Below are 72,089 nucleotides of genomic sequence, written 5' to 3' on the forward strand. Positions count from 1 at the left end.
GATAAGAAAGACATGACATCAACTTAAATGCTGTAAACAAGTTTGTGTTTATAACTTCTGATCACCCAATATGCAAAAGACCCTACATAACCATTGAAATCTGCACTGATGTGAGGAATAGCTAATATGTTAAGAAAAGCAAGAGGACCAGTCAGCAGATAATACCAGCTGCGGCATGCATAGAGATAGTGTGTGAGGAGGAGGACAGCATGTTTAAAACAATGCATAAATCTCCATTATGGGGAAAAGATAATCAAGTGTAGTTTTATGTTTTAAGAACAAGCCATATTGTGTCCACAGAGAATCACAGCTGTCTCAGGGGTATAGAGTGTGGAGATATTCAATAGATGTGGGAAGACTCTGCCAGTAAAAATCTGTTGCCACCAGAGCACTTCGTGAACCCTTGATGATGCTCATGTGGCATGTTACTATGTCTTAAAGGAAGAATGAATCAGGAAAGAGGGGCATCTTGAGTCTAGAATATGAAAGATAGATTTGCACTGTGTGCCATAACAGCCAGGAAAGGTTTGTTTAATATCAATTGCAACAGACTGTTACAGATAAGGAACAGCAAGCCTACGCATAAGACATATATTACTCATTATAAAAAGAATGAATCAGATGCTTTGAAACTTACAAGATCATAACTGAACAGTATTAATCCAAAAGCAAATACAGTCCACTTGTTATTATGGAAAGGGCCACACCAGCTTACAGTGGGAAAGAGAAAAATCTGGTGTGTTCCTGTCAAATGGCAGCCCCCTTCCCCTCCACCAAACAGCTGGGTTATTTTACCAGAAATAGAAGGGGATTGGAGTCAGGCAACAAATGTGATTAGATGCATGGGAAAGCTTCCATGTGGAGAGAGAATAAAAAGATTAGGACTGTTTAGAGAGGAGACTCAAACCTGCCATCATAGAGATATATAAAATAGTGAATGGTATAGAGAAGGGAAACCAGGGGCATGTATTTCCAATACAAAAACTTGGGGGACACCCGGTAAAATGAAAAGTCAACAGAGTTAAAAATAATAAAAGGAAATATACATAATTAACTTGTTGAACTCCTTGCCACAAGGTATTTTAGAGACAGCTTAGTAGGAATCAGAAGAGGATTATAACTGTTTAGAACATTATTCCAGAATTTTCTATTATATATTTTTTTATTATTTCATCTTAGCATTTGACACTGGCCACTCTCAGAGATAGGATACTGGCTTAGACACACCATTGGTCTGATCTGGAATGAAAATTCCAATGTTGCTGCTGTTTGGTTTTTAAAAAGGGCACAAAATATGTAGAACTTTCATCCTCTCGAAGAGAATCCAGGTGATTATGTGGATGCCTGGGCAAGACGCATTTATCTGTTTCTCCAGTGTTCTGTTCAGCCTCACTTCATCACTTGCGGAGGGATCTTTCTGAAGCTCACCGGAGAAATCCTCTGAAAGCGTGAATCTCAGGGCAAAAGCCTGAGATGAAGCAGGTCGGAAACCACATCACCCTCAATTACCAGTGTCCTCCCAGGCTGGGTCAGACAGTGCTGGCAAACATGCAGCTGCAACGGGCCCCGCCTCCCCAGACTCAGGATGAAATCCCCGGGTAATATTTATTCCTTATGTGCAATTGCTATGTAATGTGCAGTACAAGCTGCTTTGTAGTGATCCATTCCCAGCAGTATCGCTAACATCTGTGTTCACCTGTGAAGAATGAGAAAGGAGCAGTTTAAGTTGCTCATTCTTTATTAGTACGTTAAACATTACTTCAGGAAGATGGCATGTGGCGCAAAGATGTCTCCAGTTCCGGAGACCACATCCATTTTCCCCCCAAGGAAAAAGTAACCAAAATACATCACTTTGTTCCATTGCTCCAGGCTCACAATAGCAGCAGCCAAGACCACAGTAGGGTTTGGTATCTTGCAGACTAACAGAATGAAGAGTCTCTGGCTATCTGATGAATACTGTGCATAGGCAGCACAATAGGTCTTTAATGCCAGCAGGTCCCTTGTGCTGCTGAGAGACCGACTCTCAGACTTAAGGAAAGAAAAACAAACTTAAACAGAAGTTCTGGTGTTCAATAAGGATAAGTGCAGGGTCCTGCACTTAGGACGGAAGAACCCAATGCACAGCTACAGACTAGGGACCGAATGGCTAGGCAGCAGTTCTGCGGAAAAGGACCTAGGGGTGACAGTGGACGAGAAGCTGGATATGAGTCAGCAGTGTGCCCTTGTTGCCAAGAAGGCCAATGGCATTTTGGGATGTATAAGTAGGGGCATAGCGAGCAGATCGAGGGACGTGATCGTTCCCCTCTATTCGACATTGGTGAGGCCTCATCTGGAGTACTGTGTCCAGTTTTGGGCCCCACACTTCAAGAAGGATGTGGATAAATTGGAGAGAGTCCAGCGAAGGGCAACAAAAATGATTAGGGGACTGGAACACATGAGTTATGAGGAGAGGCTGAGGGAGCTGGGATTGTTTAGCCTGCAGAAGAGAAGAATGAGGGGGGATTTGATAGCTGCTTTCAACTACCTGAAAGGGGGTTCCAAAGAGGATGGCTCTAGACTGTTCTCAATGGTAGCAGATGACAGAACGAGGAGTAATGGTCTCAAGTTGCAGTGGGGGAGGTTTAGATTGGATATTAGGAAAAACTTTTTCACTAAGAGGGTGGTGAAACACTGGAATGCGTTACCTAGGGAGGTGGTAGAATCTCCTTCCTTAGAGGTTTTTAAGGTCAGGCTTGACAAAGCCCTGGCTGGGATGATTTAACTGGGAATTGGTCCTGCTTTGAGCAGGGGGTTGGACTAGATGACCTTCTGGGGTCCCTTCCAACCCTGATATTCTATGATTCTATGGTGCGCTTTAATGCTCTCGAATCTTTCTTACTCTCTACGTCCTTTAGAAACTTGAACAACAGAAAAATGAGCACAGAGCAGTGAGAGGAAAGTATGGAAATCTCTTTGAGATGAAAGAGTGGCTAGAACAGGCTTGTTTTCAATTGTATAATAGCCAGTGAAGGAAAATAGAGACAGTGAGGAATCTTCCATTATGGTACTGTAAGAAAGCAAATATTTGTAAATCAAATAGATAAGGACAGAATAAATGTGATTCACAGGTCTATTTCTTGCTGTATGTTACAAACACTGGAGTAGAGGACAGTATTTGATGATGAACTATACAATCCAGAGTTAACAAGAGAAGCAGTAGCCCTTTTGTAAAGCTCATTCAAAGATATATAAATCACAAGGGATATTGTATAATTTTATCATTCGGTTTTTTTTAGTAACTCGGCGCAATTGTTTCAGGCATACACAAAATATAAGAAATATCTCCCCCAAAAGACTGTTATTTCTCAGCAAACAGGTTTGCTGTGAGATTCAGAGACATAAATATAATAGGATGGGAAGTTATCTGCTGGGTGGAAGGAAATTGTGATGCTGGTAAAAGTACCCAATACAGAGAAGTAGATCCCAATGGAAGGATTTATCAAGGAGAAAATTAAAGTCTTATGGCAATAAAAATGGGATACAGGGAATACAGCAAGATGGTACTGCCTATATAAATCAGCAGAAAACATTAAACACAGACAGCATTAGACATGGTTAGAAACATCTCTGCTGTGGATCAGAATTGGATGTACTGGGCCAAGTCCCTGTTTTTCTTACGTAGAACCAAGTGTTCTTAGGGCCTGTGACAGAGCACAATTTTAATTGTCCTAGAGTAAATCTGAGAGGCAAAGCTGTGCCTAATTGATAGATTGGGATGGGCAGACGAGAGCTCCAAAGACTAATTAGCCCAGAAAATAGAAAAGTCACAGGAAGGAAGCGCTCAGGGGAGGGGACTGACTGGCTTGCTTTTTGAGAGTCAGAGCCAGGAGAGATCTCTGGAGCGGGGAGATATCTTCTGTCTCCCCTGTCCTCAGCTGAGAGAGCTAAGGGTTGTGTGCTTGTATGTACAGAGCTGCCCAAGTTTGTAAAGGAGGATGTGGGTGTGGGGGGAGACACTATTGCACATGGTGTTTAACTAGCAGAAGGTCTTCGAGCAGTTGGTATCTAGAAGAGACGCAGGACGGAGCAGGATGATGCCCTGTCACAGGGCCCTTACTTTCACTGGTGAACGCCCACACAAGCACTCCCGCTGAAACCAATGGTGGTACAGCAGTAAGAGCTTCACAATCTGAACCTCAGGCAAAATAACCAATTGACTTCAATAATTCAACAGAGGTTTTGCCCAAGTAAGGAGTGCACAAATAAGGACTGCAGGATTAACATTTTAGTTATTTACAGAGCAGGTAAAATTAGTACCACAAAAGCTAGAAAGCGTCCCTTCAAGAAACAGGCACGCCTTGGTGATTTGTATAGAACACCAAAGGAAAGAGAACATTTATGTCTCTGCTAAGGAGAGCAAACCTCCAGAAAGGAGACATACCTTAAATACAGAAGGATTAGATATGAAAATTCAAGATGTCACTTTTAAATTCAGAAGGTCAGGGGTTAGGAAGTACAAATCCAATGTATAATGTGATTGATAAAGCATTCAGGAGGACTGGAGTATGCAAGTGAAGTGCAGTCTAATTATATCCTGTAGATGGCACTCCTCATCTCTTATTCACAGGGCTTACACCATTACCTAATCACACAGTGAAAATTCAGCCCTGCCTTGCATATTGGAACCAAGATTTTCTTTAAGTTTTTAGTGTTCTAAGTTTTATGTTGTTGTAGGTACTTCAGGCCTTTCATTTTTTTAAAAAAAAATAAACATTTTTAGAACGTGCACTTTGCCACTGGAGTGTGGAAATTCTGGGGAAGTGGTTTTTAAAGTCAGATTTGGAGCCTTTTGAGTAGATGGGCACCAACCTCTCCCAAAGAAAAGAAGGAACCACTCTCGTATGATGCTGTTTGTTCTTGCCAGGAGCTAGTCATTTCAAAAACACCCCATAGGTAGCACAACTATTCCCCCTCTTTAGGGGTAGATTGTGGAGCCTTTATTTGTGCAGGTGAGCACTGACTAATGTAAGTCTAATGCCCATGAGCTTCAGTAAGGATTCCACAATCTGTCCTTTGGCAAAGAAAACAACTGCTACATGTTTCTCTACTGACAAATATTGACTTCTAAATAGTGACCACTGTAATTCTGCAATTACATCAAGGGGAAATTTCTTCCTGCCCACAGCTGTTGATCAATTTAGAGCCTGAAGCATGAAAATGAATAGCCTTTACATATTTTTTTAAAATCTTCATTAGTGTAACTGTAGATGCTATCCTTAGTCATATCTGATTCTTTTATGAAACTTAATGAGGAGACTATTTTGGAGTATTGGTTTTCTCCTTTAAAAAAAAGTGTGGATGGCAAAATGTAATGCTCATAAAAGTGGTTAAAGTAGAGACTTACAGAACATGGCTTCTAATTAGCTGGATAATGTATGTGCAGACTCAAACTGAGGTGGGGTTTTTTTTCCAGTTAGTCCAGTAGCGTGTACCTGCAATTTATATAATTTATTTTTTCTGAGATTAAAACTGTTACAAATAATATTCAACCTCACTGTGAATGGCCACAGTTAATTATTTTAGCACTAGCTAAACAAACACCAGGCTCACAGATACACAGATCTTGTATTGCATTTGGTGGGTTTTTCATAGAAAATAAATCCACGCTTACCCTGACATTTCCATGTTGAAACTGTCTCTGTAACAATGCAGAGTCCATGGCAGTTCTCATGAGAGGGAGAGTTAAGAGACTATTCAAATATATGTTATTGAACACCGTGTACTACTCCAGCAGGCTGAATTTAAATATGGATCCTGGCAAGGAAATTTGGCCTTTTTGACTATTGTGGAACATCAGTGTTGCCTTGTGGAATGCTGTGGTAGGTCGGTGACTCCATTTTAAGGATTTTTCCTAACAGTGCAGGAATCATGATGTGTGGCTTACTTATATTGCCTAAAAATGGGTTATCTACTTTAATTTTATTCTTTGAAACTAAGGATCAAATTCTTCAATGAATTGACCTACATTTCTCTAACTGCTTGTTATTAAAGACACAATCTGTCTTTCTTAAATAATACAATGAATTGGCCTGATCCTGCAAACCCTGACTCACATAGGTTCCCCTACTCACTCAGTAACTCAGAGGATTTCAGTGTGATTATTTATTTATTTTATTTAAGTACTGGTGGTGTGCTCTGCCCTGTACAAAATGAAAAATAGAGATCATCCTGCTCTGGAGGCACTTGCAATGTAAACGTAAAGATTTGCAGCATTGACCCTAATTGCTGCATGCTGTCTTTCCTGGTGAGATTAATTCTATATGACGTTATTCTACGTTTATTTTTAAACTTATTTTAGAGAGACCTGACATAATTGTCTTTGCACAGACTGAATGCCAAATGCAAGCCCAAGAAGGAAGGGCTTAAAGGGAAAGCAGAGGACTGGGAGTTAGGAGACCTGAGTTCTTCTCCTGACTGTGCCACAAACTCCCCTTGTCACCTTGGATAAGGTACTTAGGATCTTGTCCAGCTCCTACTGAAATCATCTGAAAGGACCATAGTTTACCCATTTGTTCTTACCCCTCCTCTTTTTACACCTCAGTCTTTGATAGTGCCTTATTTTTATAACCCGTATGGAATATCTGGGGTAGGTATCTTGATCCATGATCCTTGATAAAGTAACAGACCCACCAATTCTGTTGTAGACTTTGTGCTTGAGATATATGTACAGAATATATTTTTTATTTTTCTTTATCTTTGCTTTTCAAATTCCCACTTAGTCCCTCTAATTTCCATTTTAGATTTTGGCAGCCATACTGTATGCACCTTTCTATTGGCTTTACTTGGGCTGGATTTTCATTTCCTGAAAGACACATGTTGCACAAGCAAATTCTTGAACTTTGCCATTTAACCATATGCCCTCCGCCCCTTTTTTAAAGAAGTATGCACAGCTTCTGTGTCTCTATTGTGGTTGCTTAAATAACCTCCATGCTGAGTCTAAGAATTTTAATGTATTTACTAATGACAGCAGGGTCTTTTTTGATTAGCCTCTTTTTAAAAAAATCCCAATTTAGGAACATAGGAATTGCCATATCAGTGGTCCATCTAGTCCAAGATCATGCCATCTACAGTGAACAGCACTGGCTATTTCAGAGGAAGGTGAAAAAATCCTGAAGGAACTAGCTATGGACTAATCTGCCCACAAGGAAAGTTATTCCTGACCCCAGTTAATTAGGAGTTGTCTTTGGCTGTAAACTCAGGGGTTGTACCATATGGCTGGAGAATTGCTAACAAAGTTCCCATTTTTAAGAAAGGTAAAAGAAGCGATCTGGGTAACTATGGGCCTGTTAGTTTGACATCTGTAGTATGCAAGGTCTTGGAAAAAAAATTTTGAAGGAGAAAGTAGTTAAGGACATTGAGTTCAATGGTAATTGAGACAAAATACAACATGGCTTTACAAAAGGTAGATCATGTCAAATCAAGCTGATCTCCTTCTTTGAGAAGGTAACAGATTTTCTAGACAAAGGGAACGCAGTGGATCTAATTTATCTCGATTTCAGTAAGGCATTTGATACAGTTCCACATGGAGAATTATTAGCTAAACTGGAAAAGATGGGGGTCAATATGAAAATTGAAAGGTGGGAAGGAACTGGTTAAAGGGAGACTACAGCGGGTCACACTGAAAGGTGAACTGTCAGACTGGAAGGAGGTTACTAGTGGAGTTCCTCAGGGATCGGTTTTGGGACCAATCTTATTTAAGCTTTTTATTAGTGACCTTGGCACAAAAAGCGGGAATGTGCTAATAAAGTTTGCGGATGACACAAAGCTGGGAGGTATTGCCTATACAGAGAAGGATTGGGATATCATACAGGAAGATCTGGATGATCTTATAAACTGGAGTAATAGTAATAGGATGAGATTTAATAGTGAAAAGTGCAAGGTCATGCATTTAGGAATTAATAACAAGAATTTCTGTTAAAAACTGGGGATGCATTACTTGGAAGTAACAGGAGGAGAAGGACCTCGGAGTATTGGTTGATCACAGGATGACTATGAGCCGCCAATGTGATATGGCCGTGAAAAAAACTAATGCTGTCTTGGGATGCATCAGGCGAGGTATTTCCAGTAGAGATAAGGAGGTTAGTACCATTATACAAGGCACTGGTGAGACCTCATCTGGAATACTGTGTGCAGTTCTGGTCTCCCATGTTTAAGAAGGATGAATTCCAACTGCAACAGATACAGAGAAGGGCTACCAGGATGATCTGAGGAATGGAAAACCTGTCTTATGAAAAGAGATTCAATGAGCTTGGCTTGTTTAGCCTAACTAAAAGAAGGCTGAGAGGAGATATGATTGCTATCTATAAATATTTCAGAGGGATAAACACCATGGAGAGAGAAGAATTATTTAAGCTCAGTAACAATGTGGACACAAGAACAAATGGATATAAACTGGCCATCAGGAAGTTTAGACTTGAAATTAGACGAAGGTTTCTAACCATCAGAGGAGTGAAGTTCTGGAACTGTCTTCCAACGGAAGCAGTGGGGGCAAAATACATATCTGGCTTCAAGACAAAGCTTGATAAGTTTATGGAGGAGATGATATGATGGGATAGTCTAATTTTGGCAATTAATTGATCTTCGACTATTAGCGGTAGATGTGCCCAATGGCTTGTGATAAGATGTTAGATGGGGTGGGATCTGAGTTACTACAGAGAATTCTTTCCTGGGTGTCTGGCTGGTGAGTCTTGCCCACATACTCAGGGTTTAGCTGATCGCCATATTTGGGGTTGGGAAGGAATTTTCCCCCAGGGAAGATTGACAGAGGCCCTGGGGGTTTTTCGCTTTCCTCTGCAGCATGGGGCACGGGTCACTTGCTGGAGGATTCTCTGCACCTTGAAGTCTTTAAACCACGATTTGAAGACTTCAGTAGCTCAGACATAAATTAAGGGTTTGTTACAGGAGTTGGTGGGTGAGATTCCATGGCCTGCATTGTGCAGGAGGTCAGACTAGACGATCGTAATGGTCCCTTCTGACCTTAAAGTCTATGACCTCTATGTGTATTAAAGATCCCTTCCAAAATCTTGGCTGTTTGTTTAATCCTTACTATTATGAATAGTAAATTTTAGTGTTACAGTGCCAGGGTCTAGTCCAGTTCTTCCCCGGAAGATATTGAGTGTAATTATATCGTAGTCACGGTTATTTAGTGGATTACTAAAAGTAATCAAATCAAAAATATATAAAAATTGAATTTTGCCAAGCCTAGTTATACTGCTTATTTTAGGGTTTTATGTTTGTCAAGGTTCCTTCCCCACTCTGAACTCTAGGGTACAGATGTGGGGACCTTCATGAAAAACCTCCTAAGCTTATCTTTACCAGCTTAGGTCAAAACTTCCCCAAGGTACAAAATATTCCACCCGTTGTCCTTGGATTGGCCGCTACCACCACCAAACAAATACTGGTTACTGGGGAAGAGCTGTTTGGACGCGTCTTTCCCCCCAAAATACTTCCCAAAACCTTGCACCCCACTTCCTGGACAAGGTTTGGTAAAAAGCCTCACCAATTTGCCTAGGTGACTACAGACCCACACCCCTGGATCTTAAGAACAATGAACAATCCTCCCAACACTTGCACCCCCCCTTTCCTGGGAAATGTTGGATAAAAAGCCTCACCAATTTGCATAGGTGACCACAGACCCAAACCCTTGGATCTGAGAACAATGAAAAAGCATTCAGTTTTCTTACAAGAAGATTTTTAATAGAGATAGAAGTAAATAGAAGTAAAGAAATCACCTCTGTAAAATCAGGATGGTAGATACTTTATAGGGTAATTAGATTCAAAACATAGAGAATCCCTCTAGGCAAAACCTTAAGTTACAAAAAAGATACACAGACAGAAATAGTTATTCTGTTCAGCACAATTCTTTTCTCAGCCATTTAAAGAAATCATAATCTAACACGTACCTAGCTAGATTACTTACTAAAAGTTCTAAGACTCCATTCCTGGTCTATCCCCGGCAGAAACAGCATATAGACAGACAGAGACCCTTTGTTTCTCTCCCTCCTCCCAGCTTTTGAAAGTATCTTGTCTCCTCATTGGTCATTTTGGTCAGATGCCAGCGAGGTTACCTTTAGCTTCTTAACCCTTTACAGGTGAGAGGAGCTTTCCCCTGGCCAGGAGGGATTTCAAAGGGGTTTACCCTTCCCTTTATATTTATGACAATGTTGCTGGCAGTTCCTGGAGTATCTGAGCATATGCATTCATGAGCCGAATACATAAATGACAGACACTTTTAAAGGTGATGTTGTAAAGGTTTTTAAAGTAAATGCGTGTGTACTCTTTTGTTGTGCTTTTGGTATATAAAAAAGGCCTGAAAGGCTGTATTTTTGTGTGTGTGTCTTACTGCTTGTTTTGTTAACCTAGAAATATCAGGAATGTCAAGTATGGGTCACCCCCTTTTTTTTTGGAGGGCCTTGTGGAGTGGCGGGTCACAGGTATGATAATTGTTGGTACCCACAACTGAACTGAAAGGATGTTAATCAAATATTTAGCAAACAAATCCTTTCTCCAAAGTGTTGATTATTCATTGGAGTTAAATGCCAAAAAGCAAAGGACAGAGTTTAACAGACTCTGCTTCTTTGCCCAGACCTGAAGACGAGATCTGTGTAGCTTGAAAGCGTGTACCTTTCATCAACAGAAACTGGTCCAATAAAAGATATTACCTCACGTACCTTGTCTCTCTGAGTATAACAATCATCTGACTAATCAATCTCTTCCTCTCTCAGTTGTGCAGCTTGCATTTTTGATGTCACAGTTTCTCTGGTTCTCCTCTCACTGCATGAAAGCTGTGTACTGGTGGGAGTTGGCACACAGTTGTGACACCATCAAAAAAGTCCAATTGGCTAATCAGCCACATTCCAATCATCTTCACTCAGCTGACCATTAGACATCCAAAAGACTTCTGTAGGTGATGGTGTAGCAACACACAGCTCATTAAATTCACCTGACTGCAGTTTTGCCGTCAAATCTGATTAGATTAGATCTACTATTTAGCTGGTTAGATTTAGCTGATTAGTTTTGTTTTGGCACCTGTATGCTCTTATACAATGCTTCCTGCTGTTTTGCCTGCTTCATTCTATTCTTTGAATAGGTAGGTAACTGAAACTTACTAGGAGTCTGCTCTAGAACCAAGGCACCCAGCCAGTTGGGCTCAGGGCCTGTTGTGTTTGTATTCTGTGTCCTGAGATTCAGAGGTGAATGTGTTTCTCTATCTGCTGAATGATGGCTAGTAATACTCAGCCCTATAAGTTACTTTTCACTTTTATAACCTCATTTAACTGCCTCATGGCCAGAGCACCCCTCTGGGAAAAGTGCTGTTATCCCTATGCTCAGATGAGGAAACTGAGGTGGAAAAGTTAAATGATTTGTACAAGGCCATTGAGAAAATTGGTGTCAGAACCAGAATTAGAACTCATTTCCTGGCCCTCGTTCCTGAGATCAGGCCACCTGGCCACACATCTCACTTGAGATAAGCTTCTCTTTCCTCTTTTTTTTAATTTAAAAACAAAATTTTTTTAAGCACCTGGCCTCCCATCTTCTGTTCCCTGAGCCCTTTGGCTCCGCGCATTCTTACCTTGCTGCCCCATGTATTCTGTAACCTCTGTGGTCCTCTCCCATCTCTCTGTCCTTATTAATAACACTTATCACTTTACAGACATGACATAATTATCACAATGGCCCATCTAATGGTCTGTGATCATTATCTAATTTCACCGGAAACTAAGGCTGAAAGGTTAAATAATGGGAACTATGCCATTAAATGTCAGAGTCCGAATGCAGGACTCTCTTGTGCTCAGTCCTCATGGCCTCCCTCCTTATTGAGTTACTCCTCCTTGAAGCCAGAGACCACATTGGCTACACAGCAGAGAAGCCGCTGACTCAGCTATACACAGTTGGAAGATATTTTCAGTAGAAAAGAATCTATTAGAAGAATCCCCAGTGCCGCTCTAATGAATCTGGGGTTTTTCCAAAAACAGAATAGACCCGTGGCTGTAAATTTCAAAGGCCCCAAGGCCAGCCTTGGGCACTATTAGGCAGGACTGTGACTAATTTGTGATTTTTGAGGCACAATCAGTATGGTGAGCTTTCAGCTCCAGTGATTGGTTTGTATTGTCAAGGCTCATCTTCCTACGGAAAAGGGCTACAAATTGATGGCGTTATCCTTTAATTCTTATTCACACAAGTCATTCTCGCTTGTGTGAGTAAACCCAACTCCTGCAATTAGTCCTATTGGTGTCAGTGGAACTACTTGCATGGAAGCGTTGCAGGTGGCTAGTTAAACTGTGTGTTTTTAATGAAAGCCTTGGCACCTGCCGAGTTCCAATAGCTGGCAAGTAGAGCATGATGCAGGGTCAGGGGCTTTATAGACCTCAGTAGCCAGGCTGGTCGGTGATTTAAGGGCATCACGAACACTCGATCTGGCAGGTTAATTTGCCATTCTGACTGCCAAATAAACACTGTGCACCTGGGTAAATAGGGTAAATAGGAAAGGAATTACTGGAATGGGAATGAAAAGGGAAGAAAACACCTCTGTCAAATACAGAGTTAAATGATGTCTGGCTTATCTGATATCTCCTCATACCAGACGATGCTTATCAGAAAAAGTGAAAATGAATCAGGAAACAATGAACTCAAAACGGACCCAGAAATGTTATTCCACCTCTTCATTTCCCCCCACAGGTAATCGTGACCACTGCTAATTTTCCTGCAATGATGGCTTAGCAACTCCTTTTGCCTGTAATTGCGGTTTGATTCATCTGGGAAATGGTTCTTGGAGCCTAATAAGCACTTAGGTGTACATCCTCTGAGAGTGCCTGCTGCCATGGCAACTGCTGTTTAGAATACACAAGGAGGAAAGCTTGTGAAGTCACTCTGGGCAGCGCTGGTCTTCTGCACTTTGGCAAGTGAATCAGCCTTTGCTTGTCAGAATTGGTTTAATGATCAGTCCTGGAAACTCTCATGATGTTTAGAGACTGTGATACTTCTGTGGGTGGAATTAACCTTTTGAATGTCAACTTTTAAGTGCTTAATAGACATAAGGATAGATGGGGCCATGTAGCCACAGACTGAGTAGAGGGTGGCAGGAACCCACACCTTCCCAGGGACAGCAAGGGGAGGGATTGTGCCTCTGTGTGCACAGGGGAGGGATGCGAATGCTAAATTCTACAATCTAGTCCTATGCAATTGTGGTCCTGGGAGAGCATTCTCTGGAATAATTATGACAAAGGCCTTGTCTATGCTTGGCTTTTTTATCCACAATTTCCAGCCACTGCTTCAATTCCATCCTGGGTAGCAAGGGTGTCAGGGCTTTAATGATCATGCCATGTTGATCTACTGAGAAGGGTGAAATGGCACAGGGCTTAAAGTTAGAGCAAGATGAAAATCAGCATTTCTGCCCCAGGGGAAATCGCAATTTACTAAACTTGTTTTCATCTGGAATTGGGGCAAAACGTAGATTTCCCCCCAGTGGAAAGTTCTGAGAAATGTTGATTTGGAGATGTCAAAACAATTCATTTTGGCTCAGTTTGACGTTGAACTGCATCTGCCTGAGCTGCCCTGGTGCCTCATGGGAGTTGTAGTCCAATGCCCCCGTTCTGGCATATGTCCTGGGCTCCCCAGCCTGACTATATCTCCCATGTGCATCATGGTCATGTGATTCCCATGATGCACTGCAGAAGTTCAACCAGAGAGGAGACCACAGTGCATCATAAGATAAGCTGGGGAACATGGCCCATAGAGGAGAGCAGGGAAATGAGGCTCCTGAACTACGTCTCCTGTTAGGCACTGCAGCAGCTCACGCTGTTTAAAGCCAAACTGACCTGAAACAAAAACATTTGATTTGGTTCAACAAACCAAAATGTTTTAATCTAAGTCCAACTGACCTGAAATAAAATATTTTGTTTTGATTTTCCCCTAAACTGTGGCAAAATTGGAAAATTGTGATGTTTCAGAAACTGCATTTTTGGTTAAAAAAATAAAAATAGTAAAAAAATCAACAAACAGTTCCCAAATCTCTCTCCTTAAAATGCCAACTGCATGAAGCCTGACCTATCCTAGTGCCCCCACCATTGCTACCTGTTGCAGTACCAAAATGGTGGGAGCAGTGTGTCACACCTGGGGCTGGGCAAGTGGAACTTCTGGCTGGTGCAGGTGTCAAGATTATGGGTCAGCCGGAGTCAGAAGCTGTGCCAGCTGGGGGACAGAGCCAGAGCCAAACTAGGGGTGAGAGCCAGAGTCAGACAGGAAATAGGAGTTAGAGCCAAGGGTCAGTGCTGGGTCGGAATCCAGGAATCCTAGCCTAGGGTTGGAGCCGGGGCAGTCGGAACCCAGGCGACAGGGTTCAGGGACCAGATGAGGCTGAGGGAAAAAGCCAGGAGCAGGGAAGGGCCCAAATTAGGGGTCATCGTAGAGCTTCCAATTCTCCAGTCACTAGTAGAGCCGTTGGGTAGTGGTGTGGATGTGACAATGGCCTGAGAGCCTATGGGCCCACATTCAGGACCCACAGATCCTCTCACAGCATTGGGAAACTTGGGGCAAGGAAACTTAGTGTAACATTCCTAAGGGACCAGATGTTGACAAAGGCCTTAATCTGGCCTCTGATTTACATGTCTAATTACTTAATTTGTGAGTGCAAAATTGCAGCTGTGAAATCAGACTGGCTTCAAGCTCAGGCACAAAGTGCCATTTAGCTTTGTATCTGGCTGTTTTTGACTTTCTTCCTGACTCAGTAATGGGGTTGTTGACTGCCCTTGCTGTTGCATTCCTGTCCCTTAATTCCATATTTTAGTGGCCCAAGTTCAGTCATATTAAAACTGATGACAAGCAGGGTGTGGGGCTAATGAGATGCTGATGTGTCTCTTAATGATGCTGCAAAAGTAAAGAAACTGGACAAAATAGACATCCCACATCCATGATCCTGTGCCAGTAGATACCTTTCATGCTGTTGTGTGTTTACTTAATGCATATTTGTAAAATTCTTTGAGATCCTCAGATAACCCTGCTTAAATCAATGTCAAGATGCCCCTTCAGTTGTACAGAATCTGGTTTTAAAGATGGGGGTTGGTTTTGTTGTTAAGGCACAGGAAAGAGAGTTGGTAGAGCTACATTTTATTCCAGACTGTGCCACAGATTTCCTGTATGACCTTTAGCAAATTACTTAATCTCCTTCTTCCCTCATTTTTTCCTCATCTTTTAAACAGGGATAATACCTACCTACCTCACAGGTGTATTGGGAGGTTAAATTATGATGTTTGTTGCATACACCAAGATACTCAAATGGAAGCTGCTAAATAAATGTAAAGTAGTGTTTGTGACTATCATCATCGGTATTATTATTAGGAGATGGGTGGATTGTTATATTGTTCTGGTAGGGTTTTGTTTTCATTTATTTGGAAGTATTAAAAAGAGAATGCTCCTTTAACAGTGTGTGAAGCAGTTATCTGAGTACACAGCAAACCAAACCAACAAAGGAGGGAGGAGAGTTTCAAAGGAAGCCAAGCCCAAAGAGAGACCCTGTAACTTCTCTGAAAAACTGGTTCTTCATCCTGATAGCACACAAGGGGAAAATAAAACAAACTGGTATGCCGTGGAAGTGATTGTAGATCTGATTGTGAATGAAACTCAGGCAGTAAATGCACACAGGCCCTGATCTTTCATCACTGATGTGGATGGGGACATAATCAGGCCCATATTTACAAATGAAGACTTTGTGTCTGATACCAGTTACACCAAAATCCTTCATCATATAAAATAAATACACATGGCAGGAGCTATGCTGTGGGCACACAATCTCCTGCTTAGCACAAAATCGACCAGTTACTCATCACCTGAAGTCTTTTACAAGCTGCCTCTTCACAAAGACTCACTCATCACCTTGGGTTCCCTTTTTTCATTATAATCATTGCTCTCAGTGACTTATCTGTGTTCTTTGTTCTTCCAGCGATCTCAGGAATGCAAGAGCCAGAGACAATCTGCAGCCTTGAAATAGGCTAATTCAAGGGTCTCATTCATTTTCTTTCTTCTCCATCCCTTCACCTCCAAGCTGTTGACCTAGCTGGCCCATTGGTCTGCTCTGTAATGGTGGGATAGAATTTTCAAAGGAGCCTAAAGAAGTTAGGTGCCCAATTCCAAATTATCTTCCTTTGAAAAGCTTAATTCCATTTACGTATACTCCTGTTGATCCAAAACCCTATTATCCGAACCTCCGCAATATCCAACCCCCTTTCTTGTCCTTCATGAGATATACATGGTGCTGTGGTCATGTCTCTCTTCCTGGGGGTCAAGGAAGGGAGATAGATAATGCGGATATTAGAGCAAAGACCACCGTAAGGACTGTGAGGAGGAGACATCTGTGGCCATGGGGCCAGCCACCCCACTGCTGTCAAAGACCTAGCGGAGCTGCAGAGGGCTTCCCACGCTGCTCCAGGGCTGGCCAGGGGTCTCTGCTCTGCTCCACTAGGACCGCAGCCTTGTTCCTGCACCTCCCCAGCTGTTACTATCCCTGCAGCAGCACAGGGACCCTTTGCAGCCCTGCTGTCACAGGAGTGAGTGAGCAGGGCAGAGCAGAGCAGAGACCCTTGGCCCGGACAGTGAGGAGGACGAGCCCCTGGCTGTGGGGAAGGCTCCTGCCCTCTCAATTATCTGAACTCCCAATTAGCCAAATAAAATGTGTGGTCCCACCCAGGCTATTTGGATACGCAGGAGTATACTGTATATGTCAGGAGGAAGTCACTCTTCACTCACCTTAAAAATGACCTGCAAAGACCAAATAAATCTTGGGTTTTTGCTCTTTTATTTTGCTTCTTTTTAATTTGTAGAAAAGGCTTGACAGGTCCCTATAAAATATAATACAGACACTATTTGTTACATTAGAATTTCTGGAGAACTTTTTGAAATTATGACATTCCAAGAAATAAGAGAGTGAAAGCTGAATAATTTGGGAGGGAAGGAATTTTTAGCTTGACCATAAAAAGCCCTCTGCTTTGTTTTTTAATACCCTTTTAACTCCAGTAGTTAATGAACAGTTTGGAGAAAAGATGTTTTGTTAAAGGTTCAACACATCTGTCCTTTCAATCAAAGAGTGAGAGCTTGCAAAAAACATAGGAGAACCCTAAGACATCTTTGAGTAAAACAAACAAAACCCCCAACAACAAAATCAAGCACATTTGACATCCTTAATATCTCTGAGGTAACAAACAAGCAGAAAAATAAAACCTTTAAAATGCCTTTCTTTATACATCACAAAGAAGCAACAAGGGAAACAAAACAGTTATTCTGTTTCAGTGGCAATTGATATTAGCCTAACTTGTTTTGCTAACAGCCTGTGGCTCCAATCAACTAACAGAATCCAAGGACATTGGTGACTTTCCTTACAGCTGCTCTACCCAAAATGGAGACAAATCAAAGTTTTAATATTATTAAAACCTTTTTATTGGTCAATTGGAGACAACGGAACAGAAGCTGCAGATATTTCATGGCAATGCAGGTTTTAACAATGCTGAGAGTTCACCAACTTGACAATTCCCTCTAAATGAAAGCAGCAAATGTGCATGCTGTGTTATGGTAACCACCTTTACACATGATTAACCAAGCCATCATCTCCTTTGTAAAATGAGGTTTATGTTCCTTTAATGGAGTGTACAATCTAATTAGCTGAATATTCCCATGTACTTTAGACTCAAATGCATGTACGATAGTGTGGTAGGCATGACACCCCTTCCAGCTGCTACTGCATTCCTTTGGGTTTCAGTGGGAACTAAATCAGGCTTGTGGAAGTTGAGATAGTGGCAGATGTGAAATGTCTTGAAGGAGGATGAGCATCCTGACAGTTTGTTACTGACTACTTGATGTTCAGCTACATCGTGTTCATGAAAGTGGAGTTTTTGTGAAATGCTCTCTCTCCTGCTTGTGCAGTTTCGGTTAAGCTCAGCTCAAACAAGCTCTTACTTGCAACATAATCTTATTTATGTGTTGTTCCTGCTCATGTCCTGACTCTTAAATATTGTTACTGGAAACCAGTAATACTCAGACCTCAGGGGTTCAGGAGCCAAATTAGTGATGAGCATTACGCAAAAGAGTTTCATTTGTTTGTTTCATTTGCTATAGTACTATATATGCACATTTAAACAGTATGACAGGAACGATTACCTTTATTATATATATTATTCTCACAGCAAAATGACTGAGGAAGTGTAAAAAGAAAAGGAGGACTTGTGGCACCTTAGAGACTAACCAATTTATTTGAGCATGAGCTTTTGTGAGCTACAGCTCACTTCATCGGATGCATGCCGTGGAATAATTTTATCAACTACATTTGGTTAATAACATAGTAAAAACATCCTTACTGGTAAGTAACTTAGATTGTGTGATTTAATTATCAACCAATGTTTTAATATCATGTACTGCAAAGAGCCACTTGAGTATCACTGCTCTAAACACAACATGCAGCAAAATCTAGAATGCAGTAAAATGGCTTCTAAGACAATTCAGTGCAGATCAGTAATGTTTCAAAAACAGCATCCCAACTCACATCTTGATTCATTTGGAACAATGGTTCTCTAGACACCGCTGCAGATTTATTAGTCAGGATGTGCTACTTAAGGTCAGGGTGCACGTGCTCCCTCTTTGTGCCATCTTGTGGATTTCAGCAGAAACCATTGCCTAAATTACCATATTTTAGCAGAGATTTTGGTTATATACCCTCTTTCTACAGCAAGTAGCCTGAGAGTAATAATTACTGCTGCTGCTGTGCCTGTGGATAATGCAACGGTCATCATAGGCCTGACTCCGTGGGTGCTCTGGGGCTGGAACATCCACAGGGAAAAAAAAATCTAGTGGGTGCTGAGCACCCGCTAGCCACAGCTGTTCAGTGGCGCCACTGATCAGCTGTTTGGCGGCTCCCCCAATCAGCTGATTGATAGGCATTGCCGCCAAACAGCTGATTGATAGGCAGCTCAGAGACAAGGCTTGGGGGAGGACAGGACCTTGGGGAGGGATCAGAGGGGGGGCAGGAAGAGGTGGAGTGAAGGTAGGGCCTTGAGGGAAGGGGTGCGGTGGAGACGGGGCCTTGGGGCAGAGCAGGAGTGGAGCACTGCTGGGGAAAAATAGAAGTCAGCGTCTATGGCAGCCATTATGCATTCAGAAGTAGCTCAAACAGAGTCTTGCACATGAGAACACAGGGGGTCCTTAACCCATCTTAAATTCTGATTACCCATTCTGACAGCTCACGAAACTAGTCTTATTGACTTCAGTAGGACTTCTTGCATAAGGGCTAGCCACAGGGAGACAGGGCAGCAGAACAGGGCTCTACACTGCCATGTGATCTTTAACTCCCACCTGACGCATAATGCTTAACTTACCAGGCACCACCTATGGCAGCATCTAAAAATGAGTAGGATGTCATGGGCTTTTGCTGAGGCCTCACAGCTGGGCTTCTTCCTGGTGTGAGTCATGTTTTAACAGTTTGTCTTGTGGACACCTCCCTTCCTTTTATGATTGCACAGGCCACTTCCCTTCCTATCTGCCATCTCTTGGGTCTTTCTATTTCACTAAACCCTGCATATGGTGGAAGGAGAAGAAAGAGAAAGGAAAAGCATTGTGCGTAAGGGTAAGCGTGGCTGCTGACCTCCTGGAGACTGCCCTCGGTTCATGTGAATATGCAGTTTATGAAGCCCTTTGGGATGAAATGATTTATGCTGATGGTCTTTGTTAACATGTACTTAACTTAAATAACTGAGGAATGGAAGGGAGAGAAAAAGTCTTTGAATGTTTGATGCTTCCTTGCTCCTTACATTAAGGTGTGAGGTAGCTCGCAGACTGCATTTCTGAGACCTCTAACAAGTCTTCCACGTAATGCCAGTTATTTGTAAGGTAAAAAGACAAACAAGCCAGCACCTTTTAAAAAACAAACCACAAACTCTTTCAGGCCTCCTTTACCCATCGTGGAAAAGAGAGAGAGAAAAAAAAAAAAAGAGAGAGAGAGAAAGACAAACCTAATGTGTTTTCTTAAAAACCAACATTGCAGTCCATCTGCCTCTTTATGGAATGCAGGGTGGGCAGAATGTCTGCGCCCTCCCTCGGGCCAGCACGCTGGCATGCTGCTGCCTTCTGAACAAGCTGCTAGTGCCAGAGAAACCCTGCAAAGAAGGAATGATAATGATTGAGCCTTGTGGTCACAAGCCTATGTGTTGCTGTTGCAAGGCTGTCATGGGATAAATATGGGGGAAGCCTGCAGGCACTGCCAATGGTACAAATCGTGCCTGTGAAAGTGGAAAACATTTGAGAAGCCTTTGGAAACTTTACTTTTTCAGCTAAAACAGAGAGAAAAGGGATTGTCTCCCCGAGCTTTAAAATGTTTTTTAAGTCACTGTAAACAGCTTCTTACCACACTATGCTGTACTGGGCTAATAAGCCCTACAGCTGGAAACCAAGGGCTGGTGCACTTTCCAAGGGCAAATACAGAGGATATACACAAAACACTGCATTCCACAGAAATTTACTTCTGTTTAATTTTTAAAGTGTTTTTTTTTTCTGTGTGTCTTGTATGTTAGGCCTTATATACTGTAACAGGGCATAGCGGGGGCCCCCCTTGGTCCTGCCTCTGCTCTGCTCCAAAAAACCACTCAGAGACCTTCTGGCTCAGCAATCACCGGTGCAGTTTATTTACAGTGTGCAATCCCACCACCTTCTCACTATATACAGCTTGGGGGCTTCTCAGTCTGTACAGGAAGGAAGAGCTTCCACTCTCTGGTTTCCCCCTTTCAGTCCACCTCCCTAGCTTCCTTCCTCTGAGGCTTTTATGCAGCCCCTGGCAGCTGTTTCCCCTTTGCCAAGCAGGTGCAGGTTTCTCCAGGCAACTCCAATCTACCTCCCTTAATTGGAGCTGGCATGACAGAGGCTGGCTCAGCAGTTCGTGCCCAGCACCCTGTCACATATACCCACAAGTTGTACCACTTTACACCAGTACAACTCCATACTGTAGGTGCAGTTATACCGATAAAGAGGTGCTTGTACGGATATAGCTTACTCCTGTACAGAAAGGGAAAAAACTATACCAGTATAAGGTGCATTTATATCGGTATACTGTATTTACACTGCAGTTTTTACTGGCATACTTACACTGGTTAAAAAAATCACACCCATAACTGACACAGCTATGCCATTACCATTTTTTTAAGTGTAGACCAGGCCTTAGAAATATCAGAAATCTGGTGTTCCATGGAAGACTTGTTGGAGGCCTAAAAAATGGGGACTTTGAATTTTATCAGGCCTTGATCCATCAAAGCACAAGTTTAATTTTAAGCATGTGAATAGTCCCACTGAAGTCTTTGAGTTGGAGCAGACTTAACTGAAGACTCATGTTAAGAGGCTTAAGTGGGGCATAGTTTCTTCTGCAGGCCCTTCACCTGGGGCAAACTTCACTTTAAATCCCTCTGACCCAATTCCTGATTCACAACGGGAAGGCAAAACATCCTCCCTCCAATGTTACAGTAGAAGTACCGCAGAGGAGGGGTCTAACTTGAAGCAGGAGTAGGCCATGGATTTAAGTGGGACTACTCACATGAGCCAAGTAAAGCACCTTGGTAAGTGTTTGCAGGACTGGGGATGTATTTGGTAAAGTATGCTAAAAATGCATGGAATGTCCAAAACATTTCAGTCACTCACCTTTCGTACTAAACTTTGGTTTTCAAGGGACGCTGTCAATTCAAAACTCATACTTTACATTCTTATGTTATTAAAAACACCCCAGAAACCCTCAGGGAATTTTGTTTTCAACCCCTCTTTTTCTTTCTCAGCCTCACCCTGTGTTTTCACTGGTAACTGCAAGGCAGGGGAAGTCTGACACTTCCTAGTCCTTGTTGCTCCCAGGCACTAGCATGCTGATGCACTGCTCTGGAACAGGATGTGAAGAGAGCAACTCTTCCTATCAGGGTATTAGTTAGAGGCGAATGGGAGTAAATGTATTGTTAGTCTCCCACCCCCAACACCCACAGATAGAGGAAGGCTCCTAGCTGCCTCAGACATATTGTCTTTTGGCAGATCTCAAGCCTGAGGTCGTCCTTACCCTATGTGGCTTCCACGACAGCAATGCCCCTGGCCCAGGTGGGTGTAGCTAGTGCACTCTTGATGTGTCAAGAGCATTGTGTGATCCTAGACTGGTGTTTTCAAGGGTCTTCAAAACAGTGGTCTGGAATGCCCCCCTTCCAAGTCCAAATATTTCAGAGCAAAATAAAAATATAGGCAGGTAGATAGCTTGGGGCTAGAATCAAATCAATGAGAGTTTTGCCATTGATTTCATAGGGGTCAGGATTTAATTCAGACTGCTTAGAATTCTTTTAACAACTATTTAACTCAAGCTCCTACTTGGGAGTGAAACTCTATTTGGGCCTAATCCTACAAACACTTAGACCTTGTCTATACAGGAAAATTGTACCAATTTAACTAAATCAGTTTAGAAATGGATTTAGTTCAATCAGTGCAAGCCCCTTGTGTAGACACTCTTATTTTGGGCTAAGGCTGAATACCATAGTATTTCCTTGGTAAGGAATTCACTTAATAGGAAATAGGCATCCAGATCTTTTAGGTAGCTTTGCAAATCTGAGCTGTAGGCCCCAATTGTGCAATTCATTAGGGGTGCTTGCCATGTGGGTGCACGTGCCTGGAGAATAGTAGGAGCTAATTGTCAGTGGGATCAGAAGAATTTGCAAAAAGAAAAGGAGTACTTGTGGCACCTTAGAGACTAACCAATTTATCTGAGCATGAGCTTTCGTGAGCTACAGCTCACTTCATCGGATGCATACTGTAGCTCACGAAAGCTTATGCTCAAATAAATTGATGCATAAAGTGGAAAATACAGTGAGGAGATTTATATACACACAGACCATGAAAAAATACACATTGTAAGGAGAGTGATCACTTAAGATGAGCTATTACCAAAAGGGGGGTGGGGGGAAAGAAAACCTTTTGAAGTGATAATCAAGGTGGGCCATTTCCGGGCCATTTCCAGGAGTTAACAAGAACCTCTGAGGAACAGGGGGGGAAGAATAAACAAGGGGAAATAGTTTTACTTAGTGTAATGACTCAACCACTCCCAGTCTCTATTCAAGCCTAAGTTAATTGTATCCAATTATAATTGAGTCATTATACTAAGTAAGGTTTCAGATTTCAGAGTAACAGCCCTGTTAGTCTGTATTCGCAAAAGAAAAGGAGTACTTGTGGCACCTTAGAGACTAACCAATTTATTTGAGCATAACCTTTCGTGAGCTACAGCATGCGTCCGATGAAGTGAGCTGTAGCTCACGAAAGCTTATGCTCAAATAAATTGGTTAGTCTCTAAGGTGCCACAAGTACTCCTGTTCTTTTTGTGAATACAGACTAACACGGCTGCTACTCTGAAATCAGAAGAATTTGGATTGTCAGGTCCTTTGTGGAAGACTTCTCCCCTGCTCCCCTGCCCCCGGCCTCTTTAGCTGAGGGATGAGAAAGTTGTAACAGGTCTCTGAAGACAACACTTTATTTCCTGACATTTCTAAGGCTAAAAAGAAGCAGAAAAAAAAGAGAGAGTTGAAAAAATCAAGGTTTCTTTGTACACTATCAAGAAGCAACACCACCAAGAAGAAAGAAAGAGAAGAGTGTTTTCTTTGCATATCACCTTGAAAGTCTTTAGTAAATGGCAGCCTTTTAATCATTGTTAGATATTATCCAGGCTGCACTCAAGAAATGAAAAATTTGAAGGAAGATTAAAAAAAAGTGAGATTTTAAATGTCTCTTCATGAAACAGAGCAAAATATTTCATCAGTACAGGGACAGACAGCGTAAACATTGCCTTAAAGTTAATCCATAAGGCACGTGTATATCCCTGCTAATTAGTCTTGTGGCACGTCTATGTGTCTTCATCTCTCCTCCAGCCATAAGTGACGAGTAAGATACGGTACAAATCTGAGACGCCTCCACGCACTAAGTGCATAAATCTTGGAGCAGGTCTGGGACTGCCAAGCTCCACTGTGCGGAGCTTGGGCGTCGTCTGTGACCTCCCTCAGAAATAGAACTTGCAGCAAGTCTGGAACCCCCTCAGCCATGCTGCTATTTTTAGTGCACTAGCTAGAGTAGACCTAGCATGTGGCCATCTACCTGTGCTTGGAAGCAGCCTCCAGTCCCAGCTATGGCACAGCTACATGCCAGTAAGCCTTCGGACTGGTCGGTCAACCTGGAAGGAGAAACTGGAAGCACTGCCTTAACATTAATCGTTAAACGAAGCTGATTCCCTTCTGTGCGTCCTCCTGATTGCTGCCACTTGTTATCGCAGGCAGTGGCATGGCCTCTGTGACCCTACTGTAGGCAAATGGCTCTGTGAGGCGTTGGGTAACTTGGTTTAGAAAAGCTTTCTCATGAGATGTGATTAAATTCAACCAGTATTATGCAATCTGGCTACCTTTTTTCAACCACACTGACTCGAACACCTTAGTGGCCAAACCACCTGATTTAATATTATTTGTACCTTATTGACCCCCTGTGTTATGCTGAAGTTTATTTTGTTTTCCCTGATAGCTATTCATTTTTTCCACTGGTACTTGATTACAAGCAATCTCTTGCTTACGTTCAGTCACTGTATCTTTATAACACTTCACCCTAGTTCTTTTTCTTCTTTACTTGTGACTTTCTTTAATAGAAGTATTTTCAAAAAGTTTGTAGTTCCGAAATGAGGGCATCTCCTCCTTGCAAATGAGTGGCAGGTCTATGACCTACCTCGCCATCTTTTCCCCCCCATGCTGTAACTCAATGCTTGAGACTCAGAGCAGGTCTGTGACCCCTCCACAATTCTCTCGCAGGGAGAGAGAGCCGGGGCAGGTCTGTGGTTTTTCCCATCCCAGCCTTTATTGTTTATTAGTATTAATGTTTATTATAGTCGTGCCTAGAAGCCAACTGAGACTGGTGCCTCATTGTGCTAGGCGCTGTATAAACAGAATAAGAGTTTATAATCTAAATGGACAAGACACGCAGAAGGTAGAGGAAAGGATATAAAGCCTTATGGGAAAGTGTTGCCCGTTATACCGATAAAGGTGTACTAGCACAACCCCTTATATGGACATCCTTATTCCACTATAAGAGAAGCTTTTTTTTTTTTTTTTTTTTTTCAGTTTAGCTCAAGCCCCTTCCTAAGCTCCAGCAGCTAAAGTAAAAAAGGCCACTCTCATACTGGAATCAGAGTGTCTCTGTGGGAAAGTTATGCAGGTATAGCTACGTCGATTTAAATTCACACCTCAGATTATACTGAATAGTTTTCCCCAGGTAGACAAGGCCCCACGCACACGCAGAATGAACAAGACCGTGGCAAATGCCATGGTAGCGCCACAATGTTGGGTCTGAGTTTGTTGTTTAAATCTTTTTCGTGGCGTTTGTGTAAGGAGAGGATTAGTTAGATGGAAGGACAGGGTGGAGGGTTTGAAACAAATAGCCAACCAGCACAGGGGCAGGATTGGGTTGTGTCCTTGATCCTTTTGCACCCTCAATGATTGAAATTCAGGGCAGGGCTGGATTCAGATAATTTGAGGTTTAGGGAGAGAAAAAGACTCCTCCCATACACATATCTTCTACCTTCCCCTTCTAAACTGAAGCCCTGATTCTGCAAACGTTACTTAAGCAATGTGGGTTGAGCTCAGTGGGGATACTTCACAGGGTAAAATTAAACATGTGCATGAATGGGACTGGGACTCAAGCATGGCCGGAGTGCTTCAGAACATGGGTGGAGATGTTTTATAACTGCGTTCATCTAAACATTTCTGAACATAGAAATTAAAAGATAAGGCCAAATGCTACGCCCTATCCAGCCACGCTTTGGCTGCCACTAGATGGGGAGGATAGCGAATGTGGTGTGAAATCTGGATGTCAGATACACCCAAAGTTCAGGGAGTTTGGACGTAGAGTTCCAGTTCTGGCTTGGGATCCAGGTTTGGTTTTGAACCTCTCCAAAGCAGAAGGCTATTTAGATTGTTTTAGTTCCAAAAGAAAGGTTAGCGCATAGATGGAATAAGAATTAGACAGAAGGGAAAAGGGTTATAAGATCTAATGTAAGGTGAACCCACCCACGCACTCCTTGCAGTGTTCCTTCCATAAATGCTAATGTGTCTCATACCGGACCCTGTCCTGTTTGGCTGTGCACAATGCAGGGAGCAGCACTGTGAGGCAGCAGCAAAGAACAGAGAGAGTTTTATTGCACACTCATGGAGGTTGCAGGCAAATAGTGTCTCTTTCCAGCTACCTTCATCTCTGAACACAATGGACTCTGGCAAATGTCCAAGACAACTAGCTGGCAGGAGTGCAGTGTCCTGCACACTGCCCAGGGGCTGTACTACAAATGTGGTAGTCAGCAGGCAGCACTTCAATGCTCCATGTGCTCAGAGTCCATCCACAGCTGACAATTTGGTGTGATTGCTCTCCGTTTAAATCCCTCCTTGACAGCAACACCACATGGTTGTTGCTCAGTTAATTACCCTCACCAGCTTCATGTGGTCAGTTTTTTCGTAAACCTCCTGCCAACTGCTCCACATTGCTGTAGCTGGAGCTCCGCACAGTTGGTGTCTCAGCTAGACTATGTGGAACTAGAGTGGAAAAGCTGCTTCTTTTTAGACTTCCCCTTTCAGCCAGCTGTTCTTGGCTACTTGTCCCACCCCAGGCCGGGAAGCTGGACTGAACTGGAGCAGCTGGGCAATGAGGGTTTTGCAGGGCTCAGGCAGAGGGGGAAGACCATCAGGGTAGAGGACCCCCTTCTTCTGGCGGCGGGGCATGCTGTGGATGTGGGTATCATCAAAGGGCATGCAGCCGGTCACCATCACATAGAGCACCACGCCCAAGCTCCATATGTCGTACTTCTTGGCGTCGTAGGGAATGCCCAGCAGCACCTCAGGGGAGGCATAGGCACTTGATCCACAGTAGGTGGTGCTCAAATCTGGGTAGCCATGTGCCTCCTTGCCAAAGCCAAAGTCAGTGAGCTTTGCCCGGCGGCCATCAGAGGTGAGCAAGACGTTCTCACACTTGAGGTCCCGGTGCACCAGGTTCCGGTCATGAAGGTAGCGCACGGCACTCACAATCTGTCCAAAGATGTCCCGGGCCTCAGGGACACAAGAAATTCTCCCCAGTCGCTGCACCAGCTGGAGCAGATCAGTGGACGCTGCTTCCATCACGATGTAGAGTTTCCCATTGCAGACCTCGATGAACTCAAAGATCTGTACAATGTGAGGATGCCGGATCAGCCGCAGGATGGAGAGCTCCCGTGGCAGAAACCTGTTTACAAAGTCGGGCGGTGCCCGGTGCCGATCCACCACCTTGATGGCTAGCAGGCCCTTGTACTTGGCTGAGGTGGCCACCCTCACCTTGGAGTAACTGCCCTCACCCAGAGTCTGGCCCAACTTGTAGCCCAGAGTACTCAGGAGCTTGTCCCCTTGGGACATGGTGCAGGCTCCTTTGGGGGCTGAACTAGACTTCGTTTATACTTTTGGGACTGATGGCTTCAACCCATTGTGCTTGGCACCTGTACACCTTCATTCCCATATGTCCATGGGCCACTTAGCCCCAGACGCATCACTGCACACTGGGTATTGTGAAGTGCCAGTAGTGTCGTAACAAACTGGTAACCGGGCGTGTCATATAACCCCGTTGCTCACCCGTCCCCCCCTTTGAGAACCCAGGAGTCCCACAGTGCTAAGTTAACAGACTTAAGATCAGATTTCATAGGCTCAGAAAACTAAAATCAGACTTTTTAGTGTATGCTCGTAACCAAGGCATTTCCACCTGCTTTTTAAAAATGTATCTCTAATTTAGAAAGTCTAGGAACAAAAGGTTTCTAACTTAAAGCAACAAATTACATTAAAAACCCACACCTGGGGAGAAACACACACAGAGTCCAGTCCCAGCCGAATGGAGGGGCGAGAAAGAATGAGCATGCTGTCCAGGGCCGCATTTATTGTACAAGTCCATAGCTGCAGTTTGCTACAGAATCCCATAACTCACCCTTAGTCATAGGACTGAGGTCCAGATTGCCATGGAATTACAACACAGGGTCTTGTGTAAAGAGTTAGGGTGATTTTGCTGTTTCCAGTAGTGTTCACACCCTCTTTGGATTGTCTTTAGCATAGATGATTTACCTCTGAGACTCATCAAAATATGCCTGACAAGTAAATATTTTCCTTCGCAATTAACCAGATTGTGCCAAGTCTCCTACAAAAATAATAATCCCAGACACTCTTGCACTCCCTTCACCGCTTTGGAAATGACACCAGCTGATCCGGTGCTATACTTTTGGTTTACTCAATGTGGATTATTCTTCAGAATTAAAAGCAGAAACATTTGCAGCAGTCACTTTGCTAAATGCTGCCGCCTCCATCTTTGGTTGTGGTTATGAGAAAGCATTTTTTTTTTTTTTAAGATGGAAACAAATGGCTCATTTCCTCATTCCCTCACCCCTCCTTTCTGCCAGTCATGTTCATGGGGCTCAACCAGCACAGGCTAGTGTGTGTGTGTCTGTAAAATACAGGCAGCAGATCACCGGCTTGTGCCCCCCACAAGGAGCGAGAGACAGCACGGCTCTGTTGTGTCACTGTCCCCTGGGCGGACCAGGCTTGAATCCACTCTCAAAGGGCGAGGGAAAGACCCAGTAAAAGTACGAACGTTCCAGGTCAGAGGACAAAAGAACCCAGCCCAGCCAATCAGCAACTCGCTCGGAGCACTGGGTCACATTGAGTTCCATTCTGAAGGCTCCGCGTTCCACGGCCGCTTCCATTCCACGCGCCTCCCCCGCTTCCTCAATGAGTGTGGCCCGGAGAGAGGGTCGGGGGAGCCGCGACCGCTGTAGCCCCGAGCGGGCGGCTCGAATTAGGCTAAGGCTCCGTGTGATTGGCTCTGTCCGGTCCCCATTCCCGGTTCTCTTTTTTTCGACCCCCGCGGGGTGAGGGAGATGGGCCCGCCCGCCTGGCTATAAAAGGGCAGGCGCAGGAGCGTCCCCGCTTCATTTGCGTTGCAGCTGGAGGAGGGGACGGGACGGGGGCGTGTTGTGGACGGCGGGTGCCAGCCTGAGCTGGGCGAGCTGGTCGGCACGCAGGGGGCTGGGGCGCGCTTGCCGGCTGCCGAGCTGTTGTAACACACTAGCAGGCGGGGAGAGTGCTGGGGCTCGGTGCTGTGAGAAGGGGGACCAGAAGCCAGGGCTGCCCCCGGCTTCCCCCAGTGGGGGCAGCAGCTGCAGCTGACCAGTCTCCGTGCTTGAAAAATCACAGTGCCCAGCCTCATCCCATCACCTTCAAGCTGTAAAAGGCTGCTCCGAGAGCTCCTGCTGTCTGTTAATTCGGGTTGATAGCTGCCCCCCAAGTGTACACACCTTCCCCCCCCACCCTGGGCCGGTCACCCTGACTCCCTTTCTCTCCCGAGGGATGCTTTGTCCTGCTCAGTCTGCCCCAGCACCTGTGTCCTCCTCTTCCTGAGCAGCAGCATGAGCATGGCAAACGACACATACCACTTTATACAAGACATAAAACCCGGACTGAAAAACTTAAATGTCGTCTTTATTGTGCTGGAAATCGGTAAGTGGGTCCCTCTGAGCCATGTCTCTTTCCTCCTCCCCTCTTTCCTCTCCTTCCTGGGGTAGGAGAGGGTACATTTGTGCTGGGCTGACTCCCGACACGTGGTCACACGTCCAGGGGGAGCAAGAGCAGCTCCCTTGCAGGGCGGAAGTCTCCTTTACTCCCTTGTTCCTATCTTATTTTAAAATAAGATCTCTCGTTCAGGCAACTAGGTAAGGGAGAGAATCCCATTGTGAAATTAATTTAACTCCATTTATTCTGCACTGGAAATACTTGTCTGTTTATGTTGTATTAAAGATCTTGCTTCTTGATCTTATTAGTATAACGGGTCCATTACACTTGGGGAATAACTCTCTAAAACATCTAAACTATTTTTTTAAATTTTCAGACAGCACGAATTCTTCCAGTTTGTAAGTTTTATTGTTTATTTTAAATTCCCCATACAGGACGAGTTACCAAAACCAAAGATGGACATGAGGTGAGATCCTGTAAAGTAGCAGACAAAACTGGCAGCATCACAATTTCAGTGTGGGATGAAATCGGAAGTCTCATACAGCCAGGGGACATTATTCGATTGACCAAAGGGTATGTATGGGGTGGGGACAGGATACGACTTAGCTCAGCCTCTCCCCTCACTGTTGGCTATTTAAGTAACTTGTTGCTCAATGATCTTGTTGTTAACCATTTCTCTACTTTACAGTGGGGTGGATAAGATCTGAAGGATCAGTGTCTTTACTTTGGAACTGTAATGAATGTGGAAAAATCTTCTCTATTACTAAAGAAAAGGGTTTGAATTCTAAATAGCCTTTGGCTTCCTCTGTGAAAGAAGCAACATGACACAGCTTGCCTGTTTTGGACTGCTTCCTTGATGCACTGGCAGCAGCCTGTGATCTATCATCAAATTAAAACCTCAGGATCTCTCCTTGCCTCCCCTCCCCCCAACCCTCAAACCTAACACACAAATTTAATGAGATTTGTAGATCACTCTGTCTGCATCTCAGTCACTTGTCTGTATTTCAGTAGAAGCTGTTCAGATGAGAATATGGTATTTAAGAGCTTTCCTGTGCTTTTCTTAAGTTTCACATTCTGTTCTGGGGGGATGACAAAGTTTTCTTTATCTGTACATTCAAGATAGAGATGCAGAGAGTGAAATCAAAACCATGTTCTTATTTTAACACTTTTCTTCTGTAGCACCGTGCTCATAGAGAATGGAGGGGATAATTACCTTTAAGCAACACTGAGAAGGTAGTCTGCTTCACAGTGGATTTAATGGAAATGGCAGGAAAACTGGGAGTAGAAGTTAGTCAGTAAAAAAAATTAATTAGTGTTATAAAATACAGTATTTTGTTCATGTGTAATGGCTACAATATAATGGGACACTGCCAGGTTACATATGTTCAAGTTTTACAATATGCTCCCACTGACACTAAATTATGAAACTGAAACAATTTAAAACTATGTTTAACCTCTTATTCTCCACTTCTCTTGTACAATCGCAAGAGACTAGTCACTTTTATTTCTCTTTTTAGTCAATTTCACTTTCTTATTCTCATTTGGCAGCCCAACACACACAAGTATTTTGGTTTCAAATGTTCAGGGATTGTTTAAAAACACACAAACTTCTTTACTCAATAGTTATAAAAATTGAGACTGTTTCTACAATGGAGTCATTGTTAGTGGCATAATGGTTGATTTTTTTCACGTAATTTCTGTGTTGGGGATGAAAAGAAATGAATATCCCCACCAGAATTTCTGCAGTTATTCTTGTTCAGATTTACTTTATAGAAAAGTCAGAAGTAAATCTTCATTATTAGTTATGGACTCAAATGACATCTCTTTAAAATTTTGGGAGTTGACATCCAGTGTGTTTTCAGACTCCTTGAAGATTACAGCCATCTTTGCTAAACTTTACCTAGACCGCCTCAAAAAACTTCTGCCTATACTGTGTAAAACCAAGTTACTAGTGTTGGTTGTAACTGTTAATATCATATTTCTTTGTAAATAAATTGTTATAGTTGCCACAGTGTTCTCTGGGGGAGTGAATGGGATGACAGATGGCTCACAAGATAATCTGTATTAATGTAGTCCATACTATGGAAAAACAAGAACCTCTTGCAAGACATAAAGCCATGAAATAGCATCAGTTCTACTTATTTAGGACCAAATTATGTCCTCATTTGCACCAATGCACATTCATGGAAGACAGTAGATTTGAATGGCAGGTGCAAAGATCTGACTTTGGCCCTTATTTTACAACGTATCCTCTTTCACTTTATACTGGTATACAAGTTGCATTAAGAACTGTTGACTCTGTCCCAGCATAGTTTTCACTTTTGTATTTAACTCAGGATTAATTGGCATGACATTGCTGTTGCAGTGTATTTAAAATTTTACATGTATGGGGTAATCTGATTCCTTCAGTCTGGTCACTGTTAAAAATAGTCACCCTTAGCTAGGCACTATCTATGTGTATAAAAACTTCCATTTCTTTCTTTCTATGCTGAATTCCAAGTCTAGAGGGATTCCACTGCATTAACAGACATTATCTCATGTGTTCCCTATTGTTTGTTGTTCATGGGCAGGACAATGTAGCAGCTAATATTTCAAAATTCTAAACACTTAAGTTTCTGTATTCAGACTGGTGTTTTATGGCCAACCCTTCTCATTTTATGAACTGAAACTGAAAACTTGTGCCAATGGAAAAACCCTGTGGTGTTGGAAATTCTGTGAAGTTGTTAATCCTTCAGTGTCGTGGGTTTTTCTCCTGTATATTGTATATGTGAGATTGATATCCCTTTAGCTTACGTAGCACTTCTTTTCCTTCATGTTATAAGACAAAACTGCTCAGCCATGAAATTCAGCATAAAAGAAATCTTGTTCCAAGCAAAAGGCGAAATGTTAAGTGCAAGGCCACTGATATTGCACCTTATTTAGAGATGGTTGAATACTATGTTTGAGGGAATAGGGCACTTACATTTTTTAATTCATTTGCAAATTGGATACTATTAATTTAGGCTTAAATAGAGACTGGGAGTGGCTAAGTCATTATGCAAGGTAGCCTATTTCCCCTTATTTTTTCCTACTCCCTCCCCCCCCCCCCAGACGTTCTGGTTAAACTTGGATTTAAACTTGGAGAGTGGTCAGTTTGGATGAGCTATTGCCAGCAGGAGAGTGAGTTTGTGTGTGTGTGTGTGTGTGTCCCCGGGGAAAAAAAAAGGGGGGGGGGGTGAGAAGGCCCACCTTGATTACCATGCACATTGTAGGGAGAGTGGTCACTTTGGATGAACTATTACCAGCAGGAGAGTGAGTTTGTGTGTGTATGGGGGTGGGGGGAGGTGAGAGAACCTGGATTTGTGCTGGAAATCGCCCACCTTGATTATCAGGCACATTGTAGGGAGAGTGGTCACTTTGGATGAGCTATTACCAGCAGGATAGTGAGTTTGTGTGTGTGGTTTTTGGAGGGGGGTGAGGGGTGAGAGAACCTGGATTTGTGCAGGAAATGGCCCACCTTGATTATCATGCACATTGTGAAGAGAGTTGTCACTTTGGATGGGCTATTACCAGCAGGAGAGTGAGTTTGTGTGTGGGGGGGGTGGAGGGTGAGAAAACCTGGATTTGTGCTGGAAATGGCCCAACTTGATGATCACTTTAGATAAGCTATTACCAGCAGGAGAGTGGGGTGGGAGGAGGTATTGTTTCATGATCTCTGTGTGTATATAATGTCTGCTGCAGTTTCCACGGTATGCATCCGATGAAGTGAGCTGTAGCTCACGAAAGCTCATGCTCAAATAAATTGGTTAGTCTCTAAGGTGCCACAAGTACTCCTTTTCTTTTTGCAAATACAGACTAACACGTCTGTTACTCTGAAATCTTGCAGAATTAACACTCCAGTATTCGCGCTGCAGAAGTAACACTGTGTTTGTCAGTCAATTGGCGGGGCTGCAAGGTGATGTGGACAGTGGTCCTGGCAAAATGTGTCTGCCTTCTGCCTGACAGGAAGGATGGCACTTGGCTAGCAGAAAGGTCTGTCCAAAGTGGTATAGCTGTGACAGACTTGATGCTAGTCTGATGTGGCTGTTAGCCTGTTTTGAAGATCCAAACAAATTAATGGGGCTTCCAACAGCTGTTTGTAGAAGCAGAAAATACATTAGTAACTAGAAACTTCTGTAGTAAAATAATCTTAGGGAATCTGAGAATTTTAGTCTGGGAATTCTAGCCACTCTATTTCTGCTGGTACAGAACAGGACAGGTCTAGTTCTTCAAAATCTCTTTCAATGTTAATGTTCTGTATTGGTTAGCAGAGAACATTCTGCTGATCATTTTCTAGTGTTTTACACGTTATTGGTACTCTTTTGGCTAGGTATGCGTCTCTGTGGAAAGGATGTCTGACGCTTTACACAGGAAGAGGAGGCGAGCTACAGAAAATTGGGGAGTAAGTATCACGCTTTGTACGCATCTGTTGTACGTGGTCAAGCGTTGTCCTTGACAGTGGGTTGTGGGAAGTGTAAACCAGTGTGGGTCTTATTAGGAGGATTTGATGGGGGAAAAAAAAAAGCAAAATGGAGATTTAGTGCTGTTACCAGTCTTCACTCTAACAGAGGCCAATAGGTTGCTTGCTCCTGTCAGTGGTTATATGGTTGGTTGTGGCAAAGAGCAGTAGGCCATGGGCCTGTTTCACTGGAGTGTGCTCAGAAGGGAGGGTATCTACTGGACTTTGGCCGCCATTCTCTGTAGGTACAATCTGCCAACGGTTTTACAGAACAGACAAGTTCCTGGTATAAAACCTCTTTTCTTGGGTTAGCACACTCGTGTTCAAGGACTTGCAGCATTGAAAACTTGGAATTCTCTGTTTATCCACAGGCTAGGTACAGTGCAGGCAGCTGTAATGCAAGCTTACACACACTGCAGTGATCATGAGTTCCACCCTGTTGTGCAAAAGGGATCATCCTCTCAGCCTGCCTCCCTGCTGTCCTGTGGGTCGTAAGGATAGGAGTACAGTGTGTAAAAAGAGCTAGGCAATTATTAATTCTGCTCTGCTCTCTTAGCTCACTTTGAATAATCTGTTTGTTTTGAGGCCTTATTTTAAGTCCTGTGTCAAATTGATCACAGGATGAGAAACATGATGGTGAAGAAAGGTTAAGAGAATTTGAGACAGGAGCAAACATCATTCTCTTAGACTGTTACAGGTTGCTGTAAAGAAGCAAGAGATCAGCTATTCCTTATTCAACAAGAACAAATGCAAGTGACAAGCTTAAGATGCAGCCAGAAAAATACTTGATGAAGGACCTATTTCTTTTTGATTAGGCGAATGATTCTGAATCCTCACTAGAGAGGGTTTACTTGTATTATCAAAACATCTCGGAGCTCAAGTCGTTGCCCAGGGCTCCATTATGCTAGGTGCTGTACAAACATAGAATAAAAAGGCAGCCACTGCCCCCAACACCTTAAAGGTTTGAGGACTTGACACCCCATCTACTGGATGGTTCAAGAATAACAAAGTCCAGCTAGGTGCGATGCAAAGGAATGCACTGGAGAGTCCCTTTCAGGCCAAATGATTCGGCCCCCGCTGTACAACTTTTGAACGGGTGTTGCTCTATAACAGGCTTGGATTAAGGTGAAATCCTTATGTTGACTTTTCTTAATTCTGGCCCACAGCATGGGTCTGGACCAGCTGCCAGTTTGAGTGATTTTGGACAGCAATTTTACTTCACAAAGTTCTATGATCCCAGTCTCTCCTCTTCCTCCTCACCCCCTATTTACATGCCGTAGTCAATAGGTCTATTCCCTCACTCGGTGCCACTAAGTGGAAAAGGACTATATGAATTTTAGTATCCCCCTGAAATTCTTGAACTCCTCTTTAATGTTAATAGGGTGCTAGGCAGGCATACCAGGTGTTCTGCCTGATTGACTGAAATAACCTGAGTAAGGAAACATGACATCTTAGGCCTTGATCCTTCAAAAGAATCAAACCGTACTGGTCTCTTATGCTTTGAAGGGGCTCCCTTTGTTGGGTTGGAGCCTGGTTTACTTACGTCTTAGTAATGTGGGGGTACAAAGTGTCCATTCCCTTTGGAAAAACTGAAGAACTCTCTCCTAACTCCTTATGAAAAACTGTTCTGTTGCTCTCCTCACGCTCTTGTTTTCTTTTCAGGTTTTGTATGGTATACTCGGAACTGCCAAACTTCAGTGAGCCCAGCTCAGACCACCTTGGGCAGCACAACAAGCTGGTATGTTAAACTTCCTGGGGTTCTCTTGCATAAAATATTCTTTGATCTGAGTACTTCAGGCTAGTAAGATTTCTGGCTTTTAAAATGGTGCTCAAGGAAGCACATAGAAGACATAGAGAAAAATGGCAATGATGTGGTAAATAACTGTAGGAGAGTGGTGAGGGGATCTCATGTGTATCTGGTACAAAAACATGTGCAACAAATTCAATTCCTTTGTAACACAAAGAAGTTTCTGTGTCTGACCCGTATTTTTTCTCTCTATATTTCTCTGAAGGCACAGGGTGAACAGAATAATAGTTCTTCTTCAAGTAATTTGGGTACTTATACTTTCGGGCCAGTGGGTAAGTTTTTGTTTTATTTTGTGGAAGTGAAAGAACGAGAAACACTTTAAACTCTTAGATTCATTCTTGTTTTTTCAGTATTGAGAAACGTAGGGGTTTTACATTCTAGGGGCAAAATGTAGATTTCTGGCATTGAGCTAGGGCCAAATCTTACAAGCACTTTTGCACATTTGAAAGTAACTTTCCTCAAACCAATATTTCCATCATAAATGGGTTCAGGATTGGCCCTATTAGTAATTATTCAGGCAGGACTTTTTGCAGGTGCCTAAGTCACGTAAGAGCACACTTCACACTGACTTTGTTAATGTGACTCATGATCCTAAATCACGTAGGTACTTCTGAAAATTCAACTCCCGGCTTTCAACACACTGCTGCTTATTGAATGTAAAGGGGCAGAACTAAACCAGACATGGTTTTAAATGTGCACTTAATACTTAACCAGAGGTAATTAGTCCTGATCTTGTGCTGCTCCACAGTGAACATTAAGTTGGGTTCAGTATGCGGGTGCTGGGTGAGGTTGGTGGCATTTGATATGCAGGAGGTCAGACGAGATAATCTGGTGGTCCCTTCTGGCCTTAAACGCCGACTCTAAATAGTCACACATTTCCTGGTGGGTTACTTCCTAAACTGGGAAGAATGGCAGAGACCTGAACTCTTATGCAGGAGGAAGATTAGAGTATAAGGACAGGTGTGTGGCAGCACTGTACTGAAAGCAATTGTGCTTCAATAAGAAAACGTGTCAGAGATCTCGGAGTGGGTGTTAAGCTCACTTGCACCTTTCCCCGGGGGGTTACCTAATGGGTGCACCCAATAATCAAACCCTAGTCGTGTGTATCCAAGAGTTGTTGCTGGCAGCGAATTGTCTGAGCTCAAACTGATACGATCGACAAGACCGGTGACGTTTCTCAGTGACTGTCAGTTTTCTCTTTGGGAGCAGATTTTCACTTCTCTCATCTCACTTCTTTGAGTCCTTTCTGCTCCTTCAAGTATAAAAACTTCTGCTGAGCAAATAAGGGTGGTACTCTGAAGCCAATTTTTGGTTGCCTTAATACCAGGGTGGGGCAAGTCCTCTGTCAGCCTAATTGCTGGGTCGCCACCTACTCATGACCCAGTCATTTTGGGTGGTGGACTGTCCTGATTCCATTGCATTCGCACTTATATTTTGAGACCTGCTTCTTTCCTTGATTCTCATTATCTTTCTTCCGGCTTCTGTGCAATCTTTAATTTTCTCCTCCCCCCCCTGCCCCCCCAACCCTCCATACTGTTTTTGCCTTCTCAGCCTTCATGTGTTTTGTCCCAAGCATTGTACCAGCTGTCACTCCCTACAGCGGCTTCACACAAGACTGTTTTTTCTCTCTCTCTCTCTCTGTGTTTGGTGGGATGGGGTGGGACGAGTGCTGTACTGACTGCTTTCCTTCTGCTCTTTCTGGTGTTACTTCCCTCCGTCCCTCCCTCCAAGAATGCAATGCCACATCATAGCAGCACGAACTGTCTGCAGCCTTCTTGCTTCAGTCATCGCTGCGGAGCTACTGTTGGAAAAAGCTGGCTGTGATTTGGAGTTCTGAGGTCTCCTGAGTTTGCTCCCCATCCTAAAGCTCAGTGTTATGTAGTAACCATGCGGAATGCGAAGGCTGTTTGCACAGAAGAGCAGTGATTTCAAAGTGTGGAACTTGTGATTAAAATTTTACTGTCTTTTTAGGAAATGGTTTGCAAACGGGACCTGAATCCAGTGGATTCCCATTGGCCTACAATCATGCCCACTCCTATGCAGGCACTGGGAGAGCCAATGGACGAGGACCTGTAAATCCACCAATCCCAGCATCTAATAATATTCAGCCCCTTCTAACTGCAGTAAATAATGGGAGGGACCCACGCAGAGCCTTTAAAAGATGACTGTGCCAAATGTGGTTGTACAACTTGCTTAAACTATACACCCGACTTGAACACTGAATGCACTTTTATTTATGGTTAACTGTGAAAAAGTTTGTCCTTCGTTAGTGTTTTTTTCTTTATTGTCTATGGAGTGAAGTGACTTGCTTTCTTCAAGAAAACGTGGTGAAGCTGCTTACATCTCAGAAATTGGGGGGTGGGTATTTGAGAGCCCGGGTAAAAGTGTGAATTCAACTGGGGTGAATTTTTAAAAAAATGGGAGCAAATTTTAGTTGGATATTAAATTTGGGGTTTTTTTTGGTTGCTCTGTTTCTTCTGATAGCCATATAGCCTTAAGGGGTCGATCATGTCCAATAGTTCATATATGTGACTTCCGTGAGGGCTACTGGGAATTGTGTGAGTGTATTGAGGGGCTGAGATGCCCTCTGCAGTCCTATGATGCCCTACGTTTAAAATGGAAATGACCTGCTAAAGCAATAAGTGCCCCCAAATTGGTCAATGTCAGCAGCTAGTAGCGCTGCTTAAATCAGAGGATGGGTAACTCCAAGAGATTTCAGTTGACTACGGTAAAGAGACGTTGAGTGACTGAACAGTAATCGCTTAGCTTTTGTTGCCAAAAAGTGTAAATTATTTCTCCTGCTACAGTATCTCTTTAAAGAAGAAAGTCATCCCTAATATGCCAAACAGTCCTCAAGGAAAGCTGCAACCATTTGGCACACAAGGTAAATAATAGGAGGGAAAGTTCTAAATTACAAAGGCCATTTCTTACTGTCCTTGTGGTGGCTTCAGTCTTGATGAAAAGTAACTTTGTGCTTTTTCTGAATTGTGGAAACTCCAAAGTCACCAGTAGAGAACAAGGTGCCAAGGATTCTGCTGTTCACATGTTTAAGGCTATACATCTAACTCTTCAGGAAGATGGCCACCACCTGGACTTTTGAATGCCTACTTTTAACACTTGTTTATGTTCAAACAAAATACTTATAAGATTCAACGATATACTTACAGGTATACAAAAGTACTAGCCTACCATAAAGCAGCACTTCCAATGCCATAAGACGTTAGTTTATTTTTCAAAACAAGTATTTTTATTCCCTTTTATATAACATGAATTATCTCTGTATGAACTTTTGACACAACCACCACCACCTCTAAACAAAATGGGTGCAGTTTTCATCCCAACTATAAGATTCTTGGTACTAGATCACATAGCAACAAATGATCCACAGAGTAAACTGATTCAATTTCTGTGCTTTGGATCAGGTTTGGAAACAATTCAGAAGCTGTAAGATGACTTACTGGATTCTTTATTTGTTAGACTCTTTTCTTGAAGCTGACTTCTTAAATAAAAGTTGCACTAACCATGTTGACACAAATTTCTTTTGGTCAAGCCTTAGAGATTTCACGACAGAGAAGCCTGTTTTGAAGTGGAAGTTGTCACTGTGAAGTCATTCCAATTCACTGAGTTCTTTAGACTGCTTTCAGCTATTTTTGGTGTTTACAAGTCATTTTACCCACTGTCTTTCTGTTTTGTCATATTTGAATGTCAGTGTTCTGAAACGGCCTAGTTTCAGAGCTTGTGACAGCAGAAATGGTCTTTCCTTTACTTTGTTGATAACCCTTGTGTGTAAAGATTCACTGCTTGCTTAAAACATTAGCTTTTAAAAACTTCTTGACATCATTTAGAAAGATCTTTGTGCCCAAAGATCTGAAGGCTATTTACCTCCGATACAGCAAAGAGCTAGGCAGATATGCATGCACTGGTAAAATAGTCATTGCTGCTCATGCTTCCTGGTTGAAATTGACAAAACTCTGAGACACTAAATAAAATCTAATCATATAACTCCTAATATAGTTATCAGTGGATGCTGTTGTCCAGACTGTACAGATCTTGTGAAACTACAAAACACCAAGTGAACTTTGAGGAATGTTTTAAGTTGGAAGTAGAGGTGGTGTGCCACCTACAAATAGAAGCTCTCTTCACTTTTCCATTCCGCTTCCTTTAAAAAAAGATTATTGTAAGTAGAATTTTATGTGCACTGTAAAGTTTGTGTGTAGTTCCTTTATTAGCAAAGCATTAGGTACCCTTTATAATAGGGCTGGAACTCAGTTTGGGCTCGCTCTCTATACATGTTCCTTTAGGTCCCTGGGTGATAAGTACTATAAGTGAGAGCCTATCTTTTCAACTGAGAAGCAGGTATTAAAAAGCATTGTGTTTAAGTGATACTCAAGCTAGAAAACTTAGTGTTCTTCAAGATTGCACAGTATGTTTTGTTTTAAATATTAATATTCACAATAGCTCAAGGAATGATGGTATGCTGGCAAATCCTTATTTGCTGGATTGCTGTGAGGTACTGAATGTGATTGTAACTTTACACATGCAGGTTATGTTATCTTTAGTCAAATAATTCCTTTAAGGAACAGAAAACTAAGAAGGTAGAGCATGTATTCTCGTTCATTGCACTTTTAAATAGAAAAGGTAACAATTGTGCTTACATTAACCAGACTGTTAAAATGGAAATGGTTACTGCTAGTAAATTTAACACAGGATGCTGCCAAGACTTCGTGTAAGCAAATGACCTCTGATTGAAAGAAATGAAGCAAGAAGATTGGTCTTTACTTTTTTTAAGGTTGGTAGCATTCCTGTCTTCAGTGTCTAATCATTTGTTTTAACATTAGATTGTATCATTTTATTAACTTAGTTTTACTTCTCTTCAGGGGGAATCTCTGCAATATGAAGCCAGGTGAATTTTGATATGTTTAACAATATTAACGTCAAGTCTCTGGTCGTGTGATGAATTTGGGACAAGAAGTCAAAGGAAGAAGTTCTACTTTCCCTAGCAAGTTCACATCCAGTATAGAAGGCTCTGATCCTGCAAAGGGATCCATGCGTTTACCTTATACTAGTGTGGACCCCAATTCACTTCAGTGGGACTCTTCAGAGAGCCCTTTGCAGGCGCAAAGCCTAAAACAATTATCATGCAATAGTCTTACACCATAATCCAGTTTGCAAGAATAAGTGTTACGAGGGAGGATTATAATGGTGAGTAAGGTAGGTAAGTAACATTGGAAAAGGGAGTCTCTCACTGCTTACTGGAAAACCTCCTCCAGAAGGGAGATGGGGAAAGTGTTGGACTGAAGGATGATTTTTCAGTCCTTTTTGCTGGGTGGCCTTATTTGACAAGTAGTTGTCCTAATTTTTTCAGATGTATTTATTCTAGGCCCTGTCTGTACTGTTTTCCTTTTTGCAGTGGTGGAGGTACATTGTAAGAACCTGGTAAGTCACATGAGCCCAACCCACATTTTGCACTGGTGCAGTGTCTGTATTAGTGGTTTGCCCTGGTGTTAATTACTTTGACATAGGCTTCCCTGATCCAGATGCTCTCCCTACTGGAGTAAACCTGCAAGTAGGAACACATCCTCGTCAGCTGCCTATTTTAATATTTGCTTCCAAAATTTGCAAATGATACCAACTTGGGAGGAGCTGCTAATACGAGCCAGGGCAGAAACCTAGTAGAAGGGATTTAAGAAAAGAACAATGGGCTAGATTATTCACCCTTTGTATTGGGAAATATCACCACATGTGAAGTCCTATTGAGTTCAGTAGAGCTACACACACGCACAGCTGCTCACTGATGACAGTAAGGATCACCCACAATCTAGCTCAATAATACTGAGTGGGGGAGGGTGGTGGTGGTCGGAGGGCATGTGGGCTACTCTGGTTAGTGAGTAAGGGGTGAATTCTAAACACCAGTAAAATACAAAAGGGAAGGGATGATCATAATGAGACATGAGTTTGTAGTGGTGTGAACAAAAAATAAACAAATTAGCCAGTGCAGTTTGGGGCTGCGTATACAGAATCAACTAGTTACAGACAAGGAGACAATAGTTTGGCCACAGCAGTATTTCCTGAAATGTGCATGCCCTCCAGGGGTGGAAGAGCACAAAGGACTAATTGGGCTGAGCAGACAGCTGTTCTCCATTCTCTGTTTTCATTTTTAAAGAACAATCTCTAGCAATAATGGCTGCAGAAAGAACCTTGAAAACGTGACCCAAGTGTAACTAGTGTAGTAAAGTCTGCCTGAGTTTGTAGAGAGCCTGAAATGATAGTGCTGAGGTGCGAACTGCCCCATTCACTTCTAGTTGCCAATGATATTGTAAACGTCAGTGTTCACTATTGTACATACTTTCAGGAAAGAGGAAGTAATATGGGGAGGCCAGGCCTTTAACATCACATGCTGGGGCTCAATAGGGGTAGGATTTCTTTCCTCTTCCAGAAAGGAAGGGATGGGCTTAGTTTTTAAAAGCGAGGGAAACACTGTTCAAAGGGGGTGGCTAAGGGCTTGTATTTGCTGTGGAGTTATCTATCCTTGAATTAACTCGTCTTGATTTAGCCTAGCTTGAGTGAGAGCAGTCACACTGCAAAATAGCACTGGAGGTGCACAGTGTGATTGGATTAGCAGCAGGGAGTAGGTATGTCCCCTCTGCATTACTAGCTTGAGTGTCAGCTGCACTCAAACTCCCACCCTGCCCCTCCCCCTATGTCAGCCACCTTGGAGTTTAAATGGTGCTTTAACCAGAGATAGAGAGGAGTTGGGTTAGGGGCAACACTTGAGGTAGACCTTGAGCTAACACTGTAGTGAAGGCAAAGCTCTAAAGGGGAATATAAATCTACATATATTAAAAGGGTATATTTTAGGGCAGCTGGTATAATTTAAGAGCATTGGGATGAAATTAAGCATGGGGAAATCTAAGACGAATATCAAGAATCTTTATTAGACTAGAATATTCTTCACTGCTAACTGGTCAAAGTTCAATCACTTAGTATTTTTAAAACTAGAGCAGACACAATCCTAGAAGCTGTACTGTGAGGAGTTGGACTAGCTGACCTAGCAGGCATTCTCCCCATCTCCTCCGACCCCGCTCTGCTCGTTGTTTGTCTCTGGATGATTAGCAGGGAAACTAGTTATTTCAGAAAAAAAACATAAGGGAGCTTGGTGATATGAAAAGGTGTGAAGTCACCACTGGAAGACACAATGTACCCTCTTAAAATAGGTATGGAACAGTTGTCTGAAAACTTAGATAGCTGGGTTGAATATCAACTTATCATGGCTCTGAAAATTCATTTTGAAAGATGCACTTCCTGGGTTGAGCCTTAATCTTTCTTAAAAGCAACAGAGAGTCCTGTGGCACCTTATAGACTAACAGACATATTGGAGCATAAGCTTTCGTGGGTGAATACCTATTTCGTCGGTATTCTTACTAACCCCATAACTCTCTCCTCCAGACTATTTGAAATTACTGTGCCCCTCAGTGGGGATTATGCATTTTAATCTCTTATATGATATATAAAATCTGTATACACACACACACTGTGTCTCATAATTGAGATTAATTTTTAATCCCAAACAAGCTATTTACTAAACTAACAAGGCTCCATTTAAAGGGATCAGAAACTAGAGGTCAATGTGGTCTAGGGGAATATTCAAGGACTTAATTCACCTTTTTATTTAAAATAGGCTGATGCTTTTCATCAGGAAAATCCTCCTGTATTTAAATAGGCTTCATTAAAAAACAAACAGAAACCTGGCTTAGAAACAGTTTGTCCCTGTTGCCCATTTTATAGTGAAGCAGGTTAGGCATGGAGTAAAATACCAGGACTTGCCTCAGCACATGAAGGCAAAACTATTCTCCACAATCATTTGGATTTTGCCGGGAAGTAAACATCAGTGCTAAATTCATTCTGTGTGTTTATGTAGTATCTCTACTGCAGAGTGGAGCATTCCTGGGCTTGTCTGGCCCGTGCATGATGATCAGAGACACTGGTATGTAAAAACCAATTCTACTCTTCCGGAGCAAATTCTGAAGCCTGCCCAAAGCAGACAGGAGTTCAGTTGTCTGTGGGCAGACAAACCGGTAGAGTTCTCTGCTAAACTGATCTTTAAGGTTGAAATTTGTGGTTAAAAAGGGAGGATGTGATGGGATGATTTTGTGGCTAAGGCATGAGCATTGTACTCAGCCCAGGGTTCTAATTCCGGCTCTGCTACAGACTTCGTGTGGGACATGGGCCAGATCACTGGAGGTCTGACCCGACTCCCATTGAAGACAGTGGGAAGGCTCCATTGATTTAAATGGGAATTAAATCGGGTCCTTAACTGATGGGCCTCTGGTTCCTTATCTGTAAAATTGGGATAACACCTGATTGGTGGGTGTGGAGCTAAATTCATTGTTGTGGTGGTGCACTGAGATAGATGCTGCGGTGATCAGTGCCGCAGAGGAGACTTTAAGAAATAAATGCCATCTCACACCAGGAATTAGTTTTTCTTCTGTATAAATGAATTCAAACTGGAACAGCGTTATAGATAGATATTATGGTGAAGTGTTACTGCGTTTCTCCCAAAGTCAGTTCTTGAATGCGGGTAGGGTTCTAAATCCATTCTGCGGTATCTAGGCAAGTGATTTCCACCCCTATTCCAGAGGTGCAGAGCACCCACAGCTCTCATTGTCTTCAGTTGGAGCTGCGGGTGCTCAGTGCCTCTGAAAATCAGGTCACACTTATTGGTTTTAGGTGTCGAGGAGGAGGCATCTGTGTGTAAACTTTGGCCTTAGGCTGTTATAAACTCCGTGTGTGCTCAGCTACTCCTGAGTGCCTGAGCTGCATGGGCACATCTGTTTTTCTGATTCCGTTTCGGAGGGGGGCCTCTGGATACTACCACAATAGAAATCGGGAGGCCATTTGTCTGGTTTTAAGGTGGGCAGTCTGGGTTTTCTAATATGTTGTCCCCTGTCTGGTAGTGACTTAGAAGCAGACTTGGTTTTGTCCATTATGTTCATGTGGAGTCAGTGGATGCACAGAGGAGGCTGCCCTGCCCCTGTCAGTATGACCTGGCAAGTGCTGTGTGAGATCACACTGTGGGTGTGGGCCTAGGCTGTTCCCAGAAGTACTAGAATGTCTGGTACTCTGGGGATGTGGCAGTGGTCACCTTAAATACAAATAACTTGTGTCCCTTAATAAGGTAACATCAGGGGTGCTGGAACAATTTGTATAGTGGGGGTGCTGAGAGCCATTGAACCGAACTGTAAACCCTGCATATGATGGAAACCACTTCCAGCCAGAGGGTGCAGCCACACCCCTAGTTCCAGCAGCTATGGGTAACATTGATCCTCTTTCCATGATACCAAGTTTGTGACAAGTCTACAGGCTCTTGTGGAAGGATTAAGCTTTATACACAGCAGCACCATCTGCTGGCTGGCTGTACAATCTGCCAAATGCATGGCATACCATGGGGAGGACACAGGTAAGGCTCTGAGGCAGAGAGAAGAGAGTAGTTCAGCTTGGTTGAGAGGGCAGCTTTTAAATCAATGTATGAAGTCCCCGTTTAAATATCTGTAACAGGTGACTGGCATTTTTGTTGCTTTACGCATTCAAAGCAAGGTAAGCACATGGGACTTGCGTCACTCATAATGCCCTGTGTCATATGTGAGTATTCACGGATGCTGGAGAACAAGACTGATCTATTTTAAGTAGCTAAACTATAGGTAGCCTTGGAGTGTACAGCATTCTGTCTGTTTACTGTTCTCAACATACATAGGGCTGAGTTAGATTACACAGGATTCTCAATGAAACAGTTGTAAAAATTTTTTTTACATGAGACAAACATATTTTCCTCTAACCTCATTCTGCGAAACAGCTGAACTGTCTGCTGAAATTTTCAATAACCCTGAAATGCAACAAAAAATACACCCATGCGAGTTGTCTGCCACAGGAAAAATCATAATCCGAACAATTGAAGTTTGGCAAAATTATAAGCAGACTTGGAAGGATGAGATTTTTATCAGTAAATGTTGGTTTTTATTGTATACCAACTGATGTAAAATATTTCTATTGATAATTGAAATTTACAAATAGACTAAGAAAAACACTGGTTTGAGAACTTATTATAGTTTGACTTAAGGATATTTACTTAGTATATTTTGACATGTGAGGTTGACAATTTGTTTTTTAATGGTTACATCACTTTAAATTTTTGAATATCAAAGCCTGCTGTCATTAAATATTTTCTCCCCCCCCGCAAGTTTCCAGTGATGAAAATTGAAATCAATAAAAATTGAGCAAATAGTTTTAAAATCTGTATTTTCATGCAACTGTGAAATTTAAATAAATCTAAAGAAAGCTTAAAATAAACTTAAAATAAAATAAAGCTTAAAATTTATCCATCAAAATTATATTAAAAAATAAAAATTAAATTTTGCCAAGCCTAGTTATAAGCATCTGAACAACAGGGTCTTATAATGCAAATTATCAGATAACTGTAACTACATTCAGCACAGGTAGTGTTGTCTATATATTATCTCTGTGTAGCTACAGTAAAAATGTATTGTGCATGCATGCAAGATGTACTATGATTGTGCAACACAGTACCATATAAACTCCCAGCCACCCTGTATCATAGTAGAATTTATCTGTTCTTACATGATGGAGAGCTTCCTTTTGTGCATGCTTTTCAGTGGGTACCTACAATGTCTCTGCCTGTGGTAGTCATTGGATTCTTCACCAAAATGGTAGCTGCTACCGCCCATCTTCATAACCGGGTTCCACTGCGTACATATAAAGGCCCTGATCCTGCCTGTTTTTCTGAAGGGCTAGATCCCTGTCCTTTATTGAGCTCTGTTGATTTCCATGGAGCTGTCCATTGGCAGAGGAGCCCCATGGAGAACAGCTTGCAGGATTGGGACCTTAGAAAGGTCTAACCAGTCTATTTTTATTATTGGAAAAACAGACATTTATGCATTAAGTTAATTTCTTGCATTTCCTTCTTCCTGGGTTGATTAAAACAAAACTTGATTTGCTGTAATCATCTTGAGTGCTTAAGCACACAATGTGGAGAGAAGAGAGTTATGCTGACTGCAGTAAATATCTGTTAATTTGCTTGAGTAAAGCAAAAACTATTTTTATTGCTAATTTTATAATATTAGCTAGAGGACTGCATGAATACTCAAATATTAACATAAATGGTCTGGTCTTTTTTCACAATACATAATGCAAACTGTGTAATAGGGCTTGTTACCACAGACCCATCTGCATGTTGTCAATCAAATTATTAAGAGGGCAGATGCGGATAGTCAACCTCAGTGTCAGACTTTTATTGAATATGAAAAATATTTAACTGCTAAGAATAGAAGTTGCCAAGAAAACTAAATAACCCTGTGCTGGAGTAAAAAATCAACATTGATTTTCATTTGTAGAATTTGTAAATGCAGACCTATTGGATAAGTTGCTAAGCAAACGTATGTCACTTAAATCTGTAATAACATTGTTTAAATCAACCCCAAAATATGCCCCTAAAACAGACTGAGACATTTTCCCCTTTAAAAAGCCCTAAGAGAATCGATGGACCTTGAAGCATCCCCTAGCACTCAAGACTCCAGAATCTAATTCCAGAGAAGAGGACCTCATGCTGATATTTCTCTGCTGGAGAGATTTACATTTGTTCTTGGCTCTCCAGAGTGGGCCAGAGAGAATATGGTGTAATGAAGTAAGAGAGTGTAAAAGGTCACTCTGGAGTGCTCTTCTTAAGAACTTTAAGGCTGGCGTCTTTTTGCTCACATTGTCTTCCGCAAACCTCAGATGTTCTAAAGCTCGTGCTCCATAGTGTTCCAATGGCACCAGCAGGAGAGGTAGCCCCTCAGGCAGCTGGGACCAGGATCAGCTAGGCTGGTATAAATCGAAGTCAACACCTTGAAGCCAATAGGAAGGCTGGGTAACCTTTGGGACTTTGGTGTAATACATGCTCTGCAGCTGCTGTGGCAAAATAGGTTTGCAGAAGCATTTTGCGATAGTTAACGTCTTCCAGATCATTTATGCTTTAGCACAGTCCATAGGTTACAAAGGCATTGGTGACTGTGGCAAAATTCTCATCCAAGAGAAGCGTTGCAATTACCTTACTATTGCAAATGAGTCATGAAATTTCAGGTGCACTCTCACCCCCATCACAAACCTTGACGCAGTGCGTGTGCTCCTCCATAACAGATCCTACTCTACCCACGAGGGGCCAGACACCGAAAACTGGAGACGGATAGAATTGGCTGGGTGAAGCATATAAAAATAGATTTTTTTTTCTTTTTTTAAAGAGCTCAAAACCCAGCATCTCCCACTGTGACACCTAAAGCAAGATTTTCAGGAGAGCCCTGCACCAAAGGCATAATCAACGTGCTAAGTTCTTTTGAATGGTTCTGAAAATTTGGCCACTTATTCTGGCATCTGAATGGAAGCTGAGCTCTTGAAAATGTCCCTATGCCAGCCAACTTTGATTAATAATCGTTGCATGATGCTGTAAATATACACTTTCCCCAGAGAAAGGTGATCTGTTTTGGAATGTTCTGAGCAACTAGAGAAATGAATTCCTGGCTCTCAGCCTGTTGCTTAGTCCTGGATACCATGCTACTCACCAAATAAATATTCATTTTAACAATGAAATCAGTTGAACGTTGAGTTCTTTAAGGGCCTGATCCAAAGCCCACTGAGGTCAATGGAAGTCTTTCTATTGGTTTTTATGGGCTTTGGGTTAGGGCCGTTTGCTACTAGGGACTACAGGGAAACCAGAGTGATAATCCAACTCTTATCTCAGGCCCATTTATATAATTCCAATTGCTATAACCAAGCTACTGCTGCTTTGGTCAAAGATGATTCAGTCTCTCGGTAAATGCAAAGAACTTGCATTAATACTTGTTAGTTTATTGGATGTATCATGAGCATCAAAAGGATTTAGGGACTGGAAGTAGATTTGTACTTGACCTGTTTGGAGTTTTTTTGATATTTTTCATGATAATTTTTCTACCAATTTACTGTTGCATTGTTTTTAGTTTGTGGGGCTAGATCCTGATGCTAACTCTGAACTGGTCTGATTACAGTGGGCTAGTAAATAACATTCCTCATCACAATCTGCCTTTTCAATACATGTACTGCAGATTACTACAGCTTCTCAATTTGAATTAGGGATGTTTAAATTATAAAGCATGATCAAAAGCAGCAGCTTCAGTAAAGGTTTCTTTCTTTAGTCAAAAGAAAAGGAGTACTTGGGGCACCTTAGAGACTAACAAATTTATTTGGGCATAATTTATTTGGGCACTTATGCTCAAATAAATTTGTTAGTCTCTAAGGTGCCCCAAGTACTCCTTTTCTTTTTGCAGATACAGACTAACACGGCTGCTACTCTGAAACCTTTCTTTAGTCAGTGGACTTCCTTAGCATTGTGTGGGAGGAATTTCTCGGACTGTATTTTCAGGCATGCTGGGACAGCTTTCCTGTTCCTTCAGGAACATATGGCTCTCTGGAGTCCAGTGTTTATTGGTCCGGTGAACATACACTTTTTTCACAGTTCTGCTACTTGCTCCTTAGTGCTGTGCTGAGCAGAATTGTCAAGATCTCTGAAATGCTGTCTCTTAGCCTGCTAGAAAAAAGATTTTTGCCCTTCCGAACTGAAAGCTAAAAACTGAACCGCAAAGCTTAAATAAATGTTGAGCTTCCTCACTGGTTAGGGAGCATTCAGTACATTCGTAGGCAAAAATATACCTACGTTAATAGTTAGGCCCTAAGAAATTCCCATTCTGCTGTGACGAACCAGAAGGCTTTGTGGAGTCTCATCGCAGCCAATAACGAAGCTTTCTGGAAGAGAAAACTCTTGTCCATAGCTATGATACATTCTGGGATGGAGCAGAGTTGATGGGATTTAGAGGTGGGTGCAGTTTTATTATTTTGGTATGCTTTCCTCAGATTACTGTTGTTTTTTTTACGGTACATACACTATGATGATATTACCTTATTCTGTGGACCTCATCTTGAGGAGAACTACTCCTCCCTCAACTCCTGCTGACTTTACAGATACTTGAGGGTGCTTAGGGGAGTGATCAGTGTCTCATATCCTGCCCTATATTAGATTCCTAGTCTTATTAACTTCCTTTACTTTGCATTACTTATGCTATTCCCTATATTAATGCACACTCTCTTTAACAGAATACTGATTTGTCCCTACCCTAACGATGCTCATTTTGGTGTCTTACAATTCTATCTCTGATTATTCCAACATATACCCACCCATCTCTACCATTTTTTTTAAATATAGGTATGATATTGCCTACCCTTCAGTCTAATAAGCTGATCCTTTTTCAGTCTCATTGATTGAATCCTCAGACTCAAGACCAAATTTCATGCCTCATTGTAACAAGTTGTTCACAACTCCCTCTACATGGGGCTCTAAAATTCAGCCTTTTAAAAGACTTTGATAAAGACAATATATTTTTTTCTCTAACTGCTGCAAATGAAAAAGCTTTTCACTTGGAAGTAGTGGTCATATTTATGGAAATGCAGAGAGTACTTGCAATATTTATAGTGGTTACAGAAGCGATAGAACCTCTCTTTTATTGATATGTATTTACAAGCCCCCCCCAAAAAATCTTATCACACAGTATTTGAAAGAGCTTTATTTAGATTTAGTATTTTGAAGGGTTCAGTATAATTTTTAGTGCTTCTTTATTAACTGTGGAGCACAAGATTCAACATTTTAAGTAGGAATGTCAAAAGCAGCCTGAGCTTTCTTTACATTTTTATTTTACATAAAGATAAATGTTGACAACACATTTTTCAGAGGTGCCATCTGTTCTGCATTGACCTTAATTTTCTGGATGAGTGCTTTTCTTCAAACGTTTTAAGCCCTGTCTACATTTCATTTGGTTAGGAGCATTTAGGTTAGTTGACTGAGCAGGAAATCAAATATTCTGAATGCAAATGCACCGTTACGTTGCAAATGATTCCCTTTGTGTAATTTAGCCTACCACTTTGTAAATATCCAGCAGATGTGCTGTTAGACTTGTTTCTTTCTGACATTTGGCAGGTCAGCCACATGTAGAATTGAGTTTCTTTTGAATTTCAGTGTAATGCCATATAATGGAGGATGAGGGTATAAGATGCCAACTCCTAGCGATGGATTCCCACTCCAAACAACCAGCGTGTGTTTGCTTCCCATGATACTGACCTCATCTAACTAGTCATGTGGTAATATAATGGTTGAAATGGTTTCATGGCCTTGCAGGGGTTCAGTATTCAGAATGTGCCAACAGTAACCTTAGAAAGATTCTACTGTGAAAGGAAGTAACTAAAATAGCTGTGTGCCTGGCCTGACATACTTGGGTGGGTGTGTTCTTGGTCATCTCCTCTTCTCCCTTCACACTCTTTCTGGATGATCTAATCTGTTCTCATGGTTTCAGCTCCCTTCATGCTGAAGCAGACTTGTAGATCTACCCACAGGTGCTGGAACTAGGTGTTCTGAGGGCATGACAGCATCCCCTGACTTGAAGTGATTTCCAGCATATGCAGTTTTGTTCATTGGCTTTCAGCACCCCCACTATCATAGTTGTTCCAGTGCCATTAGATCTACCACCTGCCTTCCTACTTCCAACTTGCTTCTGTCCATCTAGTCCTCATGTTGGCCTGTCTGACGACTTCTCCTGGATATCTCACCATTGACTTGTGTAGCCAAAACTGAACTCTTGATCTCTCTTCTCAAACCTCTACACCACTATTCTGTCACTGTTGAGTACAGTGCCATTCTCCTCCCCCAACTCACTCCTCTCTTTCCCTTGCCTCATGCCGCCAAGCCATGTCTAAAACTTGCTGTTTCTTCCTCTGATATTTCAGATCCATACTTTTCTTTTGGCCACATAGTCAAAACTCTCATTCAGGACCTCATCTCCGGTCTTGACTAATGCAACTTCTTCCTCTCCCATCTCCTTAACAGCATCATTGTCCTCCTCTCCAATCCATTCAAAATATAGCTGTTAAGATCAATTTTGTTTCTAGTTGCTTTGACCATGTCACTCCCTATTTGATCCCTTCCTTTGAAGCTCCCTCTTTAAACTTTGTCCTTTCCATCAAGGACCTTCACAACTCTACCTTCCTTACTTCTTGTATTGTGTTCTGTATTCCATCAACGCCATCTCCTTTGCACCTCTAGTGATATCAGTTTATACACCCAATTGTCAGTGTCTCATGCAACCATGTCTCTGCCTTCTGCTACGCAGTGTTTTCCCCAAGAATTGAAGTGAAAGGGGGTATTCGGATTTACAGGGGAGTGAGACTGTGAAGGTAAAAGTGGTCTCTGTTTTTGTTGGCAAGGCGATTTGGTGCTAACAATTGGCCCAACATTTTAAACATCATAAAATACCAACAAACATCAGCATTTGAACTTATGATGATTTATTGTTTATAAATTTAAAATTATTCGGTTGGCAAACATCACTGAAACAAATACACCGACATTGTCATAACAAACACAGCTGTGTGAGGAAGCTAGTCTTTGTTCAAACATTTCAACCTATTATGCTTTTGCAAGTACAAATATTTTATCATATATATGCTTTTGAAGTGTGTATTAATCTTTCAATTTCAATTTCCAACCAGCACCTACATGGACTTTTTTCCAACTAGAAAATGTTTAAAACAATTAGATCTAGTTGGAAAATGATTAAATTGGCAACACTGCTGTATCTAGTTGAACACTGGGGTGGGGGGGAGATGCGGGAGTTTGAGGTGTAGGGAAATCCCTGTTGTCCTGCTGCTGCTTATGTGTAGAATGTCCTCCATGAATCATAAGACCACTTCCCTCTCTTCCAAGACCTACCTCATCTATTTCTATCAGAAATCAGCCAAATGATGGCTAGGGTGACAAAGAGGGACAATTGACACTTTCATCATCAGTTTGATTTTTAAAATGTGGTGTGTATGTGTAATATAAAGGATTGCATCCTTCTCCCCATACCTTTTGTATATCATGTGTTGTCTTAGACTGGAAGTTGTTCAGGAGAGGGACAGTATCTTTGCATATATTTTGTGTAGTGTCCATCAGAGTGGGACTCCAGTTTTGTGTACTACTGCAATACAAGTATTGAGCCATAAATAATAATCTTAATGCTTTGCATTTATATAGTGCCTATAGTGAGGTGTGGTAAATACTGGCAAATATTGGCTTGTAGCAGTGACCATTTTAATTAAATATTATACAGATTTTTACAGATAGGTAAGCAGATTCTGTGACACAGCGAAGTTAGACTTACCTCTGATTGCAGGGCTGTGAATAGAACCTTTCCACTTCCCTTCCCTAACCAGTAAATAACCCGCTTCCTGTGCTTTATAATATTGGTAGCATAATAGGACAGGGATATTGATTTTGATGTGTAATTGGAAAACATAATAGAATGATAGTGAAGGAGATATGAGGATTTAAACTTTATTGCCAAGATCAAGAAAACATGGGCAAGTATGTAGAAGTTACATTAATAACAAAGACATTGGATTGGAAACAACTGGTGGCCTTGTTGCTTTGTTATGGAAACACTTAATATAAGATGCTTTAGTGGGCTGCCAAGACTCAGGAAAACATAGCTGAATGAATGAAGAAATATCTATTTAAAAGAAGATTACAGTATTTCAGATAGCCAACTGAGGAATCCATCTCCTGTTATAACTTGCTTGGTCTCCCAAGAGAATATGGAAGGAGATAAGAGTCTTCTGATATCCCTATAGCCCAGGGGTGGCCAAACCATGGCCTGCGAGCAGCATGCCGCTCTTTTACAGTTAAAGTGCGGCACACGGAGTCCACCACGCACATCACCCCCAATTCTCCACCTACCAGACTGGGTGGGAGCTCGGGACCTCTGCCTTGCAGGAGCGTCTTGGGGTAGGGGCTTCTGCCTAGCGGGGAGGGAGGGTCTCATGACTTCAGCCCCACGGGGGCATGCCTGCCAGGGCTCAGGGCTTCAGAAGGAGCAGGGCTGAAACCCCAAGCCCCAGCAGGTGCGTCCCGGCTCTCAAACTTCTGAAGATTGTTGTATGTGGTTCAGCGGGTCCCTAAGTTTGGCCACCCTTACTATAGCCAAATCAGCTTGGGGCAAAGACGTTTGTTACAGCAATAGAAAATATTCAATCTCAGAAAAGCTGGGGGAGGGAAGAGATTGGGGTCAGGGGAACAGTGGGCTACTTAAATGAGCCCACCAAATATCTGTCACATAATGTGGAATGTGAATTCTTGACTTGAAAGGTGAAAGGAATTAGTCATCTTGGATATTCACATAATGAATACTACACTGAGGATAGTCTCTGCTCCAGAGGCCAGGACTACAGTAGTAGTGTTGGGGGTGAGTAGATCTGAAGTGTGGTATATTGGATGTGCTGTCTGGCAAAACCTGCAGAACTCCTGGCAGCACAGCGTCTGCCTGAAGCCTCATCCTTCTCTTTGATGCGGATGGTTCTGCTCTGATCTCATCAGCCATAACCCTGTAAGCGGTGGTGAGCTGGAGCCGGTTCGCACCAGTTTGTGCGAACCGGTTGTTAATTTTTGAAGCCAGGTTTAGAACCGGTTGTTAAAGGGGTGGGCTCAGCTGCGGAGGCTCCCCGGGTCTTCGGCGGTACTTCGGCGGCAGGTCCTTCAGTGCCGCTGAAGACCCGGAGCGACTGAAGGAACCGGTTCTTCAGCTTTTGGGAGCTCATCGCTGCCTGTAAGTACTGACAGTACTTCAAGGCAAGCAGTGAAATAAGGCTAGCTCAATCTTATGGGGCCTGAAAGGCTTGTTTGTTTACAATCTTGAAAATACAAATGGCCGCCTGCAGTTTTCTGTTAGCTTTCGTGTGTGCAAGTTTCTCTCTCGTACTCTGCAGGGTTTGTTCTGCAATGATGACTCCTGGCTGCCAGGACTGCTGTGGAGTCAGCACTGAAAGCAGAGAGTTTATTTCCTCTGCTCTCAGTGCTCCCCCTGCTGATGCCCCCAAATGTAGAGTCACTAGAAGGTGAGACTGGGGAGGAGGAGACAGCAGTTGCCTGCCTTGGGAGCTTTCCACCAAGGAGGGGAAGGGGAACAGCTTAGGGGGAACAGAAACTTCCCTTGTTCTGGAGGTCACTCTCCAGTTTCACTTTGAGTCAGTTTTTGTGCATGTGGGTAGGCCATGCACACAGAAATAAGCTCCTCCTTTTCACTGAAATGAGTCAGGGTAAGGCTATTATAACTATATACAGGTTAGTATTTTGCATTTCATTAATACTAAAGTTGAGAGATAGATGAACATTGGCTCTAGCCCCTGTGAAAGTGGGTTTGATCTTGTTTGCTTTGATGAAAAATGGCGTGTACTGGTAAAAAGCTTCAGATCACTGCCTTTACAGAGATGTCTGCATACGGGCTGATAAACAATTAGTGTTGGGAAAGACCATCACATCCAACCTTTTGCATGTATAGAATAAAATCTCCTCCATACGTTAAAGGGTTAGTGAGATTTGTAAGCACGCTGAAGGGAAAGTGGGTTCCTAATTCTTCCTGAAAGGTTGATTATTGTAGTTTCCTCCATGTCTGCTATCTTCAGGAATTTCGATGATAAATCACACAAGATTTAGCTTGTGATAAATATCCTCTCTTGCTGTTGGTTTTGAGGCTGAGGCTTAGCAAATGAAGATGCTCTTTATTAAATGAATGTGACTCAGTGAGAAGAGTTCCTGCATCAAAAAGGTGCCCAGCATCTATTGCATCAGCTTTTCAAAAAGGCTTGATGTCTGCAGTTGCTCAGCAGCCAGGTCAGCTTTTAGTTAATATTTTAATTAAACTCAGTTTGATTTTTAAATGGGCAGTGGTGAAGAAATTAACTACAACTGAAACCAATAAAAAGCATTACCCTTTTTGTACTGAACAAAAATATGTTTGCTATTATATGTTTGCTATTATAGTATTTACTATACAGTAGTCAAATGAGGATTGAAGAAATATCAGCACATTGGATTGACAATGGCATGATTGGCACCGCAGCCCGAGCCTGTCCTTTTCCTTTCACTAATCTGGCTACGCCCCTGAAAATTGGGCCTCACCAAAAGGTCAAAGGCTTTATTTTTGAGGCATACTTTACTGATCAAATACAGTTCCTCAGTGCTAACACTAATGAATAATACCTACCTCTTATAAATCACTTTATAAAGGAGGTAAGTATCATTATCTCCATTTTACAGAGGGAAAACTGAGTCACAGAGAGGTGAAGTGGTTTATCTGAGGTCACCCAGTAGGCCTGTTGCATAGCTGGGAATTTAATAGAGCTTGTGCTTCACACATCTTTGACAAAATGGTCAGCTATGTTCCAGTTGAAGTCAGGGGATCTCAATTTTTTTTGTGTGGATCCCATCTTTCTATAAAAACTGTCTGGTGCCATTCCATTTCCATTATCAATTGCATGGCCCACTTCCTCTACCAGTCATAAACTGAGCACGTCCCTCTGGGAGATAAAGCAAGTGGGCGTATGGAAAAGTATTTAATGTATTTTTAGCTGAATTTGCAGGACTAGTCATTGGGAGGATAGTTTGGCTTGTCAACTGAACAAATTTGATGTCAAGTTAAGAGAGTAAATGACACCCCACAATGTTAACTACTTTTATTACTAAAACTGCACTTTATGCACAGTCTGCTGCCCTTGAAGAAGAAGAATTAGTGTCAAAGCAGAGCCTGCCTAGTTCTTGATGAAACATGTGTATGCTTTTTAAATTCACAGTTCAGTGGTCCTGTCCAGCTCACAGGATCTAAACAATAGTAAGGCAGATCCTGAATGTTAAGAGTAATAAGAGACACAGATACTACAGTGATATGGTCCATATATGTATTTGATTAGATGGAGATTACTTTTCGATTATTATATTCACCCAGTAAAGGCATGATCATGCTCCTCTCAAATTAAATGGCAAAACTCCCGTTGTCTCCAGTGGGAGAAGAATTAAACCCTAAATTAGGTACAGTGCTGCAGTGACTGAAATGACTGAAATCTCCATCACTATAACTACTTCATTACTGTGCTCCGTTACTACACATTGGTTTTGCTTTCTGCACTTCAATACTCTGGTAACTGATTTAGGCAGCTTAGTATTACTGTTACCCAGGCAATGTTCTCTTACATGAAGGTATCTGCTGAACAAAGGACACACTCCAGGGAACTCTATTTCAACGTGGTGGTCTTTAATAGTTGTAGCTACAATGTAAAAGAAATAATGAGCACCAAAGCAAATTTCCTGAAGCCACATGTAAGGCATGGAAAGGGTCCGCTGTCGGATGTCTTACTGTGAACCTATTTCTTGGAATCTAATTCATGGATTGTTACATGATTAAGAAGGACGTGATCAGTTGATGTCAGCGGGAGGTTTGTCTGCATGGGGACTTCCGGGTCTGTTTCTCTAATCTGCTGTGAAGAGATAACAATCTATATGTTTATAAAAACAGTTTAATATCTAACCTTGTTTTCTTATGGAGATGGCTAAGGACATTTCACAAGGCAGTGAATCTCTTGGCTTCCTTGCCCAGAAATGAAAGAGCAAATGAAGAATCCCCATTTGAAATGATTCAGATGAAATTATGTTAAAAATATGTAAGCGGGCACTGACTAACTCATTTCCTTGCCGTTAGAGTGCTGCTGTGAGGAGTGGGGGGAGAACACAGCACAGGCAAAGGGCCATGAGTAAAGTTATAATCTTAATAATCCGCTTACCTCTACTAAAGGGCTTTTAATGTCGTCAGATAGGACACATCGAGCAATCCTCTGTCTGTCTCTCTCAAAACGTGCTGCTTTTTCTCTGACCCATCTTCTGGGGTTTAGACGTTTGATTAATAGGGTGTTTTAAAAACTGAATTATTATTTATATCAAAGCTCACTTTGTTCTAGACATATCTTTGCTTTAGTGATGGAGTTCCAAAATGGAAAGATTTCCAGAATGGAAAGCTGAAGCTGAATTGACTTTAAACAGTTTTCATATTAAGACTAAAAATTTAAGATACTAATGTGTTTGTTTTAAATACATTCCACTGTTTAAGAGAATGTAAGAACATAAGAACGGCCATATTGGGTCAGACCAAAGGTCCATCTAACCCAGTATCCTGTCTTCTGACAGTGGCCAGTGCCAGGTGCTTCAGAGGGAGTAAATAGAACAGGTAATCAAATGATCCATCCATGGGAATGCATCATTGGATAATTGCATTGTAATATTAAAACTAATATTAGAATAATTTACACAGGTTCATAAATTGGCTGCATGGATAGTCTAGTGGGAGAGCTGATCATTAATCAAAAGCTTTATTATATTTATGAATTCTTAATTTATTTTGTGTTTTTGCTATGTAAAAATCCAAACACACCTATGATCGTAGGAAGATATTCCGCAAGTGACTAAGTTTGGCTTACTTTCTGAGCATTTAATGGCCATTACAAATATAGGCCCTGATCCTTCATTGTAATATGCTGACACAAACCTTGATGCCTGTCTAGAATCCCACTGAAGTTCAACTCCACGTGGGCTAAGGATCCCAAGGTAGCAGGTCTCTTACAAGTGGAGGTGCCAATGTGAGGAAGGAGTATAGGAAAGATGTCCAAACTAGCATGACTCTGGGGCAAAAGTCAAATGTGAAATAGCCATGGAGTTTTAGAGGATTACTTTTGGAATGACACATGGCCTGGCTTCCAGTTCTGAAGCTGAAGGGGAGTTCCAAGCCAAATATTCATATAATCAGAATGCCCAAATTATCACAACGTGAAAGTATTGGGTGTAACATGTGTCTTCATTGCTAATAAGGGGGAAAAATATCACCTTTCAAATGACATATATGATAGACGACTGCTTTAAAAAAGTGGAGTTTGGCTTTACCATGTAATAGGTAGTATTTCCTGTGCTGATGTGGTAAAGTTATACATCACAGTGCGGTGTAGTGTAATAGTGTAGGAAATAATGCAAATACTGAAATAAAGTCAAGGGGAAGCCCAGCACAAAAGGGGCATAAAGCTGCCCTAATAGGGCAACTGTGGATTTCACTAATATTGAGGAATCCCTGGCTGGCATAGGCAGCTCTATGCCACCCCAATAGCCAGCTCCAGCCTAAGGGCCTGGCTGGAGCATGGTGCACTCTTGTGATTCCCAACTTTGTCACAGTCCCTTGAGGGGCCATTACAAGCCACGATAATCTAAAGCAGCCTTGAGGCTGCTTCAAACTATGCTGGGGACTGGAAGGATGTAGAACATGCCCCAGGCTTGTGGAGCGGTAAATAGTTCCTTCCGTGGCTCTTACCCAGTGCTGTTTCCCACTGGGCAAGGCTGAGGCATTAACTTCAGGCCAGGAGGAATTTTCAGCTGATGATTCGTATGTTAAAAATCCACAAACTATAAGGGACCAAATCCTCATCAGTAGGAAGTTTGCAAATCACTTCATAGAGACCTGGACTTGGCCAAAAAAGTATGGTTTGAAAATTCTGTTTCCAAACTAATGTTAAGTGGCCATTGCTCTCGGTAGGTGACACTTCCCCCTAGGTTTTCTTGATCCAGAAGAAACTAGTTTGCGTCTCTGTACTCTCCTTGTTTCCTCCCTGTTCCCAGGTAAGAAGCACAGCTCAGAGCTTCAAGTTCTCTCTTACCTGTTTGCTCTGGTGCACAATATTTCCTTTCTGATGCAGTTTAGTGTCAGCTTCCTTTTTGCTATCAGCTTGTGCATCACTGTTGAAGCAAATGTGGTTTTTCTGCAAAACTGTACTTTGCCAAGGGTCTGTTTCTTAACTCTATTTTGGGATCATCTGCCAATGTCAAACAATCTGATTATTGCCCCTGAATACTAAATCACTTCTGTGGACTCTAATTTGCTTAGGTGGGGTAACAGAGGACATCACTCATGTTAGCAGGAATGGTGAGAGAGAGAGAGCGAGAAGGATATAGAATGTGTGTGAGGATTTCAATGTGCAGCTATGTTTTAACATTAAATGCACTTTTTAAAAGTCTTCGATCAATGCCTCTTGCCTTTTGTTGTAGCTGGCGGGTGGGGGGGGGGGGAATTGTTTGGATTGGAAGAAATAATAGTAAAACATGGCTTTCAGCTCTTAAAATATACATCCAGCAAAACCTGATCTTCTAAATCTTCCTTACATTCAGGAACAAATGGCCAAAGCAGCAGCAATGTCCATACCTTGCATTTAGTGATAAGTGTGGTTAAATTCATGTCTTGGTGTAGAAAGTTTAAAATAACTACTTTTCTTGAAAGCACAGAAGTCTAAAAGCATCTACCTCATCAAGAAAATTACCACCCAAATTGCAAGTTCGGAAGCCAAATGTAATAGTCCCTTATTAAATGCATCAATGCCACTCCACGCAATCACTGGATTGTTACTAATTAGTGTAACTACAGGTAACCATTGGATTAGAGTTCATTAATGTAACTACAGGTAAACCTGGGCTTATTTTAATGAGAATTTTGGAGAGATGGAAATGAATTTAGTTCTCTAAATGGTATGTCCTGTGATCCAGAATTTCTTGGTGCTAGTCAGCATTGTAGTGCCACGTATTATTCTTTTACAGACTTACCAAATAAAGCATAAAGTGTGCAGTAGCTTGTATGATGCACTCTGATGTTGATGAGCAGGAGTCACTCTATTTTATAGAACTATATGCTAACCACAGCGGTACTGGGTTGGCACTGTGGCTGAGATATACACTCTATACCTTTAAGCCTATAAATCAAAGTGACTTTAATATGTTCTCTGGGAGGCAATGCAAGCTGGTGAAGGTTTACATTTTTGGAACTATTATAGGTATCCACTTGGAACAGGGCATATTTGTGCCTTTTTAGCAGATAGAATTTATTACGGTAAAGAGCCGCATTCAAGGCCGGACTGAAGGAAGCTATTTCCATTTAAGTAGGATTCCTACATTTTTTGAAACTTTCAGCATAGGTAATAGTACACAGGTCTTAGTGATAGTCTGGTGGTGCCATGAATGAAAAATGATGGCAATAAACACAAAATCACTGATTCAAAATGTCTAATGAATTTGGCCAACTAAAGAGATGACCTATACCTTCGGTACATTTGATTTAATAAAAACATAGTCTTAAAATACACAAATGGTTGCCCATATTCTATATGAGCCTGTGATGGGGTGGACTAGGCCCCCTGCTAGAGGCCTCAAGATCCTACCACACCCTGTCCCAGAGAGGAGCAGAAGAGAAGTCCTCCAAATAGCCTAGAGTGGTTGCTGGAAAGCAGCCAATGACTGAGGCTGCAGAGAACAGACAATCAGGGCCCAGCAGACACCCCCAAAAGGAACTGCAGGGCTAGAGTCAGACAGTTGCTGCCTGGAGCTGGAGGAGAGAGAACTGTGTTCCTGGCTGACTGAAAGAGCAGCAGGACCATGGACAGCTCATTGTTGGCAGGGACCAGGGAAGCAAGAGAGAGCTCTCGGCTAGCTGCTGGGACTGAGTAAGGACTGAGCCCAGGAAGGGCTGCAGGAAGACAGTGTCTCCAGGGAGGAAGCCCTGTGGGTATGGTCTCATACCAGGGCTGGGATAAGTTAAAGACTGTATACCTTGGAAGGAGTTTGTTCTGTTTCACATAGAGACAGCATGTGTGACTCAGCTGGAGGGCTGAGTCACTGAAAACCTGCCTGAGAAGCCACTGACGGGTCACCACAAACGGAGAGAGTCAGACACATGCACTTCAGCAGGAGGCGCTCGTGAGAGGTGGGTGCCGTGCCATGCCATTACAGGGTCCCAAAGAATATCAGCAGTTCACTATACAATTGATGCTGCCTACAGCAAGAAGGTGATACTATGCCACAAACCATCATTGTCTTTTCCCAAGTGGAATAAGTACCCTATTTTGATTAAACAATCCAATGTGAGAGAGGGAAAGATTTGTAGTAACCTTGCATTTGGACATCGTAGCAAGATCTAGGAATGATATCCTATAATGGCCTCTACCATGTCATCTGTGTTATAATTTGAAGCCAAAAATGTCTTATTCCTAAACATTATTTTTCTCAGTTTGCAAGTTTGTAGAAACAAAGTAATATTTTTTCCCCACATGAGAATGGAAATAATATTGTTTACTTGCCATCTGGTTATTGTACACTGTTTTTTTGTCCTTCTGCCAAGATAAAAATATGAAGCTTTTTGACGATCTACTACAATAAAATGTAATTGATTTATTTGCAAGAGTAGCTATTGGCTGAGTATGCTTCTGTAACAGAAGTGTTGTTTGTTATGACGTTGCACTGAGTCAATTGATGCTCTTTGGGTGAGAGAGTTTAGTTAAAGGGACTGGAACAGGATGTTCGTTTTATTTCAGTACTGCTTATAATCATGAAATGTCTTTGGAGAGTGACAGTAACTCACATTTTAGACAGAGCTTCTCTTTTACATAATTCCTGGATGTTGTAAAGAGAGGGGGAAAAATATCCAAGGCTTACTTTATGCATTGGTTTTATTTTAGTCCTCTCTCCCCATAACATTTGTTACACTGCATCTGTAGGTGCTTTCTCATTAGGTTGGAAAGGTGGTGGAGCTACTACTGGTCATGTGATCTATAGTTAAGCAATGGGTGAACTTCAGACAGTTCAGAGCTTTGTGTTCAAAGTTCATGCCCCAAAGTTCAGATGGTTACAGTATTGTACTACATAAACAATGGAGTCTGCCAGGTTTCATGTGTGTGGTTTCTGCTTTATCCTTCTGGTCAAGCTTCAGCTATCCTTAGAACTGCTTCTCTCATGGTATTTCTGCACTTCCACTTTGGGACTTGGAGAACTGGGAAGCAGAGATGCATGGATGTGTGAAAACAATGCTCTGGGAAGAGGGAAGTTACCCAAACTCTATTGGACCTCAAGGTTCAGTTCAGATTTTAAGCGATGGTCTGGTTCTAATTTTAAACTGTTAATCTGTAGCAGTATAATAATTAAGATAACTATCTTTGGTATGAATTGTCTTATGTATTATTTGTCAGTTTATTATTAGGGCGGTTGATTAATTGCAGCTAACTCACATGATTAACTCAAGAAAATTAATTGCAATTAAAAAAATTAATCTCAATTAATTGCAGTTTTAATCACACTGTTAAACAATAGAATACCAATTGAAATTTATTAAATATTGTGAATGTTTTTCTACATTTTCATATATACTGTATTCTGTGTTATAAATGAAATCAATTCAATACAGTCTGGTGAGAGGCCTGTGCCAGCATACGGCAACTTCATCTAACTTTCCCAGCATGACAGAGTAACTGAAGGTAAGAGTGGGTTAGATGTGCTATCTTGAAATGATCTGAGAGAGAAGAGGGGCTGTGAGGACAAGGACAAAGCAATTTGGTTCTTAATTCTCATAGGCTGTGTAGCATCGTGGCATCAACCAACTAAAAAGTAGGTCACTAATTATGACAGAGTGGAAATGTTAATGAAATTGATTAGAAGTGACAAAGCACCTGGAATTGTCATTTTGGCAGATGGAGCAGCTACAACAGATGAAAGGATGAAGATCTGTACCAAAACTGAAAATTAAGTGTATGGTTAGTAAGTCCTTGCGTAGCTCATATGTAATTGCACACCACATGCTGATCAAGCTTGCACTTGAATTGTGCTATAGAACTGGATAATCTGGTATTAATCAGAGAGAGAGGAGCCATGGTGGCTTCCAGAAACTTGTAACCAGCAGAAGTTCCATGATTGGAGGAGCTTGGTCATGCTACTTTTCTGTGTGGTGGTTAATGTGTGAAGTTGTGGTATCCTGCTTGACTAGGAAAAGACCATTGCCTAGAGACATTCAATCCAGCTATCTTCCTCTCTAAACAAATTCACAAGCATGATTCATCCATAGATAAAGGAAACTGGTCTGCTTAATGTTAGAAGAAATCTCTCTCCGTGCTCACCCTTCCTTTATGTTAAGTAAGGAGTTTAGGGAACCTGGAAGAGAGAAACTTAGAGGTGCATTTCATGCCAAAAACCAAAGCTGTGAAAGGGGGTATCTACCTTAGGATTTTGAGAGCTATAATTGGGTGCAATTTCACTGGAGGTAGCAATAGTAGAGACCATTGTGTATTTGAGGCTCAGGCATCTTCACCACCAAATCATCATACTTGCTAAGTTCACTGATCATAAAGGCTTTTGTGACGTGGGATAAGAAAAGAGGAACATACGACGAGAGGATTTCTCTGTTAATTGTTCGTTAGTCATTTATTCTCCCATCTCACCTGCCCTCTCCTGCATTATTTGGAGTAGAATGTCAGTTCTTTTTGCTTTGGAAGACTGAGGGAATGGAGTGCAAGTGGTGCTTAATTATTGCAGCTGTATGATAGGCCTTGTTTTGTGCTTCATGATCCAGTGAACGGAACACTGGACAAAGAAGTTGAAGAACTAGGTCCTATTCCCACCTCTGCTACCAACCTACTTAAAGGGAATTGCTCAAGACCATAATCTTTGGGTCTGTATTTTCTCATCTGTGAAGTGGGGCCGATGGTACTTTATGGTCCTGAGCTCTACAGATGAAAAGGTCTGTGTGAGAGGTGGTGGTGGTGGTTTAATAGTCCTTGATTGGTTGAGCCTTAATGTTGCTGTTAAGAGGCTGCTGTTGGACAGGATCAGGGAAGAGAGGACAATGACCAACAAGATTGCCTGTGAGTAATCTTCCCATATCTCATCGTTCGGTCCTGTGATATAATTTGTTTGCAAGATGGTTTCAAGCTATCCTTTTGGAAATGTCCTATGGAAACATATTGCTGCTGCTCGTAACCTTTAATCTTCACATGAAAAAATCTTTCTTTGCAGGGCTAGGCTGCTCTTGTTTTGACCAGGTTAATTAAAAATGAAACCCAATCTATTTAAAATATTCTCAGAAAGATAATGGGCTAAACTCATCCTTGGTGGAGTGGGGAGCTACAACTGGGATAAATATTCCACATTTGCTCCCGCTATTTTAATGAGCGGATGCATTGCCCCTCATATTCAGGAGGCTCAGAAAGACTTATGACTTTATTGTAAAGTTTGATGCCGGACAGACTCTGACACTGCAAGTTTTTAAAATATATATATTCAAGCATATGTGGGGTGCCAAATGATCAGTGGCAGTGCAGGTTTCTCCACAGGGTCCCACTAAAGTGCTTCATTACTGCTCTGAAAGGATTCACCATAATGGGAAAGAAGTTTTGCAGTCACTGCTCTTTCGTTCCTTTGCTTGCTGCTGAGCCTACCAAGAAGGGTGTTAATCGGGGTCACTAGGGATGGTGTTTTCTTCATACCGGTCCACTAGGAACTGGAGTGAGACTACCAAAGGTCACTGAACAGCCATTGTAACCTTTAGAGGATAGCACATTGTGTTCATCTTAAAACTAGGCTAAATTTGAACCAGCAACCTTAGGCTCATTTTCCCCTTGTCAAGTCTCCTCCTAACCCATTCAGTCCATGGGGAAGATTCGATTATTCTAAATCTGAATCATGCCAGGCTTGATACTAACACCAAAACACTTTCTTACTATGAGAAATCCTTTTGACCAATCAAAGCTGTGTACTAAGGAACTGAGAGCAGAGGGTGAGCTTGTAAAATGTGTAGACCCTTCCTCAGAAAACACGCTGTGTGTAGTTTAAAAAAATCTTTTTTGGTGCAAAATTGATGGTTTAGTGCAAAGAGACCTAAAATAAATTTTGTCTCAAGTTTTTAAACAGGCACACCTAAGAGGGCTGCGCAAAACACTTGATAGGCAAATCATGGGGCTGCACATCACTAGGCGTTTTGAACGTGCAACTTCGGTATGCTAAAAACTGCACCCAGCACTGCTCTTTCCAGTCTTGCTGTCTTCTTTTTATCTCTTTAGATTTAAATATCAAATAAATGTCTCTACAGAGGCTTCAATGGTTAGATTTACAATGGCAAATGATGACCACTCATCAGCAAAAAGTAATTATACGCAAACGGGGAATTAACTCCAGCACCGGCCAATAAATCAAAGCACCAAAACAGTGCTCTGAACACTCCCTTCCCCTCCCCACTGCATACCAGGGAACATACCTTTTTCCCAAGTCTTATCAAATAATCTTGAATTTCCTCTCTCTGACCACTATTTCCTCTCCTTCAACATCGCTCATTCTCCCCCGACTGCCTTGACATGCTTTCCTTTCATGATTTCCAGTTTACCAATCCCACTGACTTCTGTCTCCTACTTCTATCTGCAAAAAACCTTATCCCTTGCTGTCTCCTCTCCCCCTGGCTCCTTCTGTGATTCCTACCTCTCCCTTAACTCTGAATGTATGTTCTCTCCCCCAACTCCTTTCCCTCTGTCTAGAGAGAACTTCCCTTGACTCTTCTCTCTCTCTGAATCCTGGCATGTCTCCACTTCCTATTTTGTCTCACATTCTTGAGCAGGCTGTCTACTCTCAGTTTACATTCCATTCAGCCGTGGTCTAAAAATTCTACCCTGAAAAGACTTTACTGAGGAAACTTCATAGCAGACCTGAACGTGTCTGAATGAGCCACTTGAGCTAATTGAGTAAAATTCCTGATATTGTTTCCCAAATATGGTAAAATTTCAGCGTTCATGGTTGGGCATCTGTAGCAAGTATTTTATTGGACGTGACACAGTACTGCTGATTTCCTTCAGTACTCCCTGTAATAGTCTGACTCTCTGTAAAAGCACTATGAGAATAAACAGTGATCTTTGACAAAGAATACCTGACCGAGATCTTTCATGCCTTTGTGACAAAGCATGCTTCTTTGCCAAGATGGAGGTCTCAAGGAAAATACACATTAGAAGGGATAATTTGGTGCTCTTGTACCTCTAATTACAATTTCATGACTTAATCATAAGCTGCCTTTTGCCCAGGTCTACTTGTTACGTTTTTCTGCATTCTGCTTATGACCCATGGGCTTTTTCTTAGATGTAGCAGCTGTTAGGTTCCGGCTTGAATGATGGGATTGAAATACATGCAGACAAGGGGAATATCTTTGTCAAATTCCTTTTGAAATGCACTAGGAATTGCAGGCTCCGTCCTAAAAGGGAGAACCTAAGTATTTATATGCTACCCTAAGGAGCAAAATCTGCATTAGTTAGATACACAAGCATGCTAGCTGCATATACAGAAAAGCTCTCTAAGTAATCATCTTCAGTTTTCCCACTGTGCAGCACCATGTTGCCAACTCTCATGATTTCATGAGACTTCTCATGATATTTGGTATTTTCCATAAAGCCCCAGCTCCTGGAGTCATGTGATCATGTAAGAATCTCTACTTTTTATTAAAAAAAGCTTCCAACCCTTGCTGTGGAGAAAAGCTTAAAAATGTAACCCTAAAGGCTCAAACATCAGAAGGAAAATAGAAATAACTCCACGTTTTAAAAAAAACCTCATTAATTTTAAGCCAATCTCATGATTTTTGACTCCTTGATTCATGATTTTTGAGCATTTGAGGTTGATAATACTGTTAACAGCTGATACTTTTCTTAAGATGATCTCTAAAGGAAATAAATAAATTGGGCTGTGCCCTTCTTTGCCTGTTTTTGATGTATAAAGATATGAAATAGGTTTTTTAAACATTTTTTTCCAATTTAATTTTTTAAAAAAATTCTGCATGTTTTTTAAATTAGAAATTCAAGCATTGTCAAGGCTGAAAGAGCGATGGGCTTTTAGTCAGACTGTTTCAAACTTTTTTTTTCTGGTTTGTCTTTGGTAAAACTAATTTGAACTTGAATAATTAACATTTTGAATAGAGGAAGCCTTTGTTAGAGATTCAGCTCTCTCGATTGAGATGCTGAGTATTCATAATAAACTCCCTTCTATCTTCCACAAGTCCTTCAGGAAAGCCAGAGAAGACCAGACTTTATCTGATATTTCTAAGGTAAAAAAACAAGCCTTAATAAAAACTTTAAGATATCCCTCCTTCCCCTCAACACACCTTTCAGGCCGTCTTTACACATACTTAAAAGAGCATACATCCAATAAAAAAAAAAGGTATGGGTTACCTTTTAATATTAATGTTATGAAAATTAAAGCAAAACTTGTGGATAAGGTGTAAGGTTAAGGCCTTAACAAACTTAGCAATGAGTTATGGAAACTGAAAAGCCTTGAGAACTGTAAATTTGGAATATTGTCATCTTACAATGAATTATGTACTATTGAAAAGCATCTTTATCAAAACATTTCTGACAATTGACTGCCTGTGATACATGTCTCTTCATTGCATATTGTAAATTCACCTGATTCAGATTTATTTCCATGTAAATGTTGTTATGAGAAGGAATTATTGCACGTGTCAGTTGATGCTGTCTGAATGGTTGCCAGCATGTTCACTGACTGGTGGTGCAATGCCAGCTCTTTTGAAATTAAGTACTATTTTAAATCACAAAATTGCTCCTGATTGAGGGGTAATTATGAATGGCTACGCAGCATTTGAGATGGGTAAAATAAAGCCTGCTCCTGAAATTGTTGCTCAGTGCTCTCTGATTGGCAAAGTGCTCTTAACAGCTTAGTTAGAGATTTAGGACCTGATTCTTCACTGTGTGACTGTGGTTTTATGCTGGTGGCTTTACATTAGTGTAAAATTGGAGTAACACAGTGGAGAATTGTGCTCTTTGTGTTCGTTTGCAGTTGCTGGTACAATCGTTATCCAAGTATGGGCGTTTCCTTCCTGCTCAGTTTGGAGACTTCTGCCAAAGATCCCCTTTGTTGACTCCCATCACAGTGTAGGGAATGTGGAAAAATGGATGGACTTGTAGAATTTTCCATATTTCCTTTATTTGGTTCTGCCATTCTCCCCTCCATCCCTACATGTAATCCTGACTCTGCTACGCTCACTTCACCCTCCTGTGGCTGACAATGGCGACTTCAAGAGGGCTATATAATAACTGTACTGAGATCAATTTGTAGGACACCTGTATCCTTCACCATTCTGAGACTGCATCCTAATATAGCTCTTCCACTTGGCAGAACTTCTTGCTGGTTATAGTCAGCATTCAAGACCAAGGGTGAAGCTTCATATAATTGCTTTTTAGGGTAAACATAATAGGCACATTATTCCTAATCAGAGAGCATTTATTACTTTATAGGTTGTATTTCTAAGAGAACAGAGCATACGCTGCTATGGACAGAACTAAACGGAATAGACAATTCAGTCTACAAAGTCTGTTGGGAATTTATTTTCACTTTTTTTTAAGGAATTGAAGTACCTCAGAAATCATGTGAACGGAAATCCAACTGGCAGCTCAGTTTTCCTTGAGCACAAGTAATTACACCTTTTCAGATAAACAACTTCACAACAACATAATTACAATACAGGGATCCTTCTACAAGCCAAAGTCTTCAGAATAGTTTCTTACAATATATGTAATTACTTATACTACTTTTGGTTAGAAATTGAATGTTAACCTGCAATAGTAGGACTGCAGACCCAGCTTCTCTTGGCTTCCTTCTGTGGCTACTCTGACTGTTCATTAACTTTTAAAGTATAATAAAACAAAATAGTTTAAAAATGCTAACCAGGATCAGACTTGTCCAACAGTTGCTTGGGTTTCTTTGAAGAACGTTAGATGCTGCAGGAAATGTCATCTAGTGGCTTAGCAGGGGCCACTCTACACCTGTGCTATATTGGTGTCCTAGTGTGTTAAGTGGCATATGAGATACTGTTGACCACAATATGACTCAGCTGAGTAGACTGGATGGTGTGATTTAGAGTGGCTCCATTTCATGTCTGTGGTAACGAGTAGCTCAGTAGCTCTGAGGCCCATTCCCATATGGAGTGCTGCAGGGGTCAGTTCAGTCAACATTATTTAGCGTATATGTGATGCTGCTTGAAGAACTGATATAGGGTGACTGTCCCTAGGTATCCTCTGCATACTAATAAATACCCAGCTTTAGATTTCTGTCTCATCCAATTGTGGTGATTCCATCTGAGCCCTGTCTGACTGAGATTGCTGAGTGGATGTTAGGTTGGTAATGTCCCTCCTGGGTCAGCTGAAGTTGTTACTTTGGGGTAAGGGAAATGGATCACCATCATTTTGGCGGTGTCTCTGTTAATGGAGGGATTATTCCTCGAGTAGACTGGCAGGATTCTTGGTTTGGGGATAGGTTGTTACTGGGTTTTTTTAAAATGTGAACAGAATGTGAAACCCCATGTCTTGGCTGTGATTAAGAGTGGGTTTTTTTTCATCTGAAGTAACAGAAGCTGCAGCCTTCCTAACTGACAGACATTGGCAAAGCGGGATTTCTGCTGGCGAGGTTTCCAGGATGCTGTGTGACTCATAGATACCAGCTTGAGATGTTCCATCTGCTAAAAAAAAAACAGATAAGAAACTCTTAAGGACAATGTATAAAATAGACAAAGCCATATAAAGAATCAGCAATTTAAAATACATCTTATTTCATAACAATAACAAAATCCCTCCATTAATTCTGGATCTAAATTTACCAGATCATTGCAGAAAATGGTTAGGGTCCAACCCTATATCCCTGGCTCAGCCAAAACTCCAAATGAAGCAAGTTTGGAGTTGGGAGCATGCAAGAAAATACTGAATTGGTTCCTTGGTTATGGCTGTAGATAGTCACAAATATTTGATGTGTGCTCAGTATGGGAAGTTTACAGCCTGGTCTGTGACCATGGGGTTCTCAGTGCATGAAGTTCTGACTCTGGTTGCAATTCTTAATTTGTGTGTGTGTGTGGCGGGGGGGCACTTTAAAACAACTTTAAAAACCTGCTTTGGCCAAATCCCATGATTTGTGGTCCATCAACTCTAAATTTTGAAAAATGTTTAGATTTCTGGGGTTGGGTCTTCAGGTGTTACCATAATATCTGTAGTAGTTATGATTCATTTAGTAATGAGGATAATGGTTTGGAACAAATAGGAAAAAACCTTTGCAAGACATAAGGGCCAAGCTATTCAAAAGATTGGGGCATAAAGTTAGGCTGCCAAGGCCTTATTTTTTAGCTTACCTGGATTTTCAAAACTGCTGACCACCTGCCAGCTCTCCTGCACTTAGTGGGAGCTGCAGAGTACTTGATACATTTGAAAATCAAGTCATTCATTTAGGCTCTTAAACAAGGATTTAGCAGCCTCACGTGATGTACAGTATATGGTCGCCATCCACTGTGTAAAAGCTAGAGGCAGAGAAAGGAAAACATCAAATGGCTCTGAGAGGGAATGTAGATAGGCCTGAATATGCAGAACTACGTGATATAGACTGGTACGTAGCCATGCACCAGGGATTTGCATGCCAATTCATGGTGGGATCTGGAACAGGTGGCCTGTCCAATGACAGAGGGGTTCTGCAGGAGCTTTTGCAGCCAGGTGATGAATGGCAGAGGAACAATGCGGGGTTCCCATCCTTTGTAGAGTTCCTGGGTCTGCAAGGTTGGGAGTTCAGGCAACCTACGTTTCCTGTGCCTCTTTCCCCACAGACCACTGCCTCCCAACTTCAGAGAAACTCACTTCTTGTCTCTGTTTCTCTCCTCCCTTGTTCAGAGGCTTCAATTCCCTAATCCCAGCTTTGCCATAGAGACTCAGTGTGGCCTAGAACAACTAAAGTAACAAGCGATATTTGATGGGCATGCAAAGCAAACCAGGTAATTAAAAGAGAAACAAGAAGTTCTGGAACTTTGACCTAAAGATGGGATTACCTGGAGATGAACTTTGATGTACCTGGAGGGGAAGAGATTTCCAGAGCCATGTGCTCCCAGTTCTGACAGATGCCCTTCCTCTAGTTCATGCTCTGATTTTAGCTGTTGTGACAGGGTGGCAGTCCATTAGGTGCACTGATTCTGGGATTGCTATTGTATATTTATGGTGCCCAGAGTTCTTCAGGCCTGGGTACCCACAAATTTAAATCTAAATTCTTACTACTATATAAAACTGAAGCTCCGCTATACTCTGTAAAATGAGTCGCTAAAGATCCCATGATGCATCGGCATGCAAATCTCTGGTGCACAGCTCAGTAGAGGTCTGGATCATATAGTTCTCTATATTCAGGCCTGTGTAATAGCAATTTGATGATTCCCTTTCTCTACTCCTAGCTCTTACATTGTGGTTGGACAGCACATACTGTACACCATGGCTGAACTTGAGCAGCTGTAAAATGGATCTTGTGCTCAGTGTCTGGGAAGCTCTTTGAGACCTTCTGGGGAGAGCAGGTGCCAATCTCATTCATTTTCTTCTAGAACTTACTTTACTTGTGGTGCAAAGGATATGGGTC

The 72,089-nt window shown here is 41.9% G+C and overlaps 1 protein-coding gene and 1 pseudogene across 2 annotated transcripts; one reads left to right on the forward strand and one right to left on the reverse strand.

Annotated features, from left to right (window-relative positions):
• Positions 1–26,657: 26,657 nt before the first annotated feature.
• LOC311528173 (testis-specific serine/threonine-protein kinase 6 pseudogene) lies at positions 26,658–27,482 on the reverse strand (annotated as a pseudogene). Its single transcript has one exon. The product of its transcript is annotated as a testis-specific serine/threonine-protein kinase 6 pseudogene (transcript).
• Positions 27,483–29,056: 1,574 nt separating this feature from the next.
• NABP1 (nucleic acid binding protein 1) lies at positions 29,057–38,122 on the forward strand. The gene is made up of 6 exons (XM_084642682.1): positions 29,057–29,603; positions 30,050–30,188; positions 33,964–34,035; positions 35,755–35,830; positions 36,105–36,171; positions 37,871–38,122. The coding sequence occupies exons 1-6, from the start codon at positions 29,513–29,515 to the stop codon at positions 38,062–38,064; spliced, it is 639 nt and encodes a 212-aa protein (XP_084498808.1). The 5' UTR covers positions 29,057–29,512; the 3' UTR covers positions 38,065–38,122.
• The last annotated feature ends 33,967 nt before the right edge of the window (positions 38,123–72,089 follow it).

This window comes from Lepidochelys olivacea (genome assembly GCF_965140295.1).
Source record: "Lepidochelys olivacea isolate rLepOli2 genome assembly, chromosome: 11".
Taxonomy (NCBI): Eukaryota; Metazoa; Chordata; order Testudines; family Cheloniidae; genus Lepidochelys; species Lepidochelys olivacea.

Bases quoted from the DNA above. Each gene is read 5' to 3' on its own strand.
- NABP1 (XM_084642682.1), top strand. From the start codon at position 29,513: ATGAGCATGGCAAACGACACATACCACTTTATACAAGACATAAAACCC. The intron at 29,604-30,049 runs GTAAGTGGGTCC...TTCCCCATACAG, and splicing joins CTTTATTGTGCTGGAAATCG to GACGAGTTACCAAAACCAAA. The intron at 35,831-36,104 runs GTATGTTAAACT...ATTTCTCTGAAG, and splicing joins TTGGGCAGCACAACAAGCTG to GCACAGGGTGAACAGAATAA.